Source organism: Miscanthus floridulus, chromosome 2, assembly GCF_019320115.1.
Source record: "Miscanthus floridulus cultivar M001 chromosome 2, ASM1932011v1, whole genome shotgun sequence".
Lineage (NCBI taxonomy): Eukaryota > Viridiplantae > Streptophyta > Magnoliopsida > Poales > Poaceae > Miscanthus > Miscanthus floridulus.
In genome coordinates, this window is record NC_089581.1 from 54,232,457 (window position 1) to 54,304,545 (window position 72,089).

At 45.7% G+C, this 72,089-nt stretch overlaps 2 protein-coding genes and 3 pseudogenes across 3 annotated transcripts; 3 read left to right on the forward strand and 2 right to left on the reverse strand.

The window, feature by feature from the left end:
* Positions 1 to 24,581: 24,581 nt before the first annotated feature.
* LOC136538821 (DEAD-box ATP-dependent RNA helicase 12-like) lies at positions 24,582 to 29,213 on the forward strand (annotated as a pseudogene).
* Positions 29,214 to 31,530: 2,317 nt separating this feature from the next.
* On the forward strand, positions 31,531 to 34,516 carry LOC136524265 (tetraspanin-10-like). Its single transcript, XM_066517701.1, has 11 exons — positions 31,531 to 31,678; positions 32,309 to 32,421; positions 32,513 to 32,567; positions 32,695 to 32,750; positions 33,012 to 33,059; positions 33,418 to 33,466; positions 33,582 to 33,665; positions 33,775 to 33,842; positions 33,937 to 34,062; positions 34,147 to 34,222; positions 34,341 to 34,516. Exons 1-11 carry the CDS (start codon positions 31,628 to 31,630, stop codon positions 34,413 to 34,415), a joined length of 801 nt encoding a protein of 266 aa, XP_066373798.1. The 5' UTR covers positions 31,531 to 31,627; the 3' UTR covers positions 34,416 to 34,516.
* A 101-nt stretch (positions 34,517 to 34,617) lies between these two features.
* LOC136524275 (NAD-dependent malic enzyme 59 kDa isoform, mitochondrial-like) lies at positions 34,618 to 40,367 on the reverse strand (annotated as a pseudogene).
* Positions 40,368 to 40,743: 376 nt separating this feature from the next.
* Positions 40,744 to 45,953, forward strand: LOC136538822 (uncharacterized). 2 transcript variants are annotated; one of them, XM_066530774.1, is made up of 5 exons: positions 40,744 to 41,265; positions 41,386 to 42,298; positions 42,378 to 43,933; positions 44,018 to 44,224; positions 45,561 to 45,953. In XM_066530774.1, exons 1-5 carry the CDS (start codon positions 41,225 to 41,227, stop codon positions 45,823 to 45,825), a joined length of 2,982 nt encoding a protein of 993 aa, XP_066386871.1. In that variant the 5' UTR covers positions 40,744 to 41,224; the 3' UTR covers positions 45,826 to 45,953. The 2 variants fall into 2 exon arrangements, with proteins under 2 accessions (XP_066386871.1, XP_066386870.1); XM_066530773.1 differs by having other exon boundaries at positions 40,745 to 41,265; positions 45,558 to 45,952.
* Positions 45,954 to 52,591: 6,638 nt separating this feature from the next.
* On the reverse strand, positions 52,592 to 54,636 carry LOC136538823 (benzyl alcohol O-benzoyltransferase-like; annotated as a pseudogene).
* Between the last annotated feature and the right edge of the window lie 17,453 nt (positions 54,637 to 72,089).

Sequence of the window (72,089 nt, forward strand, 5' to 3'; positions counted from 1 at the left end):
CGACTGACAGCGCGAATTCGACGATCCGTAACTCCCAAACAGTGGCGATCTGGTTCATGGTATAGTTAACAAAATTGAAGACCTAAGTGAGTAAAACAACTTCGTCAATTGGAGCTCGAGTTGGTTCGGCCTGGTTAGGGAGATACAAGCCTCCAAACATTGGTACACGAAACTGTAAATCAACTCTGGGACTTAGAAAAATTCTAAGTATGAAATCAGCAGGGAAATATGACTTGTGGGCCTTGTTTGAACATGTTCTAGCCATTTTCATGAGTTGATCATAAAACAACTTTTGTTCCTTGATAAATTGGCTACAACTTTGGTAAAGGGTGCACAGCCATGCAAGGTCCCTAAGTTGGTCTTTTGAATCAGTCAAACAGTGGCACTCTAAGGGTCATTCAAAGTCAAACCTCCACTTGAGGGCATTTTTGTCATTTTGATCCACATGAACAATGTCCCAACAATTACCCTAAGTGTAGTTAAGGTGTATTAGACCATAATCAACCACTTTACACAAGTGCTATACCAATTTCTAATGATCACATGTGATGAAGCAACAAAACAATCAATTCACTCAAATGTTGCAATTCCATGTTTCACATGTTTCATTACTTTTGTTGCAATTTTAACTTGCCACATTCCTACCATGTTGCCATGTTTCAAGGTATGAGAAACTCATGTTGCATTCACATGTTGCACTACTACCATTCACAAGCAAATCAAGTATGAAACAAATAGAATTGCGAATGTTGCATATGTATGTTTCAGTGACAATGGCATGATGAGATAAATGATGCACATGTTTATGAAATGAAATGCAATTTTGTAGAAGCCAAACACCTAGGGTGTTACAGCCCTCCCCCCTTAGAAAAATCTCATCCCGAGATTTGGAAAGCGTACCATTTAATATAGAAAGCCGGATAATTCTCCTTTAGATAATCTTCCCGCTCCCATGTTGCATCTCGATCACTTTGATTACTCCAAACTACCTTGTATAACTTAACTACTCGCCTATGAGTCACTCTTTCTTGAGTATCCAGAACCTGCATGGGCTTCTCCTCGTAAGAAAGATTAGATTTCAATTCGATTCTCCTCGTTGCTATTCTTTCCTCGGGAATACGAAGACACTTCTTTAGCTGGGACACATGGAATACCGGGAATATAGCTCCCATTTCACATGGTAGATCGAGTTTATATGCTACTCTTCCACTTTTCTCGATAATGCAGTAAGGTCCAACATATCGAGGCTCAAGCTTCCTTTTGATTCCAAAACGTTTTACTCCTTTCATAGGGGATACCTTCAGATAAACATGGTCACCTACTTCAAACTCAATAGGTTTTCTTCTCTTGTCAGCATAGCTCTTTTGTCTAGCCTGAGCGGCAGTCATATTCTTCTGTATAGTTCGGACTTGCTCTTTGGCTTCTTTTACAAAATCAATACCATAGAATCTTCTTTCTCTGGGTTCCACCCAGTTCAAAGGAGTTCTACACTTGCGGCCATAAAGAGCTTCAAAAGGAGCTATTTTGATACTCTCTTGATAACTGTTGTTATAAGAGAATTCAGCGAGAGGCAACCATTCCTCCCAAGAGCCTTTGCAAGAGATAAGACAAGCTCTAAGCATGTCTTCAAGAATTTGATTAATACGCTCAGTCTGTCCTAATGTTTGCAGATGATAGGCAGAACTACAGATTAGATGAGTGCTAAGATTTTGATGTAAGCACTCCCAAAAGCAAGCCATGAATTGTGGTCCTCTATCTGAAACAATGGATTTGGGTACACCATGGAGACGTACCACTTGTTGAAAATAAATATCAGCATAGTTGTGAGGGTAATAGGTAGACTTGACCGGAATAAAGTGAACGGATTTGGTTAGACAATCTATGATAACCCAGATGGAATCACAACCCTTTTTGGTAGTGGGTAATCCAACAATGAAATCCATAACAATTTCTTCCCACTTCCAGCCAGGAATAGAGAGTGGCTGCAATAATCCGGGCCTCATGTGAATAGCCTTGACTCTACAACAGTTATCACACCTTGCCACGTAGGCTGCGATTTCTTTCTTCATCTTGATCCACCAATAATACAGCTTGAGATCTTAATACATTTTACTACTACCAGGATGGATGGACAATCTAGAAGAATGGGCTTCAGCCATAATTTGATTTCTAAGTTCTTTGTCTTTGGGTACTACCAGCCTATCATTAAACCAGAGAATTCCTTTGTCATCGACCCTAAAGTGCTTGGTCTCCTGATCTTTCATCTTCCGCTTGATATGAAACACACCCACATCAGTCTTCTAGAGTTCGATAATTCCACTTCTAAGAGAGCAATCCACAGTGATATTGTGGAGTACTACAGGATGAAGGAGGTGTGCCAGATGAAAGTCTTCACTAACTAAGGAATTGCAATGGGCCTTTCTGCTTAAGGCATCAGCAACCACATTTGCCTTACCAGGATGGTAGTGCACTTGAAGGTTGTAGTCTTTGATTAATTCTAACCATCATCGTTGACGCATGTTCAACTCGGGTTGAGTAAAGATGTACTTGAGACTTTTATGGTTAGTATAGATGTTGCACACATTACCTAGCAAGTAATGTCTCCAAATCTTCAGGGCATGAACAACCGCGGCTAGCTCTAAGTCATGGGTAGGATAATTGATTTCATGCTTTCGAAGCTAGCGCGAAGCATAAGCAATGACTCGGCCCTCCTGCATAAGAACACACCCCAAACCGGTGCCACATGCATCACAGTAGACATCAAAAGGCTTCTTGATGTCAGGTTGTGCCAATACAGGAGCAGAGGTTAGTAAGGTCCGCAAAGTGTGGAAAGCCTCTTCACACTTCGGAGTCCACACAAACTTCTCATCCTTTTGAAGTAGTCGAGTCATGGGCTTGGCGATTTTTGAGAAATCTGGGATAAAGCGACGATAGTAGCCAGCCAAACCTAGGAAACTTTGGACTTCTGTGACCGTAGTAGGTGCCTTCCACTCTAGGACTTCTTGCACCTTAGTAGGGTCAACCGAAATTCCATCTCCAGATAACACATGACCTAGAAAAGGTATCTTGTTCAACCAGAATTCGTACTTGCTGAACTTAGCATAAAGCTAGTTGTCACGTAATCGAGTTAAAACAATTCTCAGATGTTCAGCATGTTCTTCTTCATTCTGAGAATATACAAGGATATCATCAATGAACACGATGACAAATTTGTCCAATTCCGGCATGAATACCGAATTCATCAGGTACATAAAGTGTGCTGGAGCATTTGTCAACCCAAAGGACATGACAAGATATTCGAACAAGCCATAACGAGTAGAGAAAGTTGTCTTAGGTATATCTTCAGGATGAATTTTGATCTGATGGTAGCCAGACCTCAAATTGATCTTGGAGAATACCTTAGCTTTGGAGAGTTGATCAAACAGAATATCGATGCGAGGAAGTGGGTATTTGTTCTTGATAGTAACAGCATTAAGGGGGCGATAATCCACGCACATGCGTAGAGACTCGTCCTTCTTCTTCACAAAGATAGCCGGACAACCCCAAGGAGAAGAACTAGGCTGAATCAAACCTTTCTTTAATAGCTCATTTAACTGACTCTTCAGCTCAGCCAACTCATTAGGCGGCATTCTATAGGGCCTTCGAGAAATAGGAGCCATACCCGGAATGAGTTCTATCTTGAATTCCACTTCTCGGTCCGGAGGTAATCCCGGCAAGTCATCGGGGAAGACATCTGGAAACTCATAGACAACCGATATACCCTCAATAGCTTTGGCTAGGGTAGCATTGGTTGTATTGTGGATAGTGATATCATGAGGTAACTGCACTAGAAAACCCTTCTTATCCACAGGATCCCTCAACATTACCACACGGGTTGATGTATCGATCAACACTCCATTCCCGCTCATCCACTTCATCCCTAGGATTACATCAATTCCTACCCTCGGTAGAACTATAAGATCCATAAGGAACTCTCGATCCCCAATCTCAATCTTTACATCTTTAACTACTTGGTTAGTCATGATATTATTTCCAGCAGCACTAATACAATAACCACCCTTGACAATTGTAATCACATTCATCTTATGCATAGATGCAAAAGTAGAACTCACAAAGGAATGTGAAGCACCCGAATCAAAGAGCACAACTGCAGGGTGATCATTAACAAGGAACTTACCAGCGGTGACCACTTCACCAACAGGAATTTTCTCCACAGTAGTGTAGTGAACACGCCCCTGACAGACGTTTCCCTGAGCATTCTGCTTGGGAGGATAGGGACAAGTACTAGCCCAGTGACCAGGCTTGTTACAGTTCCAGCATGGCCTATTAGCTGGTGGCACATTGGAGCTACTCTGCCCAGAGGTATTCTTTGGCAAGGAAACTGTGTACCCCTTGCGGAAACCAGTTTTAGCTTGATTCTTCTTTTGAGGTGGGCGATACCGAACATTAGCATTAGGTGGACGATATTGGGTTTTGGATACCACTGGTGCTTTAGATAGAGAAGCACCTGCCTCAAAGTTTCTTTTACGGGTCTTGGAAGCAGCATATACCTTATCATTATTCTCCTGAGTCAGGGTGTCACTGATAAACTCATTGAAGGTGACACACTTGTAGTTGCCCATAGACTTCATCAGTTTAGGGGAAAGACCCCTCTTGAAACTAGCTATCTTTTTGGCGTTAGTATCAATGAACTCGGGAGCATACCTCTAGGTTGTTAAATGCCTGGAGATATTCAGTAAGACTCTTGTTGCCTTGAGTTAGCTTCATGAACTCGGTATGCTTAATGGCCATGAGACCAGGAGGGATAAAATGTCCCCGGAAAGCTGTCTGGAACTAGTCCCAAACTATCTCGACGTTTACAGGGAAGGCGGTCCTGTGATGGGTCCACCAGATGCCTGCAGGGCCTTGGAGCTGGTGTCCTGCATACGAGGCCTTCATACCTTCTATCAAATGGAGCAATCTAAACCTTTGCTCTATCATACTCAACCATTCATCAGCTTGTAATGGTTCTTCTGCCTCTCTAAAGATAGGAGGCTTTGTGTCCATGAAGTCCTTAAAGCTGCTATACTAGTTCGGCTCAGGTCCCTAGCAGACATGTCGGTCATCACGGTTGGCCAGTTGGCGCATAGCCTCAGCTAGCATGCGCTGACTTTCGACGACTATCTGCATTAGCTCAGTCGGTGTGGGCGGTGGAGGAGGTGGTTGTTCCTCATCTCCAAGGCTATGACCGCGATGAAGATTATAAGCCATCTGCAAAATGTATAGCCAATGAGCACTGACAATGTGGAAATTTTGTAGATGAATTGTATAATTATGCCAAACTGACTTCAATGGAGAAAATGAATTTATACTATCAACAGAGGCACAATCATCCATCACAATCACATAACTCATCAAGCGCATCAATTGACACATTAATGCGATGAACTTAACCAACAATGAGATCGATAGACCGCACAGACGGAAATTATCAAAGGCTCACATACGTGGAGCATAACATGTTTGATAGGTTACATCCAAGCCATAGAGGTTCCAAACTGACATCAAAGATAACTTAAGGTTCGATATTACATCCCAACGATTAACTTATTACAAGCTACTCGTTCATGCATGAGGATCAACAAAAGACTAGCTTTAGCACATTAGCTAAGTAGTAAGCTAAGCTACACATCGTCCTCAGAGTCGGTGTCGAAGATCTCTCCTCCATCTTCATCACTAGCAGGTTCTAACTCCTCATCTTCCTCCTCATCAGGTGGAATGTCTCAGGTCCATTATAATCTCAATGTCATCATCATCCTCAGCCATGATGACACCAGAGCCCATCTCATCCTCATTGTCATTCTCATCATCAGGTGGCAGGAGAGGGTGAAGCTGATTGTGTAACAGGTGAACCTCCTCATGGAGATGGTCATTGTACTCTTCGGCAGCTGCCAATTGCTGCTCCAGTTCTACCTGTCGCACTCTCAACACATTCTCTTTGTTCCAGGCTTCATTCTGTTGGTTCAACACATGAATCAACATACGTTTATAGATGCGGTGAGCAACTGTCAACCTCTGAACCTCTAGGGTCTCTTGGTCCCATTCCTATGTTACTTGCTCCAAACGGTGCTGAGCCGCACTCCTCTCAGCAGTCACCCGGGCTAGCTCTGCTCTCAGCCTTTCTGCCTTAGTAGGCTCCGGACGGGGCTCACGAGGAGCTAACTGGTGATGAGGCGCCCTACCTCCAGCGAACTTGCGAGTAGTGCGTTTCGTGCATGCCATCTGTAGCAAAAAGTTGCAACGTAAGGGGAGAATCATTTAAGGGATACGAAATTTAATTAGTCGAGACCATCAATTTTAAAGGAGGGAGTAATGCAAAAATGCTATGTATGCTTGAACATGATGCATGCATGATCCGTACGTCCTCACAAACCTAGAAAAATTTAAAGGCTAGTGAAATATACGGTGGCATACATACGTTCTCTCATGTACAGTAGCTAGTCGATCTACAACGATACGTTGTTAGTATACCTGCAGCAAATTTCATTTCAGCCCAATAATTTCCCAAAAAGGCATGTAAAGTAAGCAGTAAACTAAATACTTTCGTACATACATCCCCCGATGTATATACTCTAGTATCACAGCTACCCGACAGAGATACCCACATTTAAATACTCTCATAGATACATGATCGAACATGTAAGTATGCGAGCAACCACAACTACTCTCCTCTAGACCGATGGTTAGACGGTCATGCTCTCACAACTCCCACTTACCAGAGCGTAGAGGTATTTTGATCCATACATTACCACCCAAGCGGATAGCATCCATACAATAGCACGCCGTATGGACAACGAAACAGAAACAAGTAGGAACCCCCAAGTTAGTACTTTAATAAGCCACCTAAGAGTCCTTATTTGGGCATAAAGGATATGACCACTGGCAATACTTAGTATTTAAATTTAGAATTTTCACAATTACTTTTGTTTTAAATACACAAATGACATGTTAAGTGTCGAATCTTGCTCTGATGCCAGCTGTAACAGAACCAACCAAATCATAAGAATGTAAGTATAAAAACAATCACCGAAGTGATCAAATTCCTGTACTTAAGCTCCCATAATCCCGGTAGTCCGGAAATCATGAAGGATTTCAACCAACTCTCGACATACAAACCAAGACCGTAGTGATTCAACACAACACATCATTCGTTACAACATTTCACAAGTAGCGTTCGGATTACATCCATCAGAGTTCAAATAAAATATTACAAACCAAGTTCAAATTTGCGGAAGCAACATAGTTTAGTACATAACTTCAAAGTTTCAAATACATTGCCAGGTCTAGTCATGTCCCACAAAAGCATCTTCAGGTACAAGAACTATGAGAGACCACGCCCAACGGTCTAGTCTTCATCCCCAGCTGGGAGAAGGCAGTACTTGCAGCAACCAAAGTAGAACTGGTCATCTGCAACAGGTGGGAGATAAACCCTAAGTACGAGAAGGTACTCAGCTAGACTTACCCGTCAAAACCAGAAATAAAAGACACCAAGGGTCATGCAAGGCTTATGAGGTGGGCTAGCTGGACACAGTTGCATAAAAGAGCTTATGAATATAGTAACTAATTTAAAATTGGCATACAGTTTATCATCATTTACCTATCCACTAGATTTGCACCTGTACTAGAGCACTCACTTATTAGGAGCAAACAATATTAACCATAGCAGGTATAATAAGGTTGTCATCATTATATCATCATTTCTGAACCATTATGTTATTTAGTGTATCTACTTTAGAGATAAGCCCGTCAAGTTCTCACTAACCGGGAGAGACGGCGACTCGAATCGAATTACAACTCAGCTGAGGGGGTATTCCTAACTCTCACCCTAGCATACTTTGCAAGGGTAGCCATGGGTCACATTTGGGACAACTCAGGAACCAAATTCGTGGGTTCGATCAGTGCCAGCGCTCTTAGGGATTACCCTTCTGCCAGGACGATCAGGACTTTAAAATCACCTGCCCTTGGACTCACGCCTATGGCTCCCTTCCGAGGCGTACTTTATACTTATCGACTCCCGGCCTGAGGTGAGCTACTCGGCTTCGTGGTCGGTCTTCAGACATGGCCAACTAAGAGAGAGGCATGCGTTCAACATAAACAGGAAAGGCTCTAAGATTCAGTCCTTAAGCGACACAGACAGAGTCACTACAAACCGACAAGCCTCCATCCAGTCTTCATTTCAAATTAAGACAAGTTCTTTTCCACGATAGCAAATATAGCCAACCGTGCCATATGTATGTCCCTATATCTCGCAGGTGACAGGAAATCACTCAACTTCTACCGCGTTTAAGCAGGGCTAAGCACTACATGAACCTGAGCTACATAGGATTCAGGGTATCAATATCTGGACAAGGATTGGATAACCAATGCAGCAAGTGTTTGCATCCAACACCTAAACTTAATGCAACAATATATATATGTAACAACAATACTTTAACTGTGTTTTGGAAATTAGGAGGCTTAATATGCTCCGGGGCTTGCCTTTCACAAAGTTGCATGGACGGTGATTCGGGCACTCAACGATGACCTCGTCTGGCACTTCTCCCGAGGGCTGCACCTCCTGAACCTCCGGTGTTGGCTGCTGCTGCTCCCCGCTCGGTTCCTTGAATTCCAGCAGTGCCACACCTTCCGGTACACCTATTGCATGCCGATGCACAAGATAAATATCATGGATGCATAAGGAATGACATGATGCTCATGATGAATGAATCACAGTAAGTGTTTAACGAAAACATCACTGGACACTCGTTTACCGATTAAGAATAGCTCTATTCAAATCACTTTAAAACATGTATCTAACTTAACTTGAAGAACGAGATCTACTTACCTAACTTGCATAACCTAAGATAATGGTGCTCATCTTCAGTTAAAGGCCTAACACCTAGGAACATTACGACAAGCTTAGGAAATAGTAAAGGCATACTTAAATCAAAGTTAAGGTTTTACATGCAAACGAGTAGTTCCTTAATTCAATCATAACCAGAGTTCTATAAATTCAAATGACTTGCAAGAGGACATTCTGGAAAGCTTATGAAATTCTCTACAAATCATTTGTAAACATCAAAGCATGATTCTTACGTTAACCAAATCGAATTCAAGTAAACCTAAAATCTATCTAGAAATGACAGGTTTACTAAATTAATTATTTAGTGATGATGCAAAAGCATAATTGGACCAAACCAAGTTTATCAACTTGTTGCACATACCAGAGGAATATCAGAAAGTATAGTGCCAACCTCTAAATAAATTATTTAATGTGCTTTTCTAATTTATTTAGTTAATTAGGTGATTAAAGCAATATATAGTAAAACTTTTCAGAAAAATCTATAAAAATTACAGTAGCTATATCATGCTTCACATAGACTACCATAAAAATTTCAAAGCCATTGGGCAAGCAGAACTTGCTGTACCCAAAATAACAGGTGGCATGTCTATTTCTAGCATAATTAGGAAATCCTATTGAAAAGTGTCAAGCAACAGATTTCTCATTTTTCCTAGTATCATTCTAGCATAAGAATAGCACTCACCAAATTTTACCTTTACTGGATCTATAGAAAAATTATGAAAATTCACACAAGATCCATCCATGCAAACAAGAGAATTTTCTAACTCCTACATACAGTGTCCAAAATGTATGAAAATTTAACAAGCTATTCATGATATGAGCAGTACACCATATGACATTTGGAGCTATATAGAAAAAGATATAATTACTCCTATTTCCTTCATGATTAATAGAGATAATTAGCAACTCTATTTTTCATAACAGAACATGGCATAAATTATATTTTTAATATAAACTAGACATTATCATGAACTCAACAAAATTAGAAGCACATCAGAATCTACCAACTAGGAGATACATATTTTTGAATATATACACAGATCTGTGAAAAGAATAAAACAAAACGAATTTGAAACCCTAACTCTACTGCTGGGCCGACCCGAAGGACACGGCGGCCCACAAAGCACGCGCTGGCGCAGCCTAGCCACGACGTGGCCCAGGACTCACTCCTGCCTGTGCGCTTCCGCTGACAAGGGGACCCCGCACGTCAGTGAGACAGACAGGGGAGGGAAAGAGGACGACGGCGTAGCTCATCGACGGCGATAGCTCCGGCAAGGCCATCGGTGCTACGGTGTTCGCCTCACCCATGCACATCTAACGGTGCCATCTATTGAAGCTATTGCCGTGGCTAAAGGGGGTGGCGACGGTCATGGCAGCGCACGGCCATGGCTTGGCCAGCTCCGGCGAGGCCTAACCCCGTAGGGCGCTGCTAGGCTCGATACGAGCTTTCAGAGTTCACTACCAACCTAAACAAGCAAGGAAGAGGGGATGGGAAGGCCGCGGTGGCAGTTGGTTGTGTGGAGCACCAACTCTGGGGAGGTCCCGCCATGGCGGCGGTGGAAGAAATGGCAAATACGCCCTTACCAAGCCTCAAATGACCCGACTGAAAGGTGGAGGTGGTAGAGGAGATCACGGCGAAGCTAGGGGCAAGATGGCCGATGTGGTTTTGTAGTGGTGAGCATGCAAGGCAATGGCAACGCTCGGTCAAAAATGGAGGAGCTGCTGCGGCTCGTCGCTGCGCGCGGTGGAGGCGAAAGAGATGCAAATGGAGCAGACGACTCGGTCGGGCAGGCGCTGGCTTTCATCTAGAGCTTGGACGCGCGACATGGAGACGTTGGCAGAGCATGCGTGCCACGCGGTGATCAGCTCCTGAGCCGGTCGGCCACGGCGAGCTCTGTCAGTTTTCTAAAACGTTGATTCAGTGTTCTACGACGATGACTGACAGCGTGAATTCGACGATCCGTAACTCCCAAACGGTGGCGATCTGGTTCATGGTATAGTTAACAAAATTGAAGACCTAAGTGAGTACAACAACTTCGTCAATTGGAGCTTGAGTTGGTTTGGCCTGATTAGGGAGATACAAGCCTCCAAACATTGGTACACGAAACTGTAAATCAACTCTGGGACTTAGAAAAATTCTAAGTATGAAATCAGCAGGGAAATATGACTTGTGGGCCTTGTTTGAACATGTTCTAGCCATTTTCATGAGTTGATCATAAAACAACTTTTGTTCCTTGATAAATTGGCTACAACTTTGGTAAAGGGTGCATAGCCATGCAAGGTCTCTAAGTTGGTCTTTTGAATCAGTCAAATAGTGGCACTCTAAGGGTCATTCAAAGTCAAACCTCCACTTGAGGGCATTTTTGTCATTTTGATCCACATGAACAATGTCCCAACAATTACCCTAAGTGTAGTTAAGGTGTATTAGACCATAATCAACCACTTTACACAAGTGCTATACCAATTTCTAATGATCACATGTGATGAAGCAACAAAACAATCAATTCACTCAAATGTTGCAATTCCATGTTTCACATGTTTCATTACTTTTGTTGCAATTTTAACTTGCCACATTCCTACCATGTTGCCATGTTTCAAGGTATGAGAAACTCATGTTGCATTCACATGTTGCACTACTACCATTCACAAGCAAATCAAGTATGAAACAAACAGAATTGCGAATGTTGCATATGTATGTTTCAGTGACAATGGCATGATGAGATAAATGATGCACATATTTATGAAATGAAATGCAATTTTGTAGAAACCAAACACCTAGGGTGTTACACATGCAGCAATGCTTCATTGACCAAATCGACCTGCTCGATCAGCTTGATCGAGCCGAGTGGCCAAAACCAACAATTGTCGTCTATGTTGATGACATAGTGGTCAAAATGGCTCAAGCTTGTGACCTGATCGCAAACTTGGCCGCAACATTCATGAACCTCCGAAGGTTCAACATCAGATTAAATCCCAAGAAATGTATTTTTGGGGTTCCAAAGGGGAAGCTACATTAGATACATTGTGTCCAAGCGTAGCATCGAGGCCAACCCCGAAAAGATCACGGCCATTTCCAACATGGGCCCTATACGCAATGTCAAGGGCATGCAAAGGCTCACCGGTTGTCTGGCTACCCTGAGCCGATTCATCTCCTAGCTCGGTGAATGGGCGATGCCATTCTACAAGCTCCTCAAAAAGACAGATGCCTTCGTCTGGACTGAGGAAGCACAACAAGCTCTAGAGAGCCTCAAAGCGTCCCTGATAATGGCCCTAATCCTTGTCGCTCCCGAACGGGGAGAACCCCTCCTCCTCTACGTCGCAGCAAGCAACCATGTGGTAAGCACCGCCCTGGTCATCGAAAGGGAGGAGCTAGGACACCACCTTAAGGTCCAGCAGCCCATGTACTTCATTGGGGAGGTACTCACCAACCCCAAGGTCTAGTACCCCTAGGTGCAAAAACTCCTATATGACATGCTAATAGCAACCTAGAAGCTCCTGTACTACTTCACCGACCATGAAGTCACGGTCGTTACTTCATACCCGCTCAGGGACATCATCCGCAACCACGACACCATGGGATAGATCTCCAAGTGGGCACTCGAACTCATGGGCCACGACATCAGGTATATCCCCTGTACCGCTATTAAATCTCAGGCTCTCATAGATTTTGTCATCGAATAGATGGAGGTACAGCAACTGACCCCGGACGTCACCCATGAGTACTAGACAATGTACTTCAATGAGACCGTGATGCCACCCGGCTCGGGGGCTGGAGTGGTTCTGATATCCCCAGATGAGAGTAGGCTCCGCTACACCATTCGCCTCCATTTCTCAGCCTCAAACAATGCCGCGGAATACGAGGCCCTCATCAACGGGCTACGCATCGCCATCAAGCTTGGCGCTATGTGACTCTACATCTACAGCGACTCGGAGTTGGTCGTTGACCAAGTCATGAAGGAGTCTTCCTACAAAAGCCCTCTCATAGCAGCATACTACTAGGAGGTGTGCAAACTCGAAGACAAATTCTAGGGGATTGAGCCGCATCATGTCCCCCGAAAGGACAATGATGCCGCCGATTTTCTCACAAAATTGGCCGCTAGACGAGATTCATCTCCGAGCGGGATCTTCATCAACGATCTCCACGAGCCGTCCGCCCATGTCCTGGAAGGTCTGATCTAGACACACCCCGATGCCAAGCTGACACCTAGGGGCTTCGACCCCGATGCCAAGCCAGCAGCCCGCTAATGTCACTGTATTGGCACTCGATCAAACCGACTGGCGAACGCCGCTACTTGCCTACCTCCTTGAGGAGCTTCTCCCACCCGAAAGGACTAAAGCCCGACGGATTGCTCGACGCGCCAAGACCATCATCGTGCTCGGTGATGAACTCTACAAACAGAGTCTAGGCAGTGATCTCGTGCTCCGGAGGACCCAATCAATGAAGAAAAAACACAAGCTCTCTCCACCATGGGAAGGACCCTATATGGTGACCGAAGTGATCCGACCATGCGCCTACCTACTGAAGGACAACAATGGCAACGTTCTCATCGACACTTGGAACATTGAACAGCTACGTCATTTTTCCCCCTAAATTCGGTCTTATCGCTTTTTATTCAACACTTGCTCCAGTAAAGCACCTCAGCCTGAACACTTTCAGCCTAGGTCACTGGGGGGCTCCATGAGGGTACAATACTAAATATTACCTCTCTTTTTTACTAACACATGGTAAAAACGTTCTCCCCAAACGAAAGCGCATTCCATTCCTTTGATTACCCTACATGACTTTGTTCTAACTCCCAACCAAATGCACCCCACCATGACCTACGGTTATGAGCAGCCAAGCCCCATGGGCCATGCCTAGGTTCTTAAAAGCTATGGCCTACGAAACAAATGGGCAGGTGCAAAAAAGAAAGGATAAAAACAAAAGCTATGCTAGGATAAAAAACAAGGAATGGATAGTGATTCTATCACAAAAATAGAACTGATGTATTCATTAATACAAAAACTGTTCACACGAGGGCACACCCACGAACTCAACGATTACATTTTCTGACTACTTCTACTCCAAATACTACTGTGGCCGCTCGACTGCATCGATTGATGCCAAAAGAGAGGCCACGACACACACTGTCGGACATAACCACCACTATAAGGGCCCCACCCGGTTCCGCACTCTTGACTTTGGCGAGCGCAATGGGTACCTTAAGAGCCCCGCCCGGTTCCGCTCCCTCGACTTTGGCGGGTGCAATGGGTACCTCAAGGGCATCGCACCCATAGATGCTCAATAGAAGAGCATGGAGCTCCTGACCTTCTCATCCAGTCGAGGTAACTCCTAAGCAGGGATGCTGCCCGCCAAGGTATGGCCACCGTGGCTAGAAGATATCTCATCAAACTTTATGAACTGACCAACCTGAGCAGCTACAAGGGCAAAACCTCCCACCGGCATAGTCCTATGCATCTTCCTCTCCAATAAGGCTCGCCCGGAGAAGACTCACCGGAAGGAGTCCACATGCGGCTCCATCCTGATGAAAGCCTCATAGACGATGACAAAGCCTCAGCAGAACTAGCCCCTTCTCGGCAAAGACGACCAGCACTATCTCATCTACGTTGGGGGACCTCCAACTCGACATCACGCCCCAGAATCATGAATGGCTCTATGAGTTCTCCTTTCCTTCTCCCTTCCCCTATTTAAAGAAGAGGTGGAGTAGTTAAGGAAAGGCGAGAGGATTAGGGAAAAAACCCCTCTCCCTTCCCCCATTCAATGCGGATGGGACGCACCCTGACCGATGGGATGCACACTAACCTTTCAAACGGCGCCTAGTCAGACGGGACATGGCCTGGGTATGGCTCACCACTACCGCACGACCAGGCATGAGAAACAAAGCACCACCATGCACAAGCGGCTCTCTGCCTTCCCAAGCGGGACTTGGAAAAACCCAAACAACAGGATCTCTGCCAGGAGAGACCATCGGGCTTCCTAAAGTCAATCGAACAGCTTAGGAAAACATCGAGAGACAGGTAAGGAGCAAAGGGACGCCCCATGTGGGCAATGTTGACTCCGTCATGAACGACGAGCATGGATCCTGGTCGAATATTTCTGATTGGAGCTCTTCAAACCTCGTCACTCGAGTCATCAAGGTAACATTACAAACCCCCACTATTTCTTTATATAAATCATTCATACATCCATACGCGCATTCATTCCATACACCCGCACCCCTCGAATGATTCTACCTGAATCACCTAGGGGCTTAGGGGTTAAAGCATTACGTATGTAGTCAAATTCATCACAATGCTCTGTGTTGCATCACAAAGCGGCAGTTGCCTCATTTAACATGAGCGATGACCGACTGGGGCTTGAAGGCTGGCCCATGAAGGGCTTGAGGCCACCTCGTGTCAAATAGAGCTAGGGGAGAAAACATAGATGAGCCCCAAGCGGCCCTCGCCCAGTCTACCCCAAAGCAGACAGGGTCATCTCAACCTTCTCGTTTGATTCTAAACCTCGCCAAACCCATAGAATCTCCATCGAGGGGATGTTAGCGGGCCACCCAGGTCAGTCTCTAGAATGACCCAGGCATCTACCGGGTTGCAGATTAAGGAGCAGTGGAATGTCACAAGAGGGCTATGCCGACCCCGTCATGAATGATAGACCTGGATTTCACTCGATCATACCGGTTAGCGAGCTCACCGAGTGCGTCACTCGAGCTCAAGCGATCAAGATATGCGACGTTAGCACAGCCCCTCCAGTTGAGAGAAACCATGGATGGGGTAACGCACAAAACTCAACCAACCCTTGCCAAAGGCCAACAGGGCTCAGGGGCTCAAGACACCAAAAACACCTCGGCTGCACCTGGGTCCACAACTCCGACTCGCCCAAATCCCTCGGTGCGCCCAACACCTAGATCCGCGAGTCTGTTTCGATCCCTCAGCTGCGCCCAACGCTAGGATCCACGAGCTCTATCTCGCCCAATCCCTAAAAACAAACTGCCTCGGCTATGCATAACACCTTGGTTGATGACTCTATCTTGACTAAATGCGCGCGCACACGCCTGCTGACAAAAAAAAACCCAAGCGATTTAGCCCGAATCGCCCAGGGGCTCAGGGGCTACACCCGTCGGTGCGCTCGCGCGCACCCACTGACAAAATGAAACATCCTTCACTGGCAAGAAAACCCCCTAGATGATTCTACCCAAATCACCCGGGGGCTCAGGGGCTCCTATCGGGTGAAAGCTCTAGTTTGGTTTTGGTTAATTGATGAAACCCTAAGTGCTAACCTAGTTTATCAAGATGATTATGAGATAGGTAGCACTACTCCAAGTGATGAGGCAATGGCGAAGATCATGACAATGGTGATAGCATGGTGATGATCAAATGCTTGAACTTGGAAAAGAAGAAAGAGAAAAACAAAAGGCTCAAGGCAAAGGTATAAAATGTAGGAGCCATTTTGTTTTAGTGATCAAGACACTTAGTGAGTGTGATCATATTTAGGATAGATAGCCGTACTATTAAGAGGAGTGAAACTCGTATCGGAATACGGTTATCAAAGTGCCACTAGATGCTCTAACTCATTGCATATGCATTTAGGATCTAGTGGAGTGCTAACACCCTTGAAAATATTTGTGAAAATATGCTAACACATGTGCACAAGGTGTTTGCAGGGTTGAGATGGGTTTGGGTCCCTCTCTCCCTCCCACCGAGCTTGCTCGGCGGGATTCGGTGCTTTTGGAAAAATGAAATGTCTATTTTCTATTGCGCCGGATGCAAAATTCTTGGTGGTTGGCACATTTAAGCAAGGGTGAAGAAGTTAGAGTTGAAGTGGAGTTGGTCGAAATGATGCTGGCGTCGGTCTACTGACCGGACGCTGGGTCACTCAGCGATCGGACGCTGAAAGGCTGCGTCCGGTCGAGCTGTCAGACGGCACAGTAGGTAAGGGTTGAGCACCGGACGCTGGTCTGCGTCCGGTCAAGGTGGACCGGACGCGTCCGGTCGAAAAAACATGCCTTTGGGAGCTTACTGGAAACGACCGGACGCTGGAGTTTCAGCGTCCGGTCAGTTTTGACCAGAGCGTCCGGTCAGCTTCGTAGCCGTTGAAATCTGACGAACAACATTTGAAGCTGGTGACGCGTGGCGTCCATCGGGCGACCGGACGCTGAGGGCCAGCGTCCGGTCGATATGACCGGAGCGTCCGGTCAAAGCGTGTTTTGCCCAGTGAAGGGGTACAACGACTCTATTTGATGGGGGCTCTATTTATAGCCCCATGGCCGGCTCAAGGGATAACTCTTGCACATTTTCATTGACATAGCAACCTTGTGAGCTGAGCCAAAGCCCTCCCACTCATCTCCATCATTGATCCATCATCATTGTGAGATTGGGAGAGAATCCAAGTGCATTGCTTGAGTGATTGCATCTAGAGGCACTTGGTATTCGTGTTGCGCTGCGGATTTCGCTTGTTTCTCTTGGTGGTTGCCACCACCTAGACGGTTGGAGCAGCGGTGAAGGATCGGCACGAGTTGGTGATTGTTCGTGGCCGCCTTCGGTGATTGTGAGGGGAGTTGTACCTTCCCCAGCGGAGCGCCGAAAGGTAACTCTAGTAAATTGCTCGTGTCATTGAGTTACCTCACTTGTGGGTCGGTTCTTGCGGTGTCCAATCGTGTGGACGAGGTTTGTGAAACACCTCTTAGCCACCGAACCACCAAGTGTTGGTCGACACAACGGGGACGTAGCGTGTTGGCAAGCACGTGAACCTCGGGAGAAAATCGATTGTCTCTCTTCTTTGTCATTCTCCCGGTGATTGGCTATATATTCATCTTGTGATTGGTTCATCCCCTACACGTCGGTATAATCACTCTACTCACTCATTTACATTCTTGCAAACTAGTTGATACAAGCTCTTTAGTGTAATTAGAATTGAGAGCTTGCTTTATTATTTACATTCATCTAGTTGAGCTCTTTAGAGTAGCAAGGTTGAGAGCTCTTAGTGAGTAATTACATAGCTAGTTTGTGTGCCTAAGTATTCATTGCAACTAGAATTGTTGGATAGGTGGCTTGCAACCCTTGTAGAGCTAGAGCAAGTTTGCATTATGCTATTTGTCATACTAAACAAATTGCTCTAGTTGATTTATAGATTTTTAAATAGGCTATTCACCCCCCCCCCCTCTAGCCATATTAGGACCTTTCATCGGGTTCATAAACCCAAGATCCCTCATGGACTAGCTTCCCAAACAAAGGCTTAGCCCAGTAAACAACATTGCAAATGATGTGCAACTCATGGACCAGTCCAAACACCTAAACAACAGGCCAAAAGGATAATCCAATCTTCGACCGGAAGGCCTGGCCGAGAAGGAACGACGCCTGCTTCCTACTCTGGCCCACCTCTTCGACCGGAAGGCCTCGCCTCCGACTTTAGCCCGCCTTCGGACGGCCTCTCCAACTGGAAGGCCTGGCCAAACACCACTTCTGACTCTGACCTACATCTCTGACTAAGGATGCGCTAAACCCCTACTCACTGCTCTTCTCCAACTAGCGCCATTAGGACCGACTGGGACCAACCGACCGGGGACACCCGCTCGGTAAGGACCAGGAAACAGACGGAGAAAACAAGACAGGGCACTCAAGTCAACCGTAATACCAAAGAACATACCATGTACACCTATAGGATAGTACCCTGTAACGTCCTTGGTATGATAGAACCCAAGCAGTGTTGTAGGCGCCGATATTTTCCCTATAGTGTTATAGGCGCCATCAACTTCCATACCAGACAAACACGGCAAGGCTCTCCCCACATGCCTCTAGGCATCAATAGTATTGTGGGCACCGACATTTACCGTACCAGGCAAACATGGTAAAACCCCTGCATGCCTCTCGGCATCAATAGTATGGCAAGCACTAATGTCTGCCATACCAGAAGACGACGCAACCTCCTACGTGCATCTGACATTAAATAGTATTATGGGAGCCTACCATCATCTTGTACCCACCGGCGTGGGCAGCAAGACTTAGTTGCATACGTACTCTCTCCCTCTCACTTGTAAGGCCATCCCCTTCATCTATAAAAGGGGATGCGCTCTCTCTCAATAGAGAGATCGATAAGTTTACTAGTACACAACAACAGAACTACTAGGTTCAAACCACAAGCACACGCTCGAACACTTAGCACATAGCAGGGCTCCTGTCACTCTCAGCCCTTCAGACCAGAGTCCGACTGGTCCTCTTGTACCCTCCATCTTTCTCCCTTCCATTTGTAACCCCACAGCAAACTTCAAGCACCTAGGCTCAGGAATAAAGTCACCGACCGACTCAAACTGGACGTAGGGCACGTTGCCTGAACCAGTATAAACCCTGCGTCATTGAGTGCTAGGGCACCTCCAATCACAACATATAGCAAAACTACAAATATTTATGTGTTGGTCACTTTCTGTACCGACACTTAGCGAGTGTGATCACATTTAGGATCGATAGTCATACTATTAAGAGGGGTGAAACTCATATCGAAATACGATTATCAAAGTGCCACTAGATGTTCTAACTCATTGCATATGCATATAGGATCTAGTGGAGTGCTAACATCCTTGAAAACTTTTGTGAAAATATACCAACACATGTGCACTGTGCACAAGGTGATACACTTGGTGGTTAGCATATTTAAGCAAGGGTAGAGAACTTGGTAAAGTGAAGGAGGTGATATTCACTAAAAAATAGTGACCAGACACCGATCACATGGTGACCGGATGTTGGTCACGTGGTGACTGGACTCAGGGGAGCAGCGTCCGATCATTTATAAAATCAGTAGTGTGCTCGCGCTACTCTCGTCCTGAGACCGAACGCAGATGATCAAACTCTGGCTGAACACTGTTCAGTGTTCGGTCCTGGTGACGTGATGGCGTGCAGAGAAGAGAAAGAGGAGCAGACGCACCAGCGTGTCCGGTCATGGTGGATCGGACACGTTCGGTCAAAAAAACCCGGCTCTGGTGCCTTACTAGAAACGACCGAACTCCAAAGATGGAGCATCTGGTCACTTTGACCAGTGCGTCCGGTTGCAACTTAACACATGGCGTGAAAGTAGACTAGCGTTAAGATTAGATGCTCAGCATTTGAGGCTAATGACACATGGCGAGCATCAGGCGATCGAACGCTGGGGTCCTGCGTCCGGTCAACCTGACCAGCGTGTCCGGTCAGCCCATGTTTCACTAGACAAAGGAGCCAACGGCTCTATTCATGGGGGCTCTCTATTTAAGCCACATGGCCGGCTAAAATGTCCTAATGGCTAGAGGGGGGTGAATAGCCTATTAAAATTTTCTACAACAACACTTAACAAACCGGTTAGATAATTATGATGCGAAGCAAGTGTTGCGCTAGCCTACTAAAATAGCAAGCCACCTACCACAATTCTAGTTTATATAGTTTCTATCCACACAAAAGCTATGACACTACACTAAGTTAATGTGCTATCAAAGGCTAACTAAAGAGCCACACTAACCAAACTAACAAGCTCTCATAACTAGCTACACTAAAGAGCTTGACAACTAGTTTGCGGTAAAATAAAGAGAGTGAGAAATTTATTTATACCGCCGTATCGAGGAAGGAGCCAATCAATCATAAGAATGAATACTAATGAAGACCAATCACCTTGTAATCAAATGATTAACACAATGATTTTTTATCGAGGTTCACTTGCTAGCCGGCAAGCTACTCCTCGTTGTGGCGATTCACTCACTTGAAGGTTCACGCGCTAATTGGCTTCACACGCCAAACCCTCAATAGGGTGCCACACAACCAACACAAGATGAGGATCCTACAAGCCACGAGTAATCCACTAGAGTACCTTTTGGCTCTCCACCGAGGAAAGGTCAAGAACCCCTCACAATCACCACGATCGAAGCCAGAGACAATCACCACCCTCCACTCGATGATCCTCGCTGCTCCAAGCCATCTAGGTGGCGGCAACCACCAAGAGTAACAAGCAAATCCCGCAACGAAACATAAACACCAAGTGCCTCTAGATGCAAACACTCAAGCAATGCACTTGGATTCTCTCTCCAATCTCACAAAGATGATGAATCAATGATAGAGATGAGTGGGAGGGCTTTTGCTAAGCTCATAAGGTTGTTATGTTAATGTAAATGGCCAAACAGAGTGAGCTTGAGCTGGCCATGGGGCTTAAATAGAAGCCCCCATAAAATAGAGCCGTTGTATCCCTTTATTGGGCATAACACGGGGTGATCAAACGCTCCGGTCATATCGACTGGACGCTGGACCTCAGCGTCCGGTCACGCGATGCGTGCCACGTGTCCCCTCTCTTCAAATGTTGATCGTCCAATCTCAACGGTCAAGTGATGACCGAACGCTGAACCCCAGCGTCCGGTCGTTTCCAGTAAGCATCTAGAGATGACTTTTCACGACCGAACGTGTTTGGTCATGCTCGATCGGATACACCTAGTGTCCGGTCACACGGAGACTCCCCTATGTGCTGCCACATCAGCAGGACCGGACACACCCTATCAGCGTCCAGTCACTAAGTGACCCAGCATCCGGTCAGAGACCGACGCCGGCGTCTTCATGGCTTTCACTGACCGAACGCACCGGTCTAACCAAGGCCAGCGTCTAGTCACTTCCAGTGAGCTCCGTCTTTTCTATATAGGGCGCCGGTGGCACCGTCAGACTGTCCGCACTCTACGGGCGAACACTCCACCGATGAAGTTCCTAACCATTGCTCAAATATGCCAACCACCAAGTGTATCACCTTATGCACATGTGTTAGCATATTTTCACAAACATTTTCAAGGGTGTTAGCACTCCACTAAATCCTAAATGCATATGCAATGAGTTAAAGCATCTAGTGACACTTTGATAACCACATTTCGATACGAGTTTCACTCCTCTTAATAGTATGGCTATCGATCCTAAATGTGATCACACTCACTAAGTGCCTCGATCACCAAAATAAAATAGCTCCTACCATTTATACCTTTGCCTTGAGCCTTTTGTTTTTCTCTTTCTTCTTTTCAAGTCCAAGCACTTGATCATTGCCATGGCATCATCATCATCATGTCATGATCTTTATTTGTTTCACTACTTGGAATGTGCTACCTATCTTATGATCACTTGATAAACTAGATTAGCACTTAGGGTTTCATCAATTCACCAAAACCAAACTAGAGCTTTCACCAGCTCAAGCTCACTCTTTTGGTCATTTGCATTGACATAGCAACCTTATGAGCTTAGTCAAAGCCCTCCCACTCATCTCCATCATTGATTCATCATCTTTGTGAGATTGGAAGTGAATTCAAGTGCATTGCTTGAGTATTTGCACCTAGAGGCACTTGGTGTTTGTGTTTCGCTGTGGGATTCACTTATTACTCTTGGTGGTTGCCGTCACCTAGATGGCTTAGAGCAACGAGGATCGTCGAGCGGAGGTTGGTGATTATCTTCGGCTCCGATCATGATGATTGTGATTGATTCTTGACCTTTCTTCGATGAAGAGCCAAAAGGTACTCTAGTGGATTGCTCGTGGCTTGTGTGATCCTCATCTTGTGTTGGTTGTGTGGTACCCTATTGAGGGTTTAGCGTGTGATGCCAATTAGTGTGTGAACCTCTAAGTGAGTGAATCGCCACAATGAGGACTAGCTTGTCGGTAAGCAAGTGAACCTCAGTAAAAATCATTGTGTCATTATTTGATTCCGAGGTGATTGGTCTTCATTGGTATTCATTCTTATGATTGATTAGTTCATTCCTCGACTCCACGGTATAACAATCTTGCTCTCTCTCTTTATATTACCGCAAACTAGTTGTCAAGCTTTTTAGTGTAGCTAGTCGTGAGAGCTTGTTAGTTTTGTTAGTGTGGTTCTTTACTTAACCTTTGAGAGCACACTAACTTAGTGTAGTGACATAGCCATTGTATGGATAGAGACTATAAAAACTAGAATTATGATAGGTCGCTTGTATTTTTAGTAGGCTAGCGCAACACTCACTTCGTCTCATATTTGTCTAACTGTTTTGCTAAGTGTTGTTGTAGAAAATTTTAATAGGCTATTCACCCCCTATCTAGCCATTATGACCTTTTACGGGCCAAAAAAGTCCCACCCATGACTGTCCCACTGGGCAGGTCGGGCCTAATTTTTTAGGCCGGGCCTGGGCCTGGGCGGGCCGCCCACACATTTTATAGTGTAAAATAGCGAAAAATAGTATTTTGGGCCCGCTTGGACCAACAAAAATTGTTCTGGGCACTAGGATCTCTGCTCAGGCCCTATCTAGTAAAGTTCGTGGACGGGCTAAAATCCATCGGGCTCAAGCCAGGTCGGGCCGGACTTATTTTGCTCAGGTATAGTTGTAGCCTGCTGCACTGGTGATGGGCAGGTGTGGTGTGGTGGAGTGTACTACACTTATATGTGGGACCTAGATTATTAGGCTAACTACAATTAGGCTTTGTTTATTTTCCCTCCTAAAGTTTAGCCCATGTCACATCGGATGTTTGAGACATGAATGGAGTATTAAATATAGATTAATTATAAAACTAAATGCATAGATTGAGACTAATTTACAAGACAAATTTTTTAATCCTAATTAGTCCATGATTTTGGCAATATGGTGCTACAGTAAATGCGTGCTAATGATGAATTAATTAGACTTAATAAATTCGTCTCGTAGATTACTGAGGACTTGTATAATTTGTTTTATTATTACTATTCGAACACTCGATATGACACCCCTAAACTTTAGTCCCTTGATTTAAACACTCCATAGAGATAAAGTTTTAAAGCTAGAATGATGAATATAAATGCTCTGTTTGGATTCCACGGCAAAACTTTAGCTCTACACTTTTAGCTTTTTTGTCATAGGGATCCAAACAGGAGGGCTAAAAATAAGCAAATGGCTAAAAACTTGTCTAAAATCTTTTACTCCCAAAGAGTCACTAAACTAGGCTAATCTCCCTCGGGGTGGGCACTGGACGTCTCATACCCCTTGCCGCTCGCATGCATGACTTTGTATGAATAATTAAATAAAAGTAAATCAATCATTATAGATCAGAGGACTAAAGTTTAATCTACGGATTTAAACAGCTCAACGGGACTAAAATTTAGAGGCTAAACTTTAGTCTTGGACACCAAAGAGACGGAGGGACTATACATGAGCCTAGGAAAATGTTCGGCTGGACTAAAGTTGACACTGTTTACACTGATTTTTACTATTTATGTTGATTTGTTATAAGAGAAAAACACTGCTATGACTAAGGAAAAAAATCCGACAGCCAAAACAGGCAGCCGACCAAGCTCTTGATCTAGAGTACACCCATCGGCAGCTAAACAGTTTAGCAACTCTCTCGATTATACAACAACAGAACATCGTATAAGGGCTTGTTTAGATCCGAAAATTTTGGCAAAATGGCACTGTAGCAGTTTTCGTTGTTATTTGGCAATTAGTGTCCAATTATAGTCTAATTAGGCTTAAAAGATTCGTATCGTGGATTTCGTCTAAACTGTGTAATTAGTTTTATTTTTTATTTATATTTAATGCTTCATGTATGCGTCAAAAATTCGATGTGACGGAGAATTCGATGTGACAGGAAATCTTGAAAATTTTTGCAAAAATTTTTGCAACTAAACTGGACCTAAATTGTGACAGCGTAAACTCTCACGGATTCTTCTAAACAAACACCATATATAGGCCCTAAATTTGCAAAACTAGTGCTTGACGATTTCTCCGCGAGCCTACCTGGCAAGTGGCAACCTTACCCATTCGAAAGCGAACGCTCACGGATCCATCCACCTCCAAAGTCCAAAAGCGAAACCCACGCCCGCCGCAACGGCGAAACCGTCGGAACCCTAGATCTCTCTCGCCCGTGCTCCAAAACCCTAGATCCGCCATGCACCAGCCCAGAGCCCGCTACCCACCCGGCTATGGCTCCGGCGGGGGAGGCGGAGCCGGACGTGGCGGTGGAGGCGGCAATGGAGTAGGCGGCGGCGGCGGTGGCGGAAACCACAACTACTACGGCCGGAACCCGCAGCCACAGCAGCAACACCACTACCAGCAGCCGCAGCAGCAGCACGCGCATAGGAACTCCTCGCACCAGCAGCAGTGGCTGCGGCGAGACCAGGTCCCCGCCGTTGCGGGGGCAGCGTCCGGAAACGCTGCGGCTAAAACGGCGCCTCAGCTTGACGCCGTAGACTCGAGGTACTGCTTTTGCTTATCTGCACATCTCCTCTGGTGAGAACCATATTTGTAGACTCTGCTTGGTGCTCTGGCGGTCTCTAGGGTTTGTGCTTTGTTTTTTTAGATGTTGAGGCGACGGCATGCGGGGTGTCGGAGTGATTTTGGTCGCTTCATTGGTTACATTAGTTCTACTGTTATATCATGCTGACGTGAGTTAGTGAGCTTGCTGATGCTGAGTATCCTTTGATTATCTCATGTTTCTGGAAAAAAAAAGAAATACAACCATTGCTGTAAAAATGACTATTGCCGTTGTGAATTTAATCTGCATTTGTATTTGTTTGCCTTATTACAATAGCTTGCCTTCATCTTGTGTTATTCTATGTATAAGCGTGTGATTTTGACATTTTTGTTTATCAGTTGCTGCTATTCTCTACTTACCCATTATATAAATGATTCACTTGGCACTGTATTGGATTCAGCACTGGCATGTCATGATGCTAATTAAACTTTATCTATTACTAGCATCATTAATGAGCCCTTCATTTGTTTGTTTCAGTTCTCAAGATTGGAAGGCTCAACTAAATATACCAGGCTCCAGATACACGCTACAGGACAGAGGTGAATTCTCTTTCTAATACTTATTATCTTTCTGTGTTCAAGTATATATGCATAATGCATCCTGGTTCCTTTGAATGGTTTCAGAGTAGTTTTGAATGGCTCCCATTTGCTTACATCTACAAGCTATTGATATCTTGCCTCTGATATTTGTGTCGTCGACATGTCGTACACAGGATGTCACTGCAACAAAAGGCAATGAGTTTGAAGATTATTTCTTGAAACGTGAACTGCTTATGGCAATCTATGAAAAGGGATTTGAAAGGCCATCTCCTATTCAAGAAGAAAGCATTCCTATTGCGCTGACTGGAAGTGATATTCTTGCAAGGGCAAAAAATGGCACTGGGAAGACTGCTGCATTTTGCATTCCGGCACTTGAAAAAATTGATCCTGAAAAAAATGCTATTCAAGGTGAATTATTCTTTCATACATTCAAATTGGAATTTAGCACTATGGAGTCATTTTTTTAATTGCTGCTAGCTTGCTACCATAACATGAACAACTTAACTGGCCACAAAATACAAGTTACTGTTTCACCAATTCTTCTATGTATCCATTTGTTCTCTATTAATGTTACTAAGCCCACTGAATTATTGTTATTACTTATTACTGTTGGTCATGTTGATGATTTGATACGGTGAATGAACCAGTCCTTTAATCTGTCTTCCGTATGTACTCCCTCCGTCCCCAAAAAAAAGTGTAGCTATGGGTTCCGTGCAGGTCAAACATTCTTAAGGTTTGACTGGATTTATAGATAATATTATTAACATTTATATCTCCAAATAAGTTTATTGTGAAAATATATTCAGCAATTAATCTAATGACATTTATTATGTACTATAAATATTAAAAATTCCTTATATGTATTGGGTCATAGTTAAAAATGTTTGACTTCTCAGGAAGTGAGAATGGCACTCTTTGTGGGACGGAGGGAGTATTAGGCAAATCTATATTCTTGAAATTTTGGTGTGTTGTTTTTATTGGCGTGAGAAATAATCACAAAAAAAAAATTTGGTACTGATACTAGGTATGAAATGTAGTTTTTTTGTGTGTGTGGAAAAGCAGACCATTTGCACTTCTAGCATTCTATGGCTGTTTGACAGACTGAATCTGTAATAGACTAATAGTGCAACAACATTATACTTTGTTGATCACTGGCGCCTTTTCAAAATATGTGTTATGGATGATGTTTATGTAGTGCCAGTTTTACTTCCACTAGTGAATTAGTTCATAGTTGGGTTTCATATAGTCTCTTATTTTTATTTTCTGGTTCTGTTGGTCTTTTCTTCAGTTGTTATACTAGTACCAACAAGGGAACTGGCTCTGCAAACTTCACAAGTCTGTAAAGAGCTCGGGAAATACCTGAACATTCAAGTTATGGTTAGCCTTGGAGGAACCAGCTTGAAGGATGACATCATGCGTTTATACCAACCTGTTCATTTACTCGTTGGTACTCCTGGCCGAATACTTGATCTTACCAGGAAGGGCATTTGCGTGCTGAAAGATTGTTCAATGCTTGTCATGGATGAGGTATAATTAGAAATAATTACACTTTTTTTCTTGTGCTGTATATATTTTATCACAGCTACACTGGTGTTCTTTTCACAAAGTTTCTCACCCCCATTTGATTTACGCTAAATCATGTCACTTTGCTATATGATGTTGTGTTCCCTCACTGAAAGAAAAGAATCTGAAATTGCTTTTGTATCTCGTTTCATCAATTTTACTGTGATGTTGACCGCGCCCTTCCGATTATGCTCCTGATGCTAACATTGCTCTTGATAATGCACACTTGTTGATACACTTGCTCAAATAACATTCCAGAACAATGTTGTTCTTGGAGTACTTATGTCTTAATTTCTACAATTCGATGATTTGCGGTTTTGTGGGTGCATTTGTGCCTTTAAAGTGGGTTCATGGTTTGTTTTTGATAATCCATAGTGTTACAAGCTCATGTGGGGTTTGTTACAATTTGGTTGGGACTAAAAGGCTTTGTTGTTGATAGTGTTAGTAACTTTTCGAGGTCTATTATTGTTGCTTCTGCAACGATCTGATGCAAATATAGCATCCATTTCATATGTTAATATGTTTATTATCTGTCGAAAGTTACAAGTTGAACAAACACATTATTTGGGATATCATGCAGGCAGACAAGCTATTAGCTCCAGAGTTTCAGCCTTCTGTGGAGGCACTTATTCATTTCCTTCCACCTAGTCGGCAACTGTTGATGTTTTCAGCAACCTTTCCTGTAATCTGTCAAGGAATTCAAAGAGAAATATCTGCCTAGACCTTATGTGATTAATCTAATGGATGAACTGACCCTGAAAGGAATAACACAATATTATGCTTTTGTTGAAGAAAGGCAGAAAGTTCATTGCCTGAATACACTTTTCTCAAAGGTACAGCAAACACTTAACTCTATATTTTCTGTTTCATTCCACAGTTAGTATAAACTGACACATTTCCTTTTTTGTGTGTTTTTGCTAGCTTCAAATTAATCAATCCATTATATTCTGCAACTCTGTTAATAGAGTTGAGCTACTGGCTAAGAAAATAACTGAACTCGGTTATTCATGCTTCTATATCCATGCTAAGATGTTGCAAGACCACAGGAACCGAGCGTTTCATGATTTTCGTAATGGTGCTTGCAGAAACCTTGTGTGCACAGGTCTGTACTATTTTCCTATCTTATTAGTCTTTCTCGAATTTAGTAATTACTTTTCAGCATAGTTTCAATTGTCATTTATGAAGGTTACCTTATAAGAGTGTCATGGCTCTCTTTGTTGCAGATCTGTTTACCAGAGGAATTGATATCCAGGCTGTTAATGTGGTCATTAATTTTGACTTCCCTAAGACATCTGAGACATATTTACACAGGGTACTTTTTTTATCTTTTATTCTGTAGAAGCTGTTTGTTTTATAACCTTCAGAATTTAAAATTTATGTGTGTTGTCATGTTCCTAGGTTGGCCGTTCTGGGAGATATGGACACCTTGGTTTGGCAGTGAACTTGATCACTTATGAGGACCGTTTCAACTTGTAAGCCTGCATTAATAAAGTGGTCTGTTTCTCTAGTCTTGCATCAAGATTCCTGATCCTTTTTTCCCCCTTTGTTTTGCAGGTATAGGATTGAGCAAGAACTTGGAACAGAAATTAAGACAATACCCCCACAGATTGACCTGGCCGTATACTGCCAATGATGAACTGTGACAGTTTCAGGAGCATCAACACTTTTTTTTTTTGAGAAACTTATCAGGCAAATACATGTGTACATAGCAACCCATCAAGTGAGTTCTCCAACCTAAGGCGCCGCTATTTCCGAAGCAACCTAAATGGCTACATTCCCATAACGTCACAGATTTCAAATTATTCTTGTAGGGTTTTGTTTTGGCGCCTTGATGACGTTTGTAAGCTTACTTGGATTAGTAGAGGAAGTGTTTCCTGAAGGCATTGATACTAACCCGTTTAGCTGTGGACATGCACACTGGGCTGCTTGGAGGCCCAGAACTATGATGAGGCGAGACATTATCGTACCTCGCTTGACATTTTCATTCTACCTTTTGCCAGTCTCAGTTCGACTTGAGTTGCTTGTTATCATTTGATTCATCTTCCATTCTTCTTCTTTCCTAATGTTATGAAGCATAGGGATGTTTTTCTGTAGCCGTATTCTTTGTTGATTTTGTGTTTTCACGGTGTATGTATACAGTATAACTAGGCTTCGTTTGGCTGGTAGAATTTTGGCTGAAATTGGTTGAAAAACATTGTTTTGGCTGAATTGTTGTGAGAGAAACACTGTTCAGGTTGAAAAAAGAAGCCTAACAAGCTAAATATGGGGTAAGCCGAATGGGGTATTTCTGTATCAACTTCTTTGCGAGAATACCCATCTTGTAGTAGTAGAATCCATACCCATTGGCGCATGTATGCTAGAACTGTTGAGCCGTCCGACGTTGGGGTGTTAGAGCAACTCTAATCAAGCCCTCAATGTTTGCTTCCCTATCCCCTCGAACGATGTTTCCCTGTTCTCTCGAATGAGAGCTCTTTATCCATGTTTCAGCTCAGGAGTAGGCTGAGGATGAGCCATATCAGGGATTTAGCTCAGCTGTAGGCTGGAGGATGAGCCCTCCAGCCATCGGGAATAGAGAGCTTTTTCATCTCATATATGTTTGAATCCTCAAAATGAGATGAGGGCTCAAATAGAGTTGGTTAGAGTTGTTGCTCCCGCGGAGGGGACCGTACGTAGGATCGAGTAGCTCGGTGTTGTGGCGTGCCCGTGCTCCCGCGGTGGAGCCACGTAGGACGCAGCTGTGCTGGCGACAGATGGAAGATGTTCGGTACCCCGGACCCTGGTACCGCACGGCCCGGTACGCAACTACACAAGCACCACGCGGACCATGCGAGCGTTCCGGAGCTGCTGCTACTGCTGGGGCAGCCGATGGAAGGGGCATTTTATCCACGAACCAGCGGTCCTGATCCCGAGAACTCTACTGCCGGGAACGGTTAGCCTGTTCGGGAGGCCGTATCGTATCATGGATTATTTATTGCTGGCTGGTTTGGTGTGAGAGAAAAACACTGTTCTTGGCTGGAAATTTACGATCATTTACGAGCAAGCGAACAGGCTGGGACCCCCACTCCACTGGGTGGTGTGCCTCTCGCAGCGCCCGTCTGCCAAACGGCAACAAACGAAAAGCATGTTGGGTTGGCTGGTTCGTGAAGAAGTACTGTTGGCTGGTTTGTGTGAGAAAAATAATATTCCGGCTGAAAATTTACGATCGTTTACGACAAGCCACAGCCAAACGAACAGGCTGGAAACCGTTGGTGGTTCAAGCACGCGGGCCAGGCGCAGCGCACGGAGAAAGGCACGACGCGACCGCGCCTACCACGTTCAAACCGACCCAAACGGACGCCTTATTGTCCCTTCTTCTCTCCGTCCCCACCCGGCCCGCTGGCCGGACCATCCACCACCACGCGCTCACCGCTGCCAGCTTCTGCAGTAAAGATGGCAACGGCCCTCGATACTCAATACCTGACGGGTATTTGATCCATTAGGGGATGGGGATGGGATCATATCTTTACCCGCGGGTATCTAAATGGGCAAGAATCCATCCCCGACAGGTATAGCGGGTACGAGAACGTTCCATGTTTACCCGTCCCCATTACCCGTTGAGGAACCCGACTATTTAAGCTGTCATGCGAGTATTAAGCACAAAGAAGCTCAACATAGGTATTTTGGCCCAAATCTAGTGTGTTTTAGAAACCATAGTTTAATTTTTCCTCACCATCTCCGTCAGCAGCACAAGTACGCCTGCCTCACGAGCGCTTGTGCCCCTCGCTTTCTCAGTTCGGTCTCTCTGCCACCTTTGCTCGTCCTCCTCGCAACCTCGCTCCTTCTTCTCGGCATCTCCAAGACTCCGACACTTATACCCAGGTGAAGAAGAAACATCTCTGATTGCAAAGCTGCGACCCCAAGTGTCCTTGTTTATCGGGTATGCAGTACCCGTCGGGTATCTGTTACCCAACCGATGCCCGACGTATATGGAGATGGGCAAGAATCTATACCCGAGATAGTTAACAGAGACGGAGACGGGATAAATTCTCCGTAACAGGGAAGAGAACATTCCGACGATACCTGACGGGTACATCGCACTTGCCAACCTTATTCTGCAGCTCGCACCGGCACCGCCCCCGTGTCCCCACCGACACCTTGGGCCCGCGAGCAGAGGCCCCGCATGTCACCGTCTTCACTCGGTATCCACCGCGAGGGCAACCCTCTGCTGATCTGCGACCGTTGCCTTAAGCTCGCACGCGAACCGACCCCCACAGTCCCACACTCTGCGCAAGCCACTGCCGCCGCCGCCTTCGGTCTTCGTCTCCACCGGTGCCCTCGTCGTCTCCCCGGCCACCCTCTCAGCGGCCGCTGCCTCGCCAGATCCCGTCCCGAGAATCCCGTGGCCATCCGGTTGCTTGGGGACGCAGCGACGGAGGGAGGATGGGCAGCGCCAGCGCGTTCGTCATCAGGTGGATCAACTTCTTCACCATGGTCAGTCAGTCGCCTCGGCCCAGCTCCATCCTTCCTTTCTCCAATCAGAGGAGGCGTTTTTCCTTCCGCTCGGCCTTGCTTCAGGCTGATTCTCGATTCCTGGTGTACCGCATTTGCTCGCCAATTTTTTTAGCTGGTCCGTTTTGTTCACAGAAAACAAAATTTAGCTGTCTGGTTACTTCTTCATGCTCGGAGTGAACTGGCAAGCGTTCAGAATTCATTCCTTGTTCAGCAGCAGTTTCAGGTTTCATTATCTCTATCGCGAATTGGGGTTTTTAGCTTCATTTACCACCGCTCGGCTGCTGATTGCGGAAGTACACTTTCCCCACCATTTTACTTTACCCCCTTCTCTGGGTTTTTCGGGAACTTGCACTTTGTCTGAATTTTTGGGGTTGTTCATTTCGTCGTTCTCTATCTGTTGCTTCCACCCCGCGCAGTTACTACGTTATATATTGCATCGCGTCCCAATTCCTCGCGCATTGATGTGGTATTGGTCTTGGGCTCTTGGCAATTGTTTAATTTCGTAGCTAGTTCATAGTATTAGCATATGAGCATAGGCAAAGAGATATTGCTTGTTAGTTTCCTAGCAAATGACTCCACGGTGTTCTTATGCTGCTGTTCCTCGGACAGATACTGGCACTACTGGTGGTGGGTTTCGGGTTCTGGATGACCACCCACAACGACGAGTGCAGGCGGTCCTTGACCGTCCCTGTCATTGCTCTCGGTGGAGTGATCTTTCTCATGTGCGTATCTAATCACATCCGCGTCACCATGCCGTGGTGAATTATCATGCTCACCCCATTTAACCAGGCTCACTGACAATTTGCGCTGCAGATCGCTCGTCGGATTCCTTGGTGCTTGGAAGAACGTTTCCTGCTTGCTCTGGACAGTATCCTTCCTTCCCCGTGAACCGGATTAGTAAAGTCACAGTCACATGAGTGGCTACTAATAGTTTTGGTTCCTTATTTTTGGGGTACTTTTGGAGCTATCTGTTACCTTGACATGTGGGCGCCTAGTACCTAATCATGCTGTTCGTGGTCTTGGTGGCAATCATGGTGTTCACGGTGCTTGCGTAAGTCCCTCTACTTAATTTGTGTTGCGATGGCATTGACACGGCCTTTATAGCTGATGACTTGGTGGCAATGATGGTGTACTTTTTGTTTGAAAATTTGTTGTCGAGCGCATTCATTATGTGATGGTATTATGTTGTACTCCACCATTTGGACTTTGGAGTTACTCCGAACCAAAGTCCTAATTCTCAATTGACTGTTTGACTTTTTTTAGCAGTTTGTTGTAGCTATGAGGAACTCATTCTTGGTTTGTACTGCTGCAGGTTTATCATAACAAACTCTGGAAGTGGTCATATTGTTCCTGGGGCTAGGTATGTGACTATTCGTATTTCATAGAAAGATCATGTCCCTGCGAGTTCCAGCTTTAGAGTGTGGAAACTTACAGATAGTAACCTAAACCCTGCTACTTCATAGAAGAAACAAAGAGAATTTTGAGACTTTTCCATAACTTCGAAGTTTTAAAATGCCATCGAAGCGCTAATAGAATAGTCCATGGATTAGGACAGTATGGTAGGAGAGAGTTTTCCTCTTGTTTCTTGTCTGAAGGTGTCCTGGCCTGCGGCAGCAGCTTTAGACCTTGATTGTAAACATGATCTGTTAGCTTAATTTAAGCTCCCCCTTTCAAAAAGAAAAAGAAATATACTCAAGCATTTCTTTTGTTCTATGTAGGTATAAAGAGTATCGTCTTCAGGATTACAGCTCCTGGTTTGTCAAACAGGCATGCTACGTTTCTTTGTTGGAAAACTTATGTTTCCCGCCATGCAATACAACAGATTTGAATATTCCACTGCGCTACCATAACTCTCTTCATTTATTTTTGTTCAAATATACAGCTCGATGACACAGAGAAATGGGCTCGCCTGAAAAGCTGCCTAGTGAAGACAGATGACTGCAACAACTTGTCGAAAAGATACAAGGTGACTACCTGTTCTTCACATCTTTCACTTGATTTACTCTGTTGGAGTTGCTCCCTTTGCAGCCGTTCCTTTGGTTGAGATCTTATTTATAGTCCCCAACTTTATGCAGACTGCAAGAGAATACAAGCTTGCAGACCTTACTCCCATGGAGTCGGGTTGCTGCCGCCCACCAGCAGAGTACGCACCTGAATGTCCACCTCAACCATTCCCTGTGGTCACCGTAATCTCAGACATTGTCATCATCAGTTCATCACATCGCTCTGATTTTCAGGTGCGGGTACCCAGCTCTAAATGCATCCTATTTCGATCTGAGCTATCATCCGGTGAGCACAAACGTCGACTGCAAACTGTACAAGAACGCCCGTTCTGTCAGGTGCTACGACTGCAATTCTTGCAAGTAAGCCACTCAGACATCTCACCCCCTAAGCTCCGAAGCATCAAAACCATTTCGGGATGCTAATGCGGCGATACTGTCTTCTAGAGCTGGGGTCGCGCAGTACATGAAGACAGAGTGGCGAGTGGTGGCTATCTTCAACGTGATATTGTTCATCATCCTGGTAAGTCCCAGGCGTCGAATTGGACACAACGCTTAATCTACTACCTGTTTTTTTCTCCGTCTGTCGTACTGATCTGCTCACTGTTTTTTTCTCTATATGTGCATTATATTGTGGCTAGTCGTTCGTGTACTTCGTTGGCTGCTGTGCGCGGAGAAACACTGGAGGAAGCGATGCGAAAGGTCGTGGCAGGTGACAGAAACACTTCGAGGTGAAGCGCTTGGCCATCCGATGTGGAGTTAGCTTAGTATCCCCCTGTAAAATTGTTCCATCAAATTCCATTCCTTTGATGAAGTACCTGGACCTATCGCTGCCTAGTAATATCTGTGTTGCAAATGGGCTGTGAACATGTTTCTTGGTGGTAAAAAAGAAAATCATTTCGCTTCTGATCTCATGTCTATTGTCAGGACAGAGTGAAACTCCGGCGTCTTATTACAATAATCATGAAACGCACGGTTCCTTTGGCAGTATGAAGCCGAGCGTTCCTGATGACGAAATCATGTCTAAGCAAATGAATGTTGCCATACAATAGCCATATGTCTGGGCATCAATCTCCGCCGAAATGCTTTCTAGATGAGCAGCTAATTTAGAAATGGTTAACAAAAAATAGTCAAAACATTTGTCTTAAGCCTGCTATATTCCTTCAATGGAAACATCAGGAACATCTGCCTCTATGCAGGTCGTGAGATTATCGGGTTTATTTGTCGCTCACAAGGGGGCTGTAAATAGGGTACCACATCTTCCGAGCGACGTAGTCCACTGCTTCCGACTGCAACACACGAGGAACATATTTGAGACACTACAGTGGGTTTTAAGTTTTAACAATAGGAATGTGACATTTTTTTTTCTCCTATGTGTAGCGCTGTACCTCTGACATGCTCCCAAGCTCCCTAGGACCCACATCGCAAGCACCCCTCAGCCAGGTCTTCAGCAACAGCAGCACGGACGACTGCAGCGCCGACACTGTGCGGTGATGTGCCTAATACTGCAGGGTTTGGCGGGTGTTATTGGACCATCAGTTGAAATGAATATGGAAGATAGCGCTTGCATCAATGTGGTGTGGTAAGTGGTAACAACAGCACTTCGGTGGATGTTGAATCCAGCGCAGAGCAGAGCTCACCTGGAGACTGAAGGAAAGAGGATTCCTTTCCGAATTTCATCATCCTGTGATGTATGATGCCAGGCTGCATTGCAAAATAAATAGATGCTTATCTAATTTTTGTGATCCTCTCCGCAAGAACAGCAAACAATGACTCAAGTGGAGACAACTTTAGTGTAGTTGATATCTTATGCCAATGGAAATTCAGCAAAGCAAGATACAGGGGCACCTAATCAGGTGGGCCAACCATATAATTTTATCAAGCAAGGCTTACCACTCAGCTGCTGCTTGAAGCATGCCGTCTGAAATATGCCGGGCACCTGAAAGAAGGGCACCTAAACCAATCCTGATTTTTTGAAAAAACTTCTATCAGTAAAACACAAAAGCCAAATACTAGGAAAGGTGAAAGGTTGTCATACCCAGGAAATAGATACATGTTGTTTGCTTGATTAGCATAACCGGTTTTACCATTTCCTAAGAAATCAAGACCCCAGCATTAGCAATCATCTACTAGAAAGTATTGCTAGCAAACAATGTAAAAGATATCAAGGAAGGAATTACCTAAAGAAACATTACTAAAAGGGCTTCCACTAGCAAATATCGCATTCTCACCAACATGCTTGAATACATCATGAGAAGTGCATTCAGCTGTAATGTAATAAAAAGAGAAGATCAAATTAGTGTTTCATCTTTGGTTCCCCTCTCTCTCCAAAAAAAAAAAGAAAAGAAAAGAAGCTAGCATTTCACCATAGGGTGTCCTCAAACTATCTGTAGGTGTCTGTGCACAAACCTTTAGTAGTAGGGTTGGACATTGCAAAAACTGCAGGGCGAGGGGAATCGGATTCTTTCATAGCTTTGAGAACCTGGAGATGTATGGATTACCACTCAATTGTAAAAGCATGACCACTTGGAATTATGATTTGATATTTCCAATATGGTCTTATTTACAAAGACAAGGAATGCAGCTTTGATGCTCAACATTCATCAGTATGTACAATTAAGCAATTTAATTAGGACTCTGCTGCATGATGAAATTTCATAAGGAAAAAAAATCAAGTACTTCTCTTAAGTGGTGATGGTGCCCAACAAGCAACATTACTAAACAAGGCTAGACTAGATTAGGCAAGTACACAACTAGCAACAGCCAACCCACTATTTCTGTTCTGCAGCTCTGGACTGTCAACCAAAGTCCTTGATATGGCCACAATGATTGATAGTGTTCCTCACTAGTCAGGCCTGAGAAATCTGTCTATATGAGAAAGGTAATACTGACTGTCGTCATCCATGAGATCATTCATGAATCATGTACATGTTCAATCATTCTTATCTATAAGATTAACCAGATCATTTTTAGGATCATATGTTCACCCATAAGGCAGTACTTGATCCAGTCATCCACTGGCATCATAAGAATGCATTCATATGTACCAAAGTTTTTGGTGGTGGGAATATTTTCGAAATTCAGAAAAAAAAGAAACTATGATCCCAGTCCTCGACGAAACTTAAATGGATAAATTAGTGCTAACAAGGAGCACCGACTGAGGACTACTAAATCAGGACTGGTAAGATAGGAGAAAAAGCATTCATAACTTATTGCAAATCCTGAAATAAGTAATTCTTGGATTCTTATGTTTACCTCCTCGTTAAATATGCCCCCAACTCCAGATAGTCCTAAAAGCACATGAGGCTTAACTTTCTTGACCTGACGATTAGTATCAAACTGAATTAGCCCAAGCACAGAAGCATTGAAAGTACTATAGTACTATATAATAGTACTGTCTAAGCTGCAACAGCTGAAAATGTGATTGTAGAAATCATATTATCATACCACTTCAACAAGACTAGCCCCCTCAGGGAGATCTGGGACCTCATCAGGACCAAAACCTCTGGCAAAACGTGCCACTGCAGAATCCAGATCCTTCCTAGCTTTCGTAATAAGGCCCTACAAGTACGGCACAACAAGAGCGCATAATTTATCAGCCTTTGCCATTTAGTTTGAACGCGTATAAAGGACATTTGTTTAGTGTAAAAAGCAGGAAAAAATATATTTGAAAGTTGACTTACATCTTTGTCCAGAACCCAGAATTGATTATGCCCTTCCCCGGTTCTGTGGATCCCAGGCATCCTTAACATTGCCTGTTTAGCCATGCTAAGCACACCTATCCCAGCACTGGATTCTAAAGAGGAATTAGAATGTACGAACCACATTTTTGACAATGAACATGCCATATAAAAAGACTGAGGAAATTCTACAAAAATGTCAAACATATCAGATACCTTCCAGCTCCCACAACGACTATCTTTTGATTCGTAAAATCCTGGAGAGGACGGCCCTGTGCTCTAACAGCACCAAGTAGGCCAGCTAGAGCAACTCCAGCTGTCCCCTATTTTAAATAGGATATAAGCCCAATCAAACAATAATATATAAGACTGGACTGAAAAGAACTTTGCAGAATAAATTACATAATAATAGTTTGAGAATCAAAATACCTGTACATCATCATTGAACATGCAAAATCGGTTCCGATACCTCTGAAGAGTCTCAAAGGCCCATTTCATTTGGAAGTCTTCGAACTGTGATTTTATCACTTCAGAAAGGGAGCAGTATTTTGAGCGAAAATAGTAGGGGAAGCCCCTAGTGTGGTAAATATTTATTTATACAAGAAAAGCAAAGAAGCAAACAGGTCTCTCTTGAGATAATAAAAGAAGAGTTAAAGGGAAGGCCAAGAAGACCCAGTTCTCTCCAGGAGAGATGAAAGCGGAAAAAAGCAGACAGGCAAGAACAACTAACAAGTGATTCGGAGCCAAGAAGAAAAGAACAGAATCTAACTCAGTGAAACGGAGCAATCTTGAACAAGCACGTAGAGTATGGCCATAAAGCACACATACCTGAACAACTGCTTTAGGCCAACGTGCATGGACAGCCTCCATGAATTCATCTACAACAGCCTAAGTATTCTTCTCCTTCCAGCCGAGGTTGCCTCAGTCCTAAATCTAAGTAAACTTAACTGAATAAGGTATGCAGCCATGGATTTATTTACAAGCAAATACCTCTTATTTTTTTCCTAAACAAACAGCATTCAGACTTTCATTTAATCGAAGAAATGGTTATAAAAACATTATAAAATAATGTCACAACAAAAACATTCAGGAATTAGGTTTAATGTATCTCACGCACATAGCTTGTCCTCCAGAAGCTTTTGATTATTTGTTCCCACAGTCAAGCATTATTGGAAGAACCTGCAAGTATAAACGTATTCTCAGAGATCAGGAAAATATGAAAAAGGTATGCCATAAAGGGCAGGCTATTGAATATAACTGGTGCCTAGTTCGCCGTGTTCTATAAAGTAAACATAAGTAATTTATATGTAACTGATGTCATGCCAGACAGGTATCAGGATGTTCTATACCTTTTGTGGGTTAATACCAGCAGCTGCAACATAAACATCCAGTTTACCAATAGGTATGCCTATGCCCTGAACACCAAGGTCACCTAAGCCTAGAATGCGACTCCCATCAGTCACAACTATCATGTCAACCTGAAAAAAGTGTTCAACCACTTACATGAAGGCACAGCCAGAATTGGAAGAACTCATGCTGCATATTGACATGTCATTTCCATGGTCTCTAAACATAAACACATTAAGCATAACAAAGTTTAACATGAAAATTAATAGTATGTTTAAATGCAAATTACTGTGTGATTGCCATTATGCATTCGCTGATGACATATTGAAATATATTAGCATGCAGTGCAGTACAGCTCTAGGAAACCACTAGCATCAATCAAATGTTATGATTCGGTTTCAGATATTATTAGTTGAATCGATACTCAAATAATGTCAACCTTAATCTCTTTACTAGAGGCACTACTTTATGAGGTGCATTCAGACAGCAGTTTCAGATATACCTTCTCTGCTGGCCAGTTGTAAATCATCGACATCATCTCCCCCTTATCCTTTGCACTGAAATACATCCCACGGGGTCGTCTGAACAGACCACTGTAATTTTCACAGACCAAGCCGACAGTGGGGGTGTATATTATCGGTGCAAAATCCTTGATATTGTCAATTAGCACCTGGCAAAAAGAGCATATATTACCATATAAGCACTCAAAATACAGGTCAATCGCCAATTAGCCATTGTATCATTTTTTTTTCCAAACACGATACTGCAACACTAAGGGCTCACCCTGTAGTACAACGTCTCGTTCCGGTCGTGCAGCCTATTGAGGATCCTCCATTTGGCCAGCGCGACGATGGAGTCTGGCTCGCCCCGCGTGTTGTGCTCCAGCGACCGGAAAGAGTTTACTGCAACGAAGCAAGCACGCGCATATAAGCCATAACGCGTCGCATGAGCAACGAACAGATTCCGTGATCCCGCAACCCATTCGGCGCGCCGCAAACGCGACGAATAAGGAAACACAGACGCAAAAGGGAAGGGCGACTCACTGAATCGCTCGTACTGCTGCTCGGAGGACATGACCCGCGGCGGGAGCAGGCCGCGGAGGCCGAGGCGGTCGCGCTCCGTCATGGGGAACGCCGTGTCCTGCGCCCAAATGGAATGGAAGCCCCGGTAAGCTGAAACCGCATCGAGACCGCGCGCAACCGCGAGATCGGGGGTTGGGGGGACTCCGCGTGTGGCTGGCTACCTACCTTGTTGTACCACTGGGTCGTGGAGGATGTCGTTGCCGCGCTTGTGCACGATGCAGGGCCCAGGCACGGCGGCGCCGGCGGGCGCCGGGGGCGCGGACGACGACAGGAGGCGCCGGACCTGCGCCGACCGCCGCGCCGCCGAACGCCACATCGCGGGCGAGATCATCTGACACGACGCTCTGTCAGTTGGTCCAAATCCAATGCTCGGCGACTGCAGGTCTGCAGCCGCGTCCGACACGGTGCGGTGCGGTGCGTGGTGGTAGCTGAGGCCCCTAGCTCCTGGGAGATTTGAAGGGGAGGCGTCGCCGCGCGGTGCGGGCACCCGCGGTGAGAGCAGGAGGAGAGGAGGCCCCGGTCGGGCGGGGGTATGGGTGGGTGGGTGGTGGAGACCTGGAGGGTGGGCCGGTGGAGGGGTGATGCGCTGATGGCTGAATCGTGGTGCGATGCGGCGCGCACGCGAGCGCACAACCGCGGCAGGTCGTGGGCTCGTGGCTCGTGGTCGTGGAACGCGCGGGGAGGAGAGGGGGGGGCCGGGTCGCCGGGGTCAGAAGGGAGGTGAGAGGTGGCGGAGGAGGAGTGGACGCGGGCCGGGACGTGGCTCTACCAGTGAAGGCGTTGTCGGCGACGAGTTCCGCAGCGCGAGCCTGTTTGGAATTGGGAGATTTCGAAACAATAAGAGACTTTTCCCTACAAGCCATTATAAAAGTTTCTAATTCCTTCTCTGCCACTGAAATTTTGGCTGCCCCTCCTCAGTCCTTCGCGCAAAGTTTTCTGGTCGTGTGTGCCACTTCCGTCAGGTTACAGAGTGACGACCGGTAATGGAGGGATAGGAAGACCTTTTTGCCCCTATGTTCAGTTAAGTCCCACGAAAAACACCAGAGTCTGCCGACGGTCCTCATTTCTCGTCCTCTCTCGAGCTCCTCTCTCTCTCAAAACCCTAGCCGAAGGAACCAAGGCGGCGGCGAGAAGGGGCGGCGGTGACCAAGCACACGTGAGGAGGGGGTCTCATGGGGTAGGGATCAAGTGGTTGACCCACTGGATCCAAGGCCGCGTGCAGCAGGGGCCTTGGTTGAGGGTGACCGCGAGATCCAACCAAGGCGGCGACGAGAAGAGGCGGCGGTGACCAAGCAGATCTGCACACGTGAGGAGGGGATCTCATGGGGTAGGGATCAAGAGGTTGACCCACTGGATCCAAGGCCGCGTGCAGCAGGGGCCTTGGTTGAGGGTGACCGCGAGATCCAAGGAGTCGCCATGGTGGAGCCGGAGGTGCGCCCGGCGTGGCTTTCAGACGGGTAAGCTGTTGTCTTCTTCTTCTCTTGTTGTCCTCCATTGTCATGCACTTAGCCTAAGAGATTGTAGGTGCTTAGTTTGTTGCCGTAGATATGCCTTAATCGATGGGTGTTCGTATGTAGGATGGACCCCAAAACGAGCTACAGATTAGAAATAAGGATCGTTGCGACAAATTCTCGATGCCGTTGGTTTAGCATAAGCACAGTTGTAGATGCTGACACAACCAATTTCAAGGATTTGGTCGAAGACATTGTGGATAAGTACCCTTGTGGTTATGGTGACATTGTTGACATGTTCTACTACTGTGGTGAAACCAAGTCCAACATCAAAGTCAGCAGTGACCATGATTTAGTTACTATGTTTTCAAAAAATGCTAGTGCCAAGACCTGCTTGTTGACCTTTGCTTACCATCCTATGGGTACTGATACACCAGTCATTCCACTATGGCATGATTTAGCTGAAATGCCTAACTCCTCTATGCAAGCCTGTAACCTAGCTGAGCCTACACCAGCACCAACCCAAACACAAGCTTCCACTCAAACACAAGCTTCCTCTCAAACGGCAACAACCACTGATGATGACAACTACCTAAACAATCCTGAGCCACAGAATGAGCACGTGGGTGTGGATGAGGAGGGCATGTACATAGAATTAGAGCCACGGACCAAGGGTACTGATGCATTTGAGGAGGATGTACCTGTTTCTGACTCTGAATGGGAATCTGATTCTGATGATGATGATGATGATGATGACTATGAGGAGGATGAGGCAGATGAAATGGTCAAAGATAAAGTTCCACTTAGTAATCCTGAAATAGTGTATGACAAAAATGACCCACCAATGACAGTAGGCAGCATCTATGAAAATATGTCTTGTTTTAGGTTGGCTTTGGCTACACATGCAATCAGAAATGAGTTTGAGTTTAACATAGAGAAGAGTGATCCAGGGAGGTACAGGGTCTACTGCAGTGCCAAAATTGATGGATGTAGGTGGAGGATTCTTGCATCTACAGGTGCAGACAAGACAACAGTGAAGGTAACTCTTGCCATCTTGCTTTTTTTGTTGATTTACTTATAAGAGATCTCTACTTATAATTGGTGTGACATATTTGCAGGTGAAGAAGAACCCATATCCTCATGACTGTCAGAGCACAAGAAGAGGTGGTAAAGTGAAGTGTGCAACCAAGTTTTGGGTTTGTGAAAAGGTGAAGGACTGGGTATTTGAGGATCCCAAGGTGTCAGCTATGGAGCTACAGAAGAGGATCAAGGATAAATTCAAGGTGGTTGTGCCTTACAAGAGAGTATATAATGGTAAGGAACTAGCCCACAGCCAATTATTTGGAGATTGGAGGTCCAGTTTTGACAATTTGTATAGGTTCAAGTTGCAAATTGAGGAATCTTGTCCAGGTAGCTTTGTAGTTATTGATCATCATACCATTAATAACAAGATTAGGTTCAATAGACTGTTCTTTGCCATGAAGCCATGTATTGATGGGTTTCTTCAAGGCTGTAGGCCATACTTGTCAGTTGATAGTACATTTCTCACGGGCAAGTTTAGAGGTCAGCTATGTGTAGCCTGTGCAGTAGATGGGCACAATTGGATGTATCCAGTTGCAGTTGGAGTCATAGATTCAGAAACAAATGAGAATTGGATATGGTTCATGGAGAGACTGAGAGATGTTATAGGGAGGCCACCAGGTCTGACCTTCTGTACTGATTGTGGTCAAGCAGTGATGGCCGGTGTGAGTGAGGTATTTCCTAATGCAGAGCACAGAGAGTGTATGTGGCATCTTGTTCAAAATTTTAAGAAAAGGTTCCATGGACAGGTGTTTGATGATCATTTGTGGGCATCATCTTACAGTTGGAACTCATACCTTTTTGAGAAACACTGGTCAGCAATGGCAGCAGCTAAGCCAGCAGCTATGGTTTATCTACAGCAGAACCATAAGAAGCTATGGACCAGAAGTCAATTTGGAGTCACATGTAAGATAGACTATGTCACAAATAATTTAGCTGAGAGCTTCAACAACTGGATCAAAGGTGAAAAAGGCAGGAATTTGGATGACTTGCTTGATACAATCAGACAAAAGTTATTAATCAAATGGAACCACAGAAGGAAGATTGCAAGGCAGATGCAGGACAAGATACTTCCACACATTGTGGACAAGCTGAAGGAGCAAAGCAGAAACCTAGATATTGATGTCATAACTAGCGGCGATGGTATTGCAGAGTTGTGTGCAAGAGGAGGATCAAGCTTCAGATTTGTTGTGAATTTGGAACAAAGGACTTGCACTTGTAGGGCTTGGCAGGTTTCAGGCCTACCATGTAAGCATGCACTGGCCTACATCACTAGCATAAGAGGAGAGAAAATTGAAGACCATGTGGACAACTACTACTCAGTGCAGAAGTTCAGGTCAGCTTATGAGGGTATCATCCCTGCCATTCCTGATAAGTCCATGTGGCCCAAATCTGATCATGGCTTCTTCATGCATCCACCTCTTCTCAAATCAACTGCTGGTAGAAGGAAGACAAGGTTCAGAGGAGCTGCTGAAGGTGGCAACAAAGGCAATAAAGGCAGGCACCAGTGCCCTATTTGCCATGAATATGGGCATCACTGGTACACTTGTAAAGATGGAGATCCTGCAGACATTGCAGCAATGCTTGCTGATAGGTGAGATTCTTTGTTTCAGATTTTTGTGTTGGGTTGTATGTGACATACTTAGCAGCTATGACAGTTTGTATTTATCTACTGCAGGGGACCACCTAAAAGGAAGAAGAAAAAGGCAACCCCAGCCTCAACTGAAACAAGCATTGTTCCTGTTCCTACCAGAATGGTGTTCCCTGATTTGCCCCCTGGTACAACTGCCACAACTGAAGCAACTGCTGGAAATAAGAGGAAAACAACATCAGCAGGTTCTAAGAAATCAAAGAGCTCATCCTCTGCCTCAGCAGCTTCAATCAGGTACAACTATCACATATACCTGATCAATGTAGTATCATCAGATAGCAAATGTCCTGTTAGATGCCTGTTTACCATGTTGATCCAATGCATAACTCGGGAATATATTTGTTGAATCAGTGCTAAAATAATTTGCTGGATTCAGTGTCACACTCTGAGACAATAATTCATCCATCTGAGGAGCCAACAAGTCTAACAATATTTAAAAATCAGATACTGTGGTGTATTTGCACTTAGATAAAACTGAAATCATCCAACTCCATAAACTTGCACTTGAAAAAAGAATCCGAAGAGTAATCTTTTAAATTAGCTTTGACATAGTCCAGTGATATCCTGAAGTGCTTTTCTTCCAGATTGGCCCTGGTTAGGTAATATCTCTCGGTAATCATTTTCTTCTGCAATGTCATTGTCTTCATCAATTCGGAAGCATAAAAGCTCAGGAATTGAACCCATATGCTCTGAAAGGGGTCAATGGATTTTCACCATTATCCTGTTTGTTGGCAGCATTTGAGAAACATGACGCTACAACATCAGAAGTAATGAAAGAACCCTTATGTCCCAATCCACTTGAACCAAAAATATCTGTTATTCTGCCATCAATACTTACACTGTGTTGTCTTCCATCATCATTAAACAAACAGTTTGCAGCTTTCCCTGACATAGTTGTCTGACGCATGCCACTTACTGTGCTCATCTTATATTTATTAGAGGTATCAGAATTAAATGTACCAAATTGTCTGGAATCATGAACGCTCCCAAATGTACTTTCTTCAGTAGTTGAGCTATCCAATGGAAGAGAAAAATCAAAGCTCTCAAATTGTGGCATTGCATCATTAAATTCCACAGAGTCATCATCCTTTTGCCTTGGGGTAGTATCATCAGATAGCAAATGTCCTATTAGATCTTCACTTCTAAATTTCCTATCAACTTCCACGCCAGAGTTCCAAAATGGAGAAGAACTGAAACACATACCTCTTGACTGTAGAGTTCCATAGAGCTGCTAGCCAATGGAGAACTTGCAGCAACATCAAAAATATTTTGTAACTGTGCTTGATAGTTTTGGAGGTCCATTTCTTCAATTACATTCCTGCTGCTGATACCATTACTAAAATTAGGTGATAAAACCTTTGCACTAGAAGAGTTATAGAGAGCAACCTCAGATAGGCTGAACCTATCTCCTTCAACTCCTTTTCAGAATATTTTATTTTTGTGGCTAGTTGCTTTAGTCCAGATTATCTGACAGAAGCTTCATCTCATCTAGTTTAGCTTTTTATCTGGTACTGCTTTTACTCCTAAGCAAACCAAGGCACTAACCCAATACTTTTTTTTGCTTTAGAAGATCTGGAACAGGCTCCAACCAGCCAGAAACTGGAAGCCAGCCTGTGCCTTTGAGCATTGTGTTCCCTGCTAGCTTGGAGCCAGAAACTGAGCATGTCAACACTGCTGACGATATGAACACAGCTGAGAACAAAGGGAGACCCAAGACAGCAGTGAATAAGAAAAGGAAGCTTAACAGTCCTGCTATGAATACAAGAGCCAAGGTATCTACAACTCCAGATAGTCCTGCTATGGGTACCAGAAGCAAAAGGAAGCTTGACATTTAGTTGTTGTCTGTGGGATGACTCAAAACTCCAGATATTTTGTAACTCATGTGTATGTGCTATGGGTACCATAACCTGCATTTTGTAAGACCAAAACAGTGGTCTGTGCATGACCAAAACAATGGTCTGCTCAATGTCATGACCAAAACAATGGTCTGGTCTATGTCATGACTGGTTTGTGAAATGATGTTATTGTTTGTGAAATTTTCGTAACTGGTTTGTCAAATTTGTTGTTCTGGTTTCTGAATGAGATCTCTTTCTGAATCTGTGTTAACTTGTTTGTCAAATTTGTGGCGTCAAGGGCAAGTGAAAAATTCTGCTCCTGACGCCTGGACACAGGGGCAAAAAGGTCTTCCTATCCCTCCATTACGGGCCGTCACTCTGTAACCTGACGGAAGTGGCACACACGACCAGAAAACTTTGCGCGAAGGACTGAGGAGGGGCAGCCAAAATTTCAGTGGCAGAGAAGGAATTAGAAACTTTTATAATGGCTTGTAGGGAAAAGTCTCAAACAATAAAGGAGGATTTGCTTGGCGCACCCAGCGTACGTACCGTCCGTCCATACGAGACTATTTCAAGTACAGGAGTCTTTGCCTAGCTTCAGATTGAGTTAATATTGCCAAATCGTTTCGTTTGCATTATTAGCTAATAAATCACCTGGACAAATTGTTTATCCAGGTAAAGCTTATGGAAAAGTTTGGGTGACTAAAATTTGGTGCTATATTGTTTGATACATAGAGAAACTAACAGCTAGTTGAATCATATTAAAAGTTAGTCCACATGTTTGGATGGTCTAAAACTTACCTTCACAGGTTTCATTCGATGATCCAAACATACCTTTAAAAGCTGCTAACTATTAGTACTAGAGCTATTTGGATCTACGTGATAATAGTTGGTTGAATAGTTGGTGGGATGTATATGAACTATCAGAATCCGTTAACCAACTAATTAGCTAATTGTTAATACCTCTCCTTGCTAATAGTTCATCTATTAGCAATGGTTGGTTACTGGTTACCACCCACTAATTTTAGGGGGTGTCTGCTTGTGATGAAAAGTCGGCTGCTGCTGCAGCTGTGGCTAAAGCTGCACACACATAAGACACTCAGTCTGTTCGCTGGTTAGTTTCAGCCAGCCCAAATCAGCCAGCCAATAGTGTTTTTCTCTCACAATAAATCAGCACCAGCCAGCCCAAACCAGCCCAGAAACCAACCAGCGAACAGGACGACTGTGATTGAATTTGATTGCAACATGGGCAGAGTGGCAAAGTGAGCCGATGGCCTTTGCTGAATTTGCAGCACGTTCGTTTGGCTGTAGCTTGTCGTAAACGATCGTAAATTTTCAATCGAAACAGTATTTTTCTCTCACACAAACCAGTCAGCAGTACTTCTTCACGAACCAGCAACGATACGAACCGGCCAACCGAACAGGCTGTTAATTGCTTAGGGGCGAAGACCAAGATGGTTCGGCCACGGACCACGAGCCCACGACCAAACAATTGTCCAACTTGGTTGAATTGACTTTTGCTTGATTCAAATCTAATCACTGTGTGTCAACGATGATGACTCAAATGTCCGTCACTTTCTCTTGTGATGACTTGTGAGGCACATAAATCCCTGGGTCTATCTAACGCCGCCGCCGCCCATGGTCCGTGCAACTCGGCGGTCCGTATAACCTACGTACTGTTCATGTTCAGTGGATGGAAGGCGGTGTTCGTGGCATCAGCATCGGTGCTCGGCTAGTAGCCTAGTACAAATCGCGAAGCAGATCTATCGCCCAAGAATGGGCGCCGCGGAGAATCGGAGCTGGATGGCCGGGAAGGTGCGAGCCGCCGTCCGGCGGCAACCGCTGAAGTGCACTCGCTCGTGCACGGTGCAGTGCACCAGAGAACCGAGAACCAGCTGACGGGAACCAGATGCCTCTGTGCTCTGGGCTCTGGCCTTTCCCCCAAAAATGCCTGGGGTTCGGGGTCATCAGCCACGTACTACACTTTTGGTGAGGCACGTCTAGCCGGGACCGTTCGTGCAACGATTCGACCAAGAATCCGACCAAATCTTTGCTAGTGGTGTGCTTTCCTCGCGCCATGCTCGTTTCTGTGGAATCTCTGCCCAGCTTTTGGTTCCTCGGTTCGATCCTGAAAGCGGAAAAGCAGAAGATGCCGATCTCGACTCGACGGAACGGCGAAATCAGCGTTGGCTGCCCTTGGCCTGGGCCGCCTGGCAGTTGGCGTTTTGTGGGCTGCTCTGGTCTTTATCTCGTATATACACCCACGGGCCACGGCCCGATACTCAAGCCTGGGTCCGCGCATGATTTCTGGGCCCAGCAAATAAGTTCCAGTCGTATACAGACCGTACAGTAGAAGGCCTGTGGTTGCATTTTTGTACCAAAACGGCAACGCCGGCGACGAAATTGTGCAACTCTTTGCCCTCAGCAGCGTATCCTCTCCAAAAAAAAAGGAGAGAGAGAAACGTGAGCTCACATCGCCGCATGAAGAAAAAGAAAAACAGCGTGAGTACCGAGGATACAGCGTTGTAGTGGAACAATTTTTTTTTGGGGCTGTCTACCTTGTGCCCGGTTGATTGAGACAACACCATCAACCGGTTGATTTGCCCCACTCAAACAACCGGCTGAGCCAATTCATTCAATCAACCGAAATTTAACAGAGGCCAAATTCACTTCACTTGGCCTATTATATTAGGCCAAATCAAATATAATAACAAGGAAGCAAAGCCAGTTCAGATTAAAGCAACTGATACTGATAGAAACCAATATCAAATGAGGAAAAAAATACAAAAATTGAATTCCATATTCTTTCACAACCAAATCATTAGACAAATTGAATAAAACAATACAGCATTCAATCAGAGAGAAACTTACACCAAAGCAGTACAAAACTTACACCAACCAGTTATACAAATTATAGTTGAAAATACAGTATAAATTATGGACATTTCAAGTGTAAAATAAATTACAGAGCAATGTAAAGAAGCTAAATAGATTAGCAAGTATAGCTATGGCCAGCAAGAACAAGCACCAGGAAACTCCAGAAACCAACTCAAAAAAAGGACTTTGAGATAATTCAAATAATCAAATGGACAAATGTACAGGCAAAAATATCCAAAATTTTTTCTATGGTAGCCATATTGCAAATAAAAAGGTGGCTAATAATTCAGAAATGAAAAATAAACAAATTAACAAAATTAGAAATTCTTAATGAGAACAAACCTTGCAAAAACAACATCACTCTAATCCAACTTACATCAACCTGCCATTAAATTTACAGTGGATATTAGAAGTAAATATAAAAGGAAGAGGGTGTAAGTACATGATCTATAATCCAACAAACCCAATTCATTAAAACATTAAACTACAAGACAAGAAGTAAATAAACAGAATACTGGAGGTCATTGATAATATGGAATCAGGAAGTTTAGAAACGAAACCCACTGCCACAACACCCTGATTGTACCAAATAAACTAAATCTGTACAGGAAACAAACTCAGCTGATTTGGTCATCTGATCAAACAACTGCTTAGAGAAAGCCTCTTTATTTAGAAAATGGGCTACAAACTTGAAGCAGATTGGTCATAAGACATTTATCCAGTACGAGGCCCAAAACTATAACAGGTTTATTTTTCATAACTTGATCAAACTACAGGCCCAAATAAGACCCAACAAAACAAGGCCCAATAGGGTCATAAGAAATTTATCCAGCACTTAGACAGACTCAAAATTACAAATTGGTCTATACAACGAAAACATAACAACCACATGGGGCAAATTGAAATAATATGCCTTGCAATCCAAGAAGCTCATAAACGAATCTACACAAAGAGAAAAGACACGTACACTTGCCTGGGTTTCGTCTCCAGGGCAGCCACCATCAAACTGGGGAAAAATAACTGCATCCAACTCAGATCTGACTACAAGCTTCATCCACAAGGAGGAGAATGCAACCACCTGATGAAAAATGAGAAAAGAACAAAAGAAAAGAAAGAAAAAAGATTTGAAAAAAAACAACATACATCTTTTAGGCACTTCTCATAGAGCTGGCGATCAAAACTTGAGGTGTCACTGGAAAAATCATTCTACAAATTCAAACTAATATTAAGCAAACAATAGGAAAAAATACCAAAGTAAAAAAAGATAACTAGTTAGTCTAACAACCTGGGTTTCTGATAATGATGCATAGGAATCATAGTCTGTAAAAGGTAACTGAGAACACTAGACATCTTCGGAGCCACCAATGTCTGAATCACCAGAGTCTGACAAATCAATTACACCACTAGGTCTTTTACGAACCATCTAAAAAACAAGAAACAAACAAAGAGAATTTATAAGAAGAAATATGGCAGATACTTCTCCAATGCTAATCAAAATTTGGTCTCACCATGAGGTACTGTTATTACTAACTTACACCACTCTGTCTAAGAATTTACACTAAAATGGTTTGTGTAAATATAGTAACAAGATACTGTAATAAAAAATAAAAATACAATACATGTTTACTACACAGGAGAGGAAGCAAGAAATGAGGGATAAAAAAAAGAAATGGTAAATCTAAGGGCTATGCAAATGCAGAGCCATCAGAATTTAGAAGGGGAACAAAAACAATAATGCAGCAAGGGCCACAACCAAATCTGCATACAACTACTGCTAACTGCATCAGCTAACCTCACATACCTTCCCCTCCCTTACTCACCACCACAAACCACATCATCTCCATTTAATACCACACCATCCTATCCTCTTCCCCTTCCCTGCGCCTCCCTCATATATCTGCATCTCTTCATGCAGAGAAGCACTGCCATATGACCACAACACATGTTGAACATGAAGATAAATTGCCTCCTACCTTGTCTTGCTCCTCCTGGAAACTAATAACAGATCAGCTAGCTAGCTACACCATCTGCATTGCAGTATACGAGCAGTAGGATCTTCGTTGCTATGTTACAAGGATCTAGCTAGAAAATAGCAACTAGAATGTACATACATGGTTGCCTTGCCTCCTCAACCCCTTAAATTTCTTTCTACGAAGAAAAAAAGACATGCCACAAAAGGCGAAACATGAACCCAAGGCAAAACACCTACGAACCAGCTAGGATTGCTACCGCACAAACCGGCCTAGAACAAAAATCATGAAGATGTAATCCTAGGTCCACTTGCAAAATGTGAGAACAAAAATAAACAGAAATCAGAAGCAAATATCAGTTAACTTGCTGAACTACATCATTTAACTGGACAATGATCCTGATCTACTGCTACAGTAGGCTCTGTTGTCGTCTAAGTGCCTAGGCTACTGAAGATAGGCTAACAAAACAAGCTGAAATGGATGGATTGCCAGACAACTATACAACGGCAGCAGCATCAAACTCAACCACGCAGCAGTACACTTAACAAGCTGTTAGATAGCAAGTACAGAGTACTACATGCTTCCACTCCTGCTTCGACACAAAGTAATAAAGTATTCAAAGGAGAACGAAGCTGGAGCTAGCAACTACTAGGTACGTACGATGACACACAACAATTAAACAAGACAAAAATCGCCTAAACACTGTACATGAACACAACGGGGGATGAACCACCAACCCCCATCCCCTACCACCAATAGAGCCACCACAAAAATCGCCAGATCCACTATAACTCGGACGAAATCAAACAATTACACTCTACATGAAACAATAGGGGATGAACCAGCAACCCCCATCCCCAACCACCAACAGAGCCACCACAAAATCCCCAGATCCACTATAACTCGAACGAAATCAAACAATTGCAGGGTGCAGCAGCCCAGGCGGAATCCACAATTCACTCTATCTCGAACCACAACAGATACAAACACGCATCCACCACCACATACCTCGACGAGGAGCGCAGACGAGGAGCAGACCTTGAGAAACACTAGAATCGCCAATCGACAAAAGCACCAGGGACACCACGAGCCTGACGAACAGAGGACCAAAAACACAAACCAAAATACTCTATCAGCATCAGATGAACCCTAACAACATGGATTTACATGAAGAACACACAAATCAGAAGAGGAACGAACTGACGAACCTAGAGAACCCTAGAATCGCCGTCGGCGACGACAACGGCTACGCCGCGGGGGAGACAAGTAGAAGAAATGAAATGAATGGGGAACACCTGAAACGGACAGGGACACCCCTGCAATAACGGGCGTGATTACAAAAAAAATAAAAGAAAGCGCCGACATATCGGACCCACATGGCAGACAGAATACAAAGACGAAGAAATAGAACCAGGCTGTCTCATAACGGACCGCACATGCCAAATCGAACGATAAAAAAAAGCCGGTTGAGACAAACATCCCAATCAACCGGTTGACAAATAGACTCTCTTTTTTTCACACAAACAGTTCCACGGATAAAGCTGAAGCTGTTTCGAAAAAAAATATTTAATAAAATAGTATTTTATAGTAAATTTGAGAGAGGGAGTTGAGGGAATCTTGAATTTTCAGCTCTATCAAGCTCCCACACATGTGGGCAGTGAGAGGGGATTTTAAATAGCTAGCTATTCTATTTTAATCCGTTTGTTATAAAAAGCAGCTTCTCAAGCCGCTGAACCTGTGGACTCTATTTGCTTAAACTTATCAGTCATGATACAACTCACAACAACGCTTATCAACCACAAAAACCATCAGCCGAACCGAGCTAAACTTATCTACTGCCTTACAGACATACTCTATCTGAAAATATAAGGATGCACAGAGAACTTGTTCTAAAAGAAGTACAAATTAAGTTTTTCTTAAAGTATGGATTTGGATTTAAAAAGGAAGAAGTATATGAATTATTGGATGAAAAGGTACCAAAATATAGGTATACAAATCTACAAGCTACGTATAACCAGTCTGTTCGCTTGTTGGTTTTAGCCAGAGCTTATAAGCCAGCCAACAATATTTTCTTTCCACGACAAACCAGCAGCAGCAGGCTTGCAACCCAGAAACTAACCAGCATCAGGCCGAACGTCACAGCAACGCATTGCTTCCGACCTCAGTAGCGCACTGCACAAATGCGCGCATTTCAGCCGGGGAGCATAGGTACAGTACATATACATCAACGTAACTCCACCCACAGTAGCACATCAACTTCGTTCACCCACTACGCATCACGCAAGCTCGTGATCCGCCGATTACCTATCTGCTATAGCACGAAGCGAAAACGATGGTTTGATCGGCGCCGCGCACGCCTGCCTCAGCTTTCAGCTCACCTCAGAGCGCGGACCTGATGACGGGGAACGCGTCCTGCTGCTGCTCTGCGTCTGCGGGCAGGGGCAGCAGCTTGCCCATCTCCTTGACGAACGTCTCCATGGCGGGGCCGGGCAGGCACATGGGCACGACGATGCCGTCCTCGCCCTTGGCGTTCTTGAACGGGATAAAGAAGCTGGCCACCCCGGGGATGGCGCCCACGCCGCCCTTGGCGGGGCCTCCGTACACCGGCTTGCCCCAGCCGAAGTCCAGGTCGCCGAACCCGGCCTTGGTCACGTCGGACGCCAGGTACGCGCGCACCGCCGTGAAGTGCGGCCGGCCGCGCAGCACCATCAGGTCGGCCACCGACCGCATGTACTCCACGTTCACCTCGCCCTTGGCGCGCTTCACCAGCTCCACGGCGTAGCCCAGCGGGTTCGCGGCGAGGTCCCCGGCCGTCGCGACGGCGACCGGAACGCGAAGGCGTTGCCGTAGTAGCCCTCCGGGATGGCGATCCCGGACTTGCCGCCGCGGGCGTTGACGATGCAGATCATCCGCATCACCTCGTCGGCGTCCGGCGCCAGCGCCGTGGTGCGGCACTTCCACAGGAGCCCCGTGAGGAGGTCGAACGTGGAGGCGCGCGAGCGGAGCGCCGGCGGGAGGTTGGCGCGGATGGCCTCCACCTCCTGGCGCCCGAAGAAGAAGGAGCGGTGCACCATGTCGTCCAGCGGGATGAGGGTGCCCTTGGTGTCCGGCACCTCGTCGTACTCGCGGTGCGCGAACGCCGGCCGCGGCGGGTCGCGCGCCTCCAGCAGCTCGCGGCCCCACACCGGGCCGGACCGTCGGCTTCGCCGCGCCCCTCGCCAGCTCCGCCACGGCGCCCAGGAACTGCACCAGCCCCTGAGCGTCCGCCATCGTGTGGTGCAGCCGCACCCCCAGGATGAAGCCCCCGCACGCCAGCCGCGTCACCTGCACGTCACGCATAAGTTTTGTTTACCCACCATGCACGTATGCACGTGTACGTGTGCGGCACACACGTGAAAGCGAGTGCCGTCGGCATCAAGTACGTACCTGGAAGAGGAGGAGCGGCGAGCCGAGGACCTCGGACGAGCCGGGGACGTCGAAGATGAGCTCGTCGAGGCACGGGAACGGCGGCTGCAGCGCGTCCCCGAAGTGGTCGAGCCGGACGTCGGCGTCGGCCTCGATGAACAGCACGCCCTCGCCCGTGCACTCCACGGCGAGCTTGCGCCCTTCCAGCTCCCTGAGCCGCCCGGCGAACGGGTAGTAGTGCACGAGCGCCCTGGCTACGGCGTCCCGGATCACCGGCGCGGGGTCCCGCCCGCCCATTCGCGCGTTCCGGCGGTAGAACTGGATGACGGGGATGTGGAACCGCAGCCCGTCCTGGTCGTCGATGTCCGAGAGCCGCTTCAGCTCCCGCGGCGTCGGCGACGCCGGCGCCACCAGCACCGCCGGACGCCTCCGCACCGTGAACTTGAGCGACGACGCCATTCGTAGCTTGCTCTGTCTGGCAACGCACAGGGGTTCAATGGAGGTGGCAAATTAAGGCTGCTCGTGCCTGCTCCTGCCGCTGGGTTTGGTGTGCCGAGAGGGAGGGGCACTGGATGCAAATATATACTGTACTCGCCCGTACAGTACAGCGGGAATGTCAGAGATGGTTTTGCAGTGGAAATGAGGGAGCAGTTGCTAAACAAGTTTTTACACGCCCAGACGCCCTCGTCATGTCAGGTCAAGTCAACAGAAAAAGGCGATCGACCTCGCTTTCCCAAGGAAGACGAAGCCTCGTAATGTCAGCTGGTGACTTGGTGCTGACAGCTGAGCACTGAGGTCCCTGTCGTCCTCCTCGCAGCGCTACTGCACCAGCACGTACATGAGCCTGCTGCCACCCGGCAAATAGCACGGAAACAGAGGGCGAAAGTGATGGTGTTCCGATCCCTCATCCCTTGGGAAACTTTACTCAGCACTCCCATGCCATGGACCCATGGTTCGTGGTGGCGACCGGCCTGTGTTGGTGTTGCTTTCCTTGCGCGCGGCGCGCACGTGAAAGGATCGTGTGGCGGCCGTTCCCGCAGGCATCGTTTGATCTAGAGATAGAGTGGCCGCTACTGGTACATGCATCCTAGTCGTCCGGCCTGTTCAAATTAACTACGAATTACTGCTGAATTGCTCGAGGGATCTTCACAGCCTCCAGCTCCTTTCTCTGGAATTTCATTTCACTAGAGGTTCTGCACGCTGCCGGTGCCGGGCTCCAAACTGATGCAGGAATCGAGGCTGAATTTTCAGTGCGGGTGGCTCTGTCTCTGTGGCGGCTCGCCATGCTCCTTGGCTGCAGCTGCAGGTGCGCCGCCAGAGCGGCGGAGGACCATGGATTGCCGAAGTGGGAGGCGACAGAGATGGATTGGATCGGATGACACGAAAGTGGTATGGTATGCTTGCCTGCACTAACGCGAACGAAGTGGGTGGGCCGTTTAGCGTCAACTGATCGCTACTCGCCACTAGTAACAAAGCACTGGCCACTGGGGCATCGACACGACCCGGCCTCGTGCGTGCAATTTCCTTCGTTCGATCGGTCCATTTCATTATCCTTCTCGTTCAGCTGGTCAATTCATAATTCTAGTTCTAGCTACAACGAACCAGATAGTAGTTATTAGATGGTTAATGGAGTAGTACATAATTAAGCCGGGGGCAGGTCTGGAGTCTGAACAATTAGCGCGTCATTGGCAGGTGGTTCGATGGAAATTAAGATAGGAGGAGGGGGCCGTGTCTGGCTGCACAAGCGAACAACGAGCAGCCTGCCCGGCAGCGCATGCGGCATGTCTGAGACTGAGTGAGAGCATCGCTTGCCCTTGTGAAAGCGAGCACACGCAGCACAGGTCTGGCTCTGCCTGACTGACCAGTATAGAACTGACCAACGCCTCCGTCGGTCGGTCAGCCGGTCAGTCCCAGTCATCTCGTCTGATCGTCTTTTCCTCGCCCGGAACACGCTGGCCAGTCGTGTTCAACGTTTAAACCCAGACATCGCCCCAAATAAAGTATTGCTATCAAGGACTCAACTGCTCCTTGGAAGTATCTAGGAAACGTGGTTTACGCATCATTTGTAAGCATCTCACCTAAAAATAAATTAAGGGTCCTATGTAAGCATGATGATCTATATAGGACACAATAATGTCTCAACTCATCTATTAATGTTAATCAGCCTTTTCGGAACTGTTGGCTTGTTCGTGAGAAAGTACTGCTGGCTGGTTTGTGTGAGAACGGAATATTGTAAGAATAGAAACACTGTTCATGTGAACAGTGCGCGTGTGAGAGGGCGGCCAGCGATAGCTAGCCAGCCGCTCCAGCCGAACAGGAGGTAATAGGCAAATGTACTACTCCCTCCATTCCAAATTGTAAGTTATTTCAAGAATTTTGGAGAGTCAAAGCTTCTCAAGTTTGACCAAAATTATAAAAAAAATTACAAAAATTTATGACATCAAATAGATATACTATAAAAATATAATTAACAAAGAATCTATTGGTATTTAGTTGGTATCATAAATGTTATTATCTTATTATATAAACTTGGTCAAACTTGAGATGCTTTGACTCTCCAAGATTCTTGGAATGACTTACAATTTGGGATGGAGGGAGTATATAGGAGTAGATTTCCTTTTCTCCTGTGAAGCATGATTTATTCATGACTATAGACTGTTCTGCGCTGATTTGTTCTCGATCGAGCACCGCAACTCCCCCCTCCCAAAAAAAATATATAAATAAATAAAGAACTTTCCCCGCAGAAATTTCGTCTTGGTACCACTGACGGAAGCACTCGTCTAGCTTCAGTCAGTCCTCTGAAAGTTCTCAAGTCTATAAAATGCCGACTAGCTAGTCGTTACGCATTTAGCTTTATAGGTCTTGGGAGTCCAAGTCGTCCTCCAGTCTAAAGAAAGAGGTAAAAAGTTCTCAAAATAGAGTTGATGCATGCATACTGAATTACTGGTGCTAATATAAAAGTAGCAACAGTAACATGTCGAGCCCCTGCATGGCTGCATCTAGTATATGTTGGATCGCATAATACATAACGACTTGGGCTGGTCAGAGTCTCGGCTTTCCCACTTGCGCATTGAACACTTGACCTGACGAGCGACGACCGATGACTGAATGAGTTGGGTCTTCTCCGTTCTCACTGTTCTTTCGTATACGATCGTAGATTATAGGATAGAACAATATTTTTCTCTCACACAAAATTAGTCAAACCAGACAGTAGTAAATAATCCACAATCATTTACGACGAAACAAACGGGACGAAACAAACGGCCTGAAGAAATTCAAGTGCTTGTGCGCAGTGTGCTAGTGGCAATTGGTTGGCTTCTTCCGAGAAAATCTGTCCGAAACAAATGGCGTCACAACTTTTAGCGTTGTCGCATTGCTTTTAACCCTTCATTCACAGGCTCACCGCTCACAGTCACATTTCTATATACTAGCAAATGACTGTCCTAGTAGTTTCTGTAAGATGACCAGCGATGACCAGAATGAGCGGTCATTTCCTCGCATAATCCATGCAAGTGCCCTTCTTCGTCCAGTTTTAATGGACATTCCTTTTCAGATGCAAACTGCAAAAGGTGCCTGCTGTACGTCCTCGGTCCCTAGGGTCCCAATTGGCCCGTCCGATCCATGCCAAATGTTGGTACCCAACGAAATTTGGCTTTTGTTTGGTTAGATCCAAAGTTTGGCGTGCCTTGGAAATTTTGGCCGCAGCCAACTACAAGAAGTAGAGATATACGTATACGGGAAGACTTGGGCTGGCGAATTGCCTGCATGCTGCATGCATCTAGCTAATGTGTTAACGTATAACGTTTTTTTGATCCAGTCTTCAATTGAGAATAATCTTCTAATCCATTCAACAGATTTTCAATTTGTTTGTACTATTGTGTATTTCTTGCAATTAAAAGTACAAGTTAAGACGACTTCTCTCTAAAAAAAACAAGTTAAGATGAAAATTAACTATGTTTTCATGCTAAGATAATTAATGGATCCACACACCACACTAGTGATTTTGGCAAGTATTTGGCATGGCGCAATCCAAAAGCTACTTTTCACTTGGCTACTCGTTACTCATTAGGCAATTCTTACTACAGAGTTTCATGGCGTTGAACGTCAACATCGATAAAATAACCACCCTCAGTTGATGCATAGTTTTACTTCATTATTCCATAAAACATTTCGTTCCATGACTATCTAAAGTTATAAACCGAGCCAACTGAGTTTTATCCACATAAAATTCACTTCTTATTTCTCTTATAAAAAAATTATCATATCATCAAAAAAATGCTCATGTAGCAAACATTGAAATGCGAAGGAAGTTCAGATTAAACTAACCTTAGCTACTCTCGTCTACTCCAATGTGTCAATCCAAATTCTTCGTATTTCGATGGGCACAGATGCTAAGCCAGGCTTCAGGAAGAAAAAAAAGGCTGGTTTGCTGGAAACGAGCTGAGGGGTCGTTTCCGCTAAGCCAGGCTTGCCTACGCACCCCATCGGTGTCGTCTCACCACCGAGCGGAGTCTACTGCACCTTCTTCTCCGCGACCTCCACCGGCAGGCACGCGAGCACACACGCGAGCACGGAGCACGCGAGCACACATGCGAGCACGCAGGAGCCTCTGCCGGCAAGCACGAGCACGCTAGCCTTCACGAGCACGCGACCGCCGCCGGCAAGCACTAGCAACAGACGAGCAACAGCGGCAGCAAGCCGGCAAGCACAAGCACGCCGGCTTTCAAGCATACGCTGGCAAGCACGAGCACGAGCAAGCCGGCAAGCACGACTTCCACCGGCCTTCTTCTCTAGCTCGCCGGAGCCCGAATTGAGCCTCCCGGCGTCTGAATCGAGCTTCCCCGCCTCCGAATCGACTTTCCCCACCGCCGAATCGAGCTTCTCGCCTACCGATCGAGCTTCCCCGCCTCCAAATCGAGCTCTTCTCCACCACTCGCGCCGGCCGCCAGGTGCCTTCCATGGCGGACAGTGGGGATGCTCGCATGTGGTTTGCCTCGAGCTCCCCAGTATTCTTCTTCCTTGTGCTACCGAGGTGTCGCGGGTGAAGGTGTCATCACAGGCGGCGCGGCTGCCGACTCGTGCGCCAAGGGTGCGGCGTGGTGGCCTGCTGCCATGGTCGTCGAGGTGCTCGTCTACCATGCCCATAACCTGTTCGACTAAAGTTCTCCAGGGGGGTAAAATTACCTGGTGGAGGAAGGGGTGATTCTATGCGAACTAAATTAGGCAACCAAACACACCGATTTCTAGCCAGACTTAGCCAGTACAAGCAACAAACATGTGCTGCTTGTATTAGCTAAAGCAGCTAGAGCTAGCATGTTTTAGTTTTGCTAGCCAGGCTTATCTAGAAAACGAACCAAACACACCCATAATAAAGAGCAAAGTCATCAATTTTAGTAGGACCCTGCAAAGGCAAATGAAAGTTAGAAAAAAAGAGAGATATTTACACTGGCTAAAATTTGAAAAGGAGCAATACTGAACGTACCATCATCAAATCTATGAAGCTAGTGAATGCAAAGGAATTCTGTTGTATCTTGATCAGTAAATATAGTTTTAGGCTGTTTTCCATTGTGTGCAGCTAGAAAAGCCTTAAATAGCCATTGGAAAGAGGCACGTGTTTCATCAAATAGAAGAGTAGCTACAAAAATGACAGTCTCCCTGAACTGATTGAATCGAACAAATGCACTGAAAGGCCTATATTCTTTGTTTGTGCCAAAAGTAGTGTCAAATGTCACTACATCACCAAAATGAGCATAATCAATTAACATCTTAGCATCAGCCCAAAATATATTGGTTATGTGTTCTTCTGCATCTAATTGCAAAGGCATAGTGGAAAGAAGGGTTCTCGGACATCTTGTCTTGAAAAATACTTTAACATACTTCATGCCTGACCATATGCCAACTCCTTTTGGCGCCTACCCTAAAAGTAAGTTTTGTGATCACAACAAGTGTAGCTGAGATTCATCCGTCCTCCAACTTGGCGACTACCCAACTCATGTGCAGCTTTTGGCCTAATTCCAGAATCATCAGCGGCTTCAATTTCAAAAGCTTGCACTTCTGAAATCTTCCTATGTTTTCCCTAAAAAAAATCTTCCTCTGTGATGTCATCAAATGAAAGGTATGTGGCAAGTGAAGAACATGATTGTATTCAAGAATTAGATTAAGCACTTCATATTCCCCTATCACTCGATCTAATGTAAGACCCATACGAACGGGACAACATGTTCTTGTTTCAGCTTGAGGATTTTTTGTTAAATGATCTCTCCTATCTCGTGCTCGACAACCCTCCTTGACACACACATATCTACATGATGTTACCTTTTTATCAGATTTACTTTCATTTGCCTACCGTAATCTACCTAAAATGACCAAGCATCATCCAAGTTTATAAACTTCTAACCAATACGAGGTACCCAAATTGGAGTTGCATTCTCTCTGTAAGAAAAACAAAAACATGCTCATTGCAATACACCTAGAAGTAAACAAAGAGGGGGAAAAATCGAATGTAATCATAACTCACTTGTTGGGTTGTTCATCGGATTTTTAATTAAAAGCTAAGGCCTTAAAGAACACTACAAATAATAAGCAGATATGAGTGAACTTTCACCTGTGAACAAATAAAAGTGAAATGGAGAAGAAAGAAGAAGCTAATACGTTGATCGTCACACAGTTCGTAGCTCACCGGCAAGAACGAACTTCAGTGCACGAGGACTGCAGGCTGCAGCCGGTTGCGTTGCATCTCGGATGAGGACGTCGATTGCGTTGCTATCTCGGACGAGGACGTCGACGCAAAGCACGAGGACGGCATGCGGCGCGAGCGCTACGCCGCTACCTAGCTGCGGTGCGAGCGCGACCTAGCTGCGCCGCGCGTGCGACCTGACGGCGGCGGCGCGCAAGAACACAATCGGCGCCAAAATATTCCAGTGGACGCACATCCCCCGCCAAAACCAATAAACAAGCGCTAAAACGTGTTCCTTTCCCGTCCGTAAATGGGCCTCAGCTGGGCTGTTCTCGATTGGGTTGTCCAGGCTTCCACTAGAAGAGCAGAGATGTTCAGCAGCCGTCGGATCGTGAATGGATGGCATCGGGCATGCCTAAAGTCACCTGTGACTTTACTGAAGGGCTGAAGAGAATCTTGCGTTCGCCGGCGCCTGGATCCTAGCCGGGCTGACTTTCTCACGCAAGCGCACATGGCCGTGCCGCTGCTGCCCGTGACGCGCGCCGCCGCAAATGACGGCGGCACCGCCGCTCCTAATCACCACCAGCAGCAGCAGGGTCATGGCGGCGCGGGCGCGGAGGTGCGGAGGGCGGCCAAAGTGCTGCTGTTCCTGGCGGCCGTCGCGCTCCCGGGCCTCGTGCTGTACCACCGCGCCGTCGTGGCGCCAGGGCACCTGCGCTCGGCGCCGCCGCCGTGTCGTGGCGCCGCCACAAGCCACGAGAGCCCTTTGATCTCGCTTGGATGGTGGATATATGTCCGGTTTGTTTGGGCTTGTTTGAGTTATAAGTCGTACTTTTTTAACCAATAAATAATATTTTTCTCTCACAACAAATCACTTATCAATCCATCAATCCAAACGAACAGGGCCAACTTCCTAAAAAAACATTTTCACGCGTGGTGTAGGGCCCACCAATGTTCCTGTTGGCTGCTGTCCATGTCTGCGTTTCGGCGGAGGGGCAGAGCCACACATGATGATGAGGTGCAACCGCTAGCTCGGGCGGTCAAATCTCTGCCTGGAGCGCCAACGGCAAGGAGGACGCGCGGCCACCATGCGCCATTGTATGACAAGGCGGCACTAGAGGATCTCCTTGATCTCCTTAAGAAGGCGGGCGACTAGTGGCACAGGGCGGGGAGAGAGAGTGTAGTGCGCAACGCCGTCGAGGTGCTCAAGGTCGAGGTGGTATTTATTTTGAGTGGTGGACGATAGGTCTTAGAGAGCAAACTTATTTAATCAGTGTGGGTGCCCTAAGCTATTCGATTTCACTTGGCTACTCATCAGCCATTCGTCTACAACTGTTTTTTATGGATATGTCTAGCTATCTGCTGATAGATTTCATAGATCTAAATCTGTGAGATGCTAGACCAATCAGAACATGATGCATAAACACAGGGAAAATGACAGATACGGATTGCTCAATCTCTCAAATTTGTAAGGTCGTTGCGGAGTGGAGAGTGCTGGGAAAGAAATGAATGGACGCAAGGAATGACTAATAGCACTACGAGTTATGGGTTTCTGTCGACAAAATATCGTTGGCAGTCCTCCGATGGGTATCCTATGAAGGTAGATTGATCGGCAGAGACGTGTAATCAAGAACAAGAAGGCAACAGAGACACACGAGTTAAATAGGTTCAGACCGTCAATATGACGTAATACCCCACTCCTGTGTTATGTTAGATTGTATTGGCTATTGTATGATATTACGTGTGTTTGGAGGGGATCCCTGCCCGCCTTATATAGTCTAGGGATAGGATTACAAGTCGGTTAGATATGAGAGATAACCAAAAAGTAATAATAGATTACATGAATCATAAAATCATACGTATCCTAACAAATCTCGTAGTATCTTCAGGATATCTTTCCGGTGTCTTGCGGGAGACGCCGAGCAGCATCGTGCCCCATAAGGCTTCATCTTGTGGGTTGGGCCGCCCCTGGAGGCGCAGCCCATGTGGTCTGCCGTGGGTATCCGGGATTATACCCCCCACAGCTAGTCCCCGAGCACCTTGTACCCGTTGTGCAATGCTGTCTTGAGCTTGTCCGAGCAGGTGCGAACAAAGCCGAGCAGTCAAACTCATAGTTCGACCACCGTTAATGAGTTGCCGAGCAGTTGTGAGCAGTTGCCGAGCAGCGTGAACCATCACTGAGCAGCACGAACCATCGCCGAGCAGCGTGAACCATCGCCGAGCAGCGTGAGCCATCGCCGAGCAGCGTAAACCGTCGCCGAGCAGCGTGAGCCATCGTCGAGCAATGGAACCCAAGTACGGCTTGCCATAAGGGTGTAAGGATCTCAAGTTCATAATCAAAAATTTATTCGCAGTGGACCAAGTGTGCCCACTTAGAGTCCGACAACGAAAATGAGAGATAGTCTTCTTCAGCTTCAAGAGGCGCGGAGTCTTCTAGATTAAAGTAAACACACTCACCATAAGGTGAAGTGTGCTCACTTAGTCCCCGAGCCTGACAGTAGATGACGTAGTCATGTGGTGCCAGGGTCTAAAGTAGAAGAATAGTAAAAGACCAGCCGAGCAGACAGCTAGTCCCCAGATGTGGAAGAACCGTCTAATCTAATGCCTCACGGGAGTGCTCGTCTTCCATTAGACACTAAGCACTCAAGAGAGAACACCAAATTACTCGGTTCCGTCGGGCACACCCAGAAGAGAACCCGAAAATCCATATTTTTTCCATCAGGATCACAAATGAAAGAATAAAGCTTACATCATTCTTAATCATTCCTTGCATCACTTTTATTACAACATTAGAGTACAATGGTTATTGTTATACATCGGAATGTAACCATGTTATCAGAGTTATGAACAATTTAATGTAACAGCGGAATATAAACATGTGATCAGAATTACAGCATAAATAATTATCTATTCATGGCATGAGGAAACTTTGATATATAAACTATGACAACAGATTATAAAACTTTCCCCTATAAAAATATTTAGTAAAAGTTATAAATAAAAACTACGATCGCAGCGTAAAGGAGTCCTCGCTGAGCCCACCAGGAAGAGTCCACACTCAAGAGTCAGCTCTAGCATCCGTCTGTCACCTGCAACAGGGGAAATAAAATCCTGAGTACTCAATTGTACTCAGAAAGACTTACCCGACAGGAGGAAAGAAAAGACTCCAAGGATATGCAAGGCTATCTGACTTGTGGGTTTATTGCATCTGCAGGAAGCATTACTAAGCGTGCGTCCTTATATTCGATTTTTATTAATAGCCGCATTGGTTCATTGACTAACCATTCTATGTAAGCACCTGTGCTATTTTCAAGCAAGTGGTAAGCAATCAGATTTTCTTTTTCCATCTTCCATCTTTCATCTCCAGTTCTTACTACGGTGCTAGACCCAAAAATAAGCCGTACCGGATTGCTCGACGATTCGTGAATCAATGCCCCCAGCTGGATACCCCGAAAACACACGCCCCGCTTGTACCCTGGGCATAAACAGGATCAACCCATCACCCTTCTATCCTGGGTGTCCAGGTCCCCGTCCAAACTAGGACTTCAAGCCCCCGCCCCTGAGTCCCGGACTCAGTACGGTGCAAGGACCTCCTAACCTAAAAACCACCAAGACAGTCAGTCCAGAAAGAGCCAGATCCACGACAAGAGAGCAACAAGTCTTCCAAGCGCCCATACACAAGTATGTGCTCGGGATAATAAATCTATGACTTGCCTTGAGACTTATGCAACAGCCGGTCCTTAACCGACAAAGACAGGGAAAGCAGTGTAACCAAGCTATGTCCCGCGTCCACGGCGACACAACCTCTTACACCCACCAATACCCAAACATATCCTTGCTTGGTCACCATTTTCCTTTCCATTATTTATATTTTCCAAGTAATAATAATGTGGTAATATATTTCCTATTCCTCGCGAGTGATAGACAATCAATCGACTTCTACCAGAGTCCTATAGCATAACATTCTACACGATCCTATCATTCTAGTAAGACTCATAGGATAAAGATATATATATGCAAGTGAGTTTCATTCAACTCCTAAAAACTTAATGCACAAATATAATTTAAACTGCAGAAAAGTAGGGGTTATACACCGGGGCTTGCCTGGGTAAGATATATTAAAAGTTAGTATATGCATCTTCAGATCATCTACCATCAACTGAATAGAAAACACATTGCATCATCTCCTAGAGAGAATACCATTACACCATCTTTGGATTTCCAATTATCCTTCAATTGATCCGTTGATCCATCATCGAACCTATATGATACGCAATGCGATGCAATACAAAGACATAATTAATCGACTTCAATCGTGACTCGTAAAATATTATTTACGCCACTCAAGCTGACGAGCTAGTTCTGACGACAACCGTACTTAGGCTACATATCCATGTTGTCGAAAAAGACGTTATTTCCCAACAATTATTTTAGTTCTATAAACCCAAGTTGTTTCTTTATTCTACTCTATCAATTTAATCTTTATCCACAATAGAGCGTCATTATCTATTTAGCAAACTAATTATTCCGAAGCTACAAAAATTACAGTGAGTACATAATATTGCTAGGAGCCTACTGTATAAATTTCCGATTCAACAATATTACCAATTTATCATGGAAATTTCTACAAGTTTATAGTTTACAATATTAAGTACCTTAAATTAATTATATAGCTTTCAAGAATATTATCAAACTATATGAACAAAATATACTATTAGATATATCATGATTTTAGAAACTTAACAAAACTGGTTTCACTATTTTTGGACAACTACACAAATTTATATTGATTTTACAAGTTTGTTTCCAAAACTAAATTAGCTAAATGTTTTAGAAAGCTAAAGGCCAGCGGCCATCAACCGGCCTAGCGGCCCGTTCAGCCCGGTCCAGCGGCGAGGCGGCCCAACGGGCAGGCGCGAGCGGCCCAGGCACTGGCAGTCAGCGGTAGGCCAGCCCAGCAGCGCGGCGCGGCCCACCGACCAGAGAACCGCCCTGGCCCGAAGGTGCACAGCACGGCCCAGGCCAACCCAAGCAGCGCGGCGAGCTCAGGTGGGCGTGCGAGTGGCCCAGGTGACGGCGGAACCATTTTATAAAGAAACCACCGAGCTCTCCTCAAATTAACCCGCGGTACAAAGTTACTATTCCTAAGAGTCACGTATTTCGCAGTGAGAACCCCGTACAAACTTTTACTTGGACTCTTACCCTTCTCGTCATCCACAAAGCAGGGCACGGACAGGGAAAACATCGGTCGGTGGCGGGAACGGCGCATCCAGGCGTGTGGCTGCGCAACGGCGACGAGGCTGCGCGGGGAAGGAGTGTGCGGCAAGCGGTGGCGACCATGACGTAGCAAGCCCCATGGCACCGGTGGAATAGCGTGCTTGCGCACGCGATGACGGAAGCGGACGATGGTGGGGCCGCTGCTGGATCATGGTCCGGTGTGGGGACGCAGCGTAGGACCCGACGCACGGGAGGGCCGAGAGCAGGGAAGGCGGCATGGTGGCGAGTTATGACAGGAACGCGGTGCGGGACAGCGCGGGAAGGAAGAGGAGGGGGGTGCTGGCGTGCGGGGAGACCGAAGGAGCCACGGCGTCCCAGGCGCGCTGCGAGGAAGGTGAGGCCGAGGAATGGAGGCACGGGCGTTGCGGTTGCTGCGGCACAAGAGGAACCACGGGAGAACTATCACCGGCGGCGTCCAGCCGGGGTGGGTCATGGAGGCGGGTAGATGCGGCGATGGCCGAGGAGCAGGCCAAGCCGATGGGGCTCTTAGGGCTCGGTTGCGCGATGATGAAAGCGGACGTAGGAGGCCGCCCGGAGTTGTGACTGTGGGCGTGGCCGGATGGGACACGCGATGCGGCGGCACACCAGCACGGATGAGGCGTGTGGACAGCGGAGGAGGTGCCTGGGAGGGCCGCGCCGTGGAGCAGCGGGTCCAACGCGCCGGGGTGTTGGCAAGGCATGATGACATCGGCGCAAGGCAAGCAACTGAGAGGAGAAAGGAGAGGCGGCGTTGCTCGGGGTAAGCAGAGGAGGGAGCCAAGCGAGAGAGCAAGGAGGCCGAGCCAGAGTTGGAACACCGATGAGCAGCAGAGAAGAAAAGGGTGGAGGAGGCAGCGGTTGAGCTCAGCCCTAGGCTAGACTATGGCAGATGCGTGCTAGCAGCAGAGCTCAGTGCGCATGCGCTATGGTGGGGCGATGATGGTCGGAAGGCAGGAGAAAAAGGGAGGGAGGGAGGGGCAGGTCTGGCATGGCATGGCCTCATCACAAGCACGACGCGACTGCAGAAAAGACCGTACAGCACAGGCACCGACAGACAGCAGAGAGAGGCAAGGCAAGGACGAGCAGAGGACGTGATGGTGCTGCAGGGATGAAGCGACCAAACTGGCAGTGAGATAGAGAAAGATAGTGGCGCAGGCAACTGATGTGTTGTGGTTCGGCCAACTTTCATTAACGCAAGGACAACATGTACTGGCACAACGTGGCCAACAGGGCAACCCGATTAACCTCCACCAATAATTATTTCACACCAAAAGTTCATGCTTCGCACTAACCTATAGAGACAAAATATTTAAGCACTATGTAATTACTTTGCTCAATATAGTTCGCCACAAATGGCATTTTAAACATAAGCTCCAATATTTTATTTTTTTTAAAATTCGAGAAAATCGTTGCGGTAACTCCTCTTAGGTCTAATCCTCGGTGCTAAACAAGCTCGTAACACCAGAGGTGTTACAACCAACCCCCTTAAAAAGAATCTCGTCCCGAGATTCGAAGCAAGAACCAGGAGAGGGGAAAACGCGATTACATTTCATAGATTAGGGATTACACGAAAGATTACACGACTTCGAATACTAAGCAACACGGGGATTTAGAGATACATGGTTAAGAGCAAACTAATACAACCGAGACTTAATCTAGAAGTCGAGATAGATGAGGGCAATGGAGAAACAACAAGATAATGAGTATCCAAAACATGGCGTAGCACTAACAGATCCAGAAACAGGACTTCTAGAACTCAAACATTGTGAACCCTAAGACCAAACTAACCAAGGAAACTTGAACTTCCTCGGAAACCAGATCCTTTCTTCTACTCAGATTACACCATCACCTCCGTCTGACGAACCTAGTTACACAATAACGACTGGATCTCGTAGCTCTACTTTGAATGCGAGGAGAATGGGATGAAGAAGAAAAGAAAGGACCAAGGGCTTTTATAGTGGTGAACGGAGGTGAGGCGCAACACACTAGAAGTGGGACGGCATGAATGGGCTACACAAATGGTTCATGCTATGGAGATAAGGTCAGACATGGTGCACATCCTGTGCGAGCAGCGGGGAGAAGGGGAGAGGAGAGGGGGAGCTCCGCTCGATGAGGCAAGCACGCGGGTGGCCGTGTCTCCAAAAGAAGAAAAGAAGTGAGGGGAAGGGGGGGTCCGGTACGGGGATGAGGCGTGAGGTAGAGAGCCGACCAGATGCTGGAAAAGGAAAAAGACAGTGCACAAGGACAGTGAGTGCGGCATGATGTCGTGGCCACGCGAGAACGGGGAGCTAAGGGCCTGATACAGATGGCGTTCGCAGGGCACGCAGCAAAATAACCTGGCATGCGTAGCGTGGTCAACTAAACATAGGCTTGAGACATGACATCCACTCAAGCATTTACAATTACTCCCGCCTATCCACGACTAACCTTTTTCCTACTACTCTTCTTTTTCTTTCCTTTACTCGACCACATCTGACTTTTATGTAGACTGAGACCATGTCATAATTTCTTCCTCCAAAACCACCTCCTCTTCGTTTACTTGGAGAGAACACTATGTCATCAACCCGTTGTGGATTTCCTGTTTGAACACCTAAACATTTCCAAGGAAATTATTTTGTAGCAAAAACGGTATGGCGGTGTAACTTGGCAAAGGTACTTGGTTAACAACCTCGATACTAACGCGTGCCGAGCAGCGTCACCATGTGGCAGCTGTTCCACAGGGAGCTCTCGGTTTCGTCGTGGCACCATAAGCTATTAACTAGGCAACTACTACCAACTTAAACGCCATGAAGGCGGTGGGGTCATTGACCACATAGTAAGGGAGTACTGCAAGGGAAAATTCAAACAACAAGGGACATGGAATTCAAATCCAACGATGGATTTGATGTAAAGAGAGTCAAGTGTTCTGCTAGGACACCCACAATTAGTCGATATAGTGCTCTATGCTATCTAATTATGGCTAGTCTACTGGCGTTTGAATGGAACTTCTCTTGTAACCCGCTTAATATCGCCCTTGAAACTTTAAGCACGTCTACGAAACTTGAGGTAGACGAACACAATAAACACAGCGAAATAAATAAAATGCATATTCCAACGGTCTCATACTGGTACATCATATAGGCATCTAGTCTCCCATTCCTGGTACATCATTCACCTTCCTTACAGTGGACGATCTCAACACTATGGATGACAACAACGGCAAGAGTTTTTGGAGGACAGCGATGAAAAGCACTACTACTACGAGTACAACATCCCAAGGCAACTAACCTACTTGGAACCTCGCATGTTCATTCCTAGGCTTGGCAGATTCTTCTACCGCCTAAGCTATGGATCTGCATCTTCTCTTGACAGTGGTTGAGTGAGAGGAACCAGGGGCTCAACTTCTGACACTTCCGAGGGTGGAGGTGCTGGCAGCACTACAACACCGGTTCTCCTCTCTGGCGGGTGGATAGGGATCCCTTCCAAGATTGGGGCATCCTGCCTTTCAGCAGCCAATGTCCTTCGCTTGGCCCTAGTGACAAGATAGGCCTCACGCAGCTGATGGACATGTCGATCTTCAGCCACCTTTAAAGCTTTCGACATGGTAGTCTCTCTGCTCTCCATGGCTGTAGCACTAGCATACGCTTCAGTGAGCTGCACCTCGAGCATCCAAGTGAAGATCTTAGCTTCCTTAGCTTGACGGAGGTAGATCCTTAGTTCCAAGGCTTGCCGGTCATACTGCTCATCTAGAGCAAGCAGATACGTGGTCAAGTGCACCACGGTTGGACTATCTTCTTGCGCATCCCGCTGTTGTAAAGCCTCCATGCGAGCCCTCCATGCCCGCTGGTTCTTGTCCAAGGGTGGAAAGAACCTCATGGGGGTATGGGCGATGGGCTCCTCATAGATCTAGCAGAGGTACCGTAAGGCTTTGCGGGCCACAGCCTGGTAGGTGTCGATAAAGCTAAACCCAGTTACGGTCACACTCTAGGCTTCAGTGAGGTCAGGGGAACTCTTCACTCTTTCTGATGTAAACGGTAACCTCACACCGCTCGATGCCACGCTCCTCATACTCATGGCCCTCATACTCGGGACGATCTTTGACTCTGAGCTTTTGTAGGGTGGCATGCAGGTGAAAAGTCCTAATGGCTAGAGGGGGAGTGAATAGCCTATTAAAAAAATCTACAACAGCACTTAACAAACCGGTTAGACAATTATGAGGTGAAGCAAGTGTTGCGCTAGCCTACTAAAATAGCAAGCCACCTACCACAATTCTAGTTTATATAGTTTCTATCCATACAATAGCTATGTCACTACACTAAGTGTGCTCTCAAAAGCTAACTAAAGAGCCACACTAACCAAACTAACAAGCTCTTACAACTAGCTACACTAAAGAGCTTGACAACTAGTTTGCGGTAATGTAAAGAGAGTGAGCAAGATGTTTATACTGCCATGTCGAGGAAGGAGCCAAACAATCACAAGAATGAATACCAATGAAGATCAATCACCTCGGAGTCAAATGATAAACACAATGATTTTTTACCGAGGTTCACTTGCTTGCCGGCAAGCTACTCCTTGTTGTGGTGATTCACTCACATAGAGGTTCACGCGCTAATTGGTATCACACGCCAAACCCTCAATTGGGTGCTACACAACCAACACAAGATGAGAATCACACAAGCCACGAGCAATTCACTAGAGTACCTTTTGGCTCTCCACCGAAGAAAGGTCAAGAACCCCTCACAATCACCACGATCGGAGCCAGAGACAATCACCACCCCCCGCTCGATGATCCTCGCTACTCCAAGCCATCAAGGTGGCGGCAACCACCAAGAGTAACAAGCGAATCCCCACAGTGAAACACGAACATCAAGTGCCTCTAGATGCAAACACTCAAGCAATGCACTTGGATTCACTCCCAATCTCACAAAGATGATGAATCAATGATGGAGATGAGTGGGAGGACTTTGGCTAAGCTCACAAGGTTGCTATGTCAATACAAATGGCTAAGAGAGTGAGTTTGAGCCGGCCATAGGGCTTAAATAGAAGCCCCCACTGAAATAGAGCCGTTGTACCTCTTCACTGGGCACAACATGGGAGTGACCGGACGCTCTGGTCATATCGACCAGACGCTAGACCTCAGCGTCTGGTCACGCAATGCGTAGCCACGTGTCCCCTCTCTTCAAATGTTGATCGTCCGATCTCAACGGTTAAGTGATGACTGGACAGCTGCAGCTCAAAGTGACAGGACACTAAACCCCAGCGTCTAGTCATTTCTAGTAAGCATCCAGAGATGACTTTTCACGACCGAACGCGTCCGGTCATGCTCGACCGAACACACCCAGCATCCGGTCACTCGATGACTCCTCTAGTCCACTATCGTGTCAGCAGGACCGAACGCACCCTGTCAGCGTTCGGTCACTGAGTGACTCAGCGTCTAGTCAGAGACCGACATTGCGCCCCCTCTACTGCCACTGATCGGACATGCGTCGGTGGCACCATTGGACTGTCCGTACTCTATGGGCGAACACTCCGCTGGTGAAGTTCCTAATCCTTGCTCAAATGTGCCAACCACCAAGTGTATCACCTTGTGCACATGTGTTAGCATGTTTTCACAAACATTTTAAGGGTGTTAGCACTCCACTAGATCCTAAATGCATATGTAATGAGTTAGAGCATCTAGTGGCACTTTGATAACCTGCATTTCGATACGAGTTTAATCCCTCTTAATAGTATGGCTATTGAACCTAAATGTGATCACACTCGTTAAGTGTCTTGATCACCAAAACAAAATAGCTCCTACTATTTATACCTTTGCCTTGAGCATTTTGTTTTTCTCTTTCTTCTTTTCAAGTCCAAGCACTTGATCATCACCATGGCATCACCATCATCATGTCATGATCTTCATTTGCTTCATCACTTGGAATGTGCTACCTATCTCATGATCACTTGATAAACTAGGTTAGCACTTAGGGTTTCATTAATTCATCAAAACCAAACTAGAGCTTTAGCAGGATTCTAGGAAAACCATCAATGTTCAGGCAGTAACTACTAACCCAGGCTCCTAGCCATTTCTGGCGGTGGTTGTGAGGAAGGCTGAGCGA

Coding starts and splice junctions, on each gene's coding strand:
- LOC136524265 (XM_066517701.1), top strand. CDS start 31,628: ATGGGCAGCGCCAGCGCGTTCGTCATCAGGTGGATCAACTTCTTCACC. Junction 31,679..32,308: donor GGATCAACTTCTTCACCATG/GTCAGTCAGTCG, acceptor TTCCTCGGACAG/ATACTGGCACTACTGGTGGT. Junction 32,751..33,011: donor ATGGTGTTCACGGTGCTTGC/GTAAGTCCCTCT, acceptor GTACTGCTGCAG/GTTTATCATAACAAACTCTG.
- LOC136538822 (XM_066530773.1), top strand. CDS start 41,225: ATGGTGGAGCCGGAGGTGCGCCCGGCGTGGCTTTCAGACGG. Junction 41,266..41,385: donor CCGGCGTGGCTTTCAGACGG/GTAAGCTGTTGT, acceptor GTTCGTATGTAG/GATGGACCCCAAAACGAGCT. Junction 43,934..44,017: donor GCAGCAATGCTTGCTGATAG/GTGAGATTCTTT, acceptor TATCTACTGCAG/GGGACCACCTAAAAGGAAGA.